Source organism: Malaya genurostris, chromosome 3 (assembly GCF_030247185.1).
Source record: "Malaya genurostris strain Urasoe2022 chromosome 3, Malgen_1.1, whole genome shotgun sequence".
NCBI lineage: Eukaryota > Metazoa > Arthropoda > Insecta > Diptera > Culicidae > Malaya > Malaya genurostris.
The window spans coordinates 7,412,004-7,484,092 of NC_080572.1; the positions used below are offsets into that span (position 1 = coordinate 7,412,004).

General features: G+C 37.3%; 1 protein-coding gene and 1 long non-coding RNA gene across 3 annotated transcripts; one reads left to right on the top strand and one right to left on the bottom strand.

Annotated features, from left to right (window-relative positions):
- Positions 1 to 1,331: 1,331 nt before the first annotated feature.
- Positions 1,332 to 35,781, top strand: LOC131433728 (protein TIS11). Of its 2 annotated transcripts, XM_058600298.1 has the most exons (4): positions 1,332 to 1,741; positions 1,926 to 2,425; positions 30,764 to 31,356; positions 31,465 to 35,781. In XM_058600298.1, the coding sequence occupies exons 2-4, from the start codon at positions 2,366 to 2,368 to the stop codon at positions 32,246 to 32,248; spliced, it is 1,437 nt and encodes a 478-aa protein (XP_058456281.1). In that variant the 5' UTR covers positions 1,332 to 1,741; positions 1,926 to 2,365; the 3' UTR covers positions 32,249 to 35,781. The 2 variants fall into 2 exon arrangements, with proteins under 2 accessions (XP_058456281.1, XP_058456282.1); XM_058600299.1 differs by lacking the exons at positions 1,332 to 1,741; positions 1,926 to 2,425 and adding an exon at positions 30,175 to 30,425.
- Positions 20,213 to 21,212, bottom strand: LOC131433729 (uncharacterized). The gene is made up of 3 exons (XR_009230296.1): positions 20,981 to 21,212; positions 20,631 to 20,902; positions 20,213 to 20,559 (listed from the first exon to the last, which is right to left on the bottom strand). It is a non-coding gene; the product is annotated as an uncharacterized LOC131433729 (long non-coding RNA).
- Positions 35,782 to 72,089: the final 36,308 nt, after the last annotated feature.

The window sequence follows — 72,089 nt, forward strand, 5'->3', positions numbered from 1 at the left end:
AATGAACGTTTTACTTAAATTTATAGTAAATCTAGTTTTAATAAGTGATAGGAAGTGGAATGGAAATAGAGATATTAATATTTAGGTATGTTTCAAGAATCCGTTATAAATTACAAGTTGAAAATTATGTGTCCGGTCGAGCCCCACATTTTTTGTCCGGTTTAGCTCCGCTCATTTTCGAGACGCAACAATTTTATTTTCCACGTAATCGAAAGCACTCACACTTTATTCAGCACGAAATTAGCAAAAAATCAAAAAATTAAAAAAAAAGTCAGCAATAAGTGTACACATTTTTACACAAGCACGATTAACGCCAAAACGAATTGATTTAACGTCATCCAACTAACTGACACTTGTCTGTCACATGAAAACGCGTTCACAAAGTCAATTCTTGGATCGAAATAATTGCTTGTTTATAAGATATTTAAGCTTTCCGGTTTAACCCCGTGTCCGGACTAGCCCCGGTCTCCCCTTTGATTTCAAGGGTGAAGTGCAATGATGAGACCGATGTATCAATTGAAACTTGTTGAAATATTCATATTTGATAATTTGGACATTGTGTTTTACTAAATATGTGAAATAAAAAATTTTCATGTTTCATAATAAAATTATTTGAATATTATGAGCACCACAGTGTTGCAAGTCCTTGAACAGAAGACACAAATCTTCATTGAGACAAACAGTGCTAAATTATTTTCGAAAAAATATAAAGGCAGATTTTTTGTTTGTTATCTGGAGGTATGCCTACATGTACAATTAATATAAATTTTCTTTCAACAACATTTTTAACTGTTTATACTATCACATATCAGAAATTTTATTTTCAATAACAAAAATGAATTCAAACATTAATTCCTAAGCGAATTTATATCAAGCTAATAATATTCAACCGGTATACGAAACCCTAACTCTGCGCTCTGCGTGATCGCAAGTCGTCAAACTCGCGTTGAGCGAGAGAGAGAGATTCAGCGAAATATCAAAAGTATCTCTCGCATACATCAGCATAAACGCGGCACTGAGCAACACGCAGAACACAAAACGAAAACCAAACAAAACACGGCGTCATTCTGCAGATTCTGTGCCGTTTCTGCTATAGGCAGAGGTAAAGTACACGTATAGTAAAAAAACGAAATTCTAATATTAAGGGGAAAAATAAGCTCCCGCAGCAAAACTCAAGCTGCTATGACACTACCCCCCACTCTAAAATCAAACGAATGGCTCCGCTGAGAGAAAATAGTGAGAGAACTGTTTCAGACTCCGCTCGCGGCTCAGTTAACGAACCGTATGCTGCGTCTTCGGCTCGAATCGGCGCTGGTTTTTGTGTAGTTTGCTGTTCTGTAGGCATATCGATAGACTGTTCCAGTGCGATTTCTGTCAGTTTTGAATCGAGCGGCGTACAGAGTAGAGGTAGCCATTTGAACACACTCTGACCGTGTCTAGAAGCGGAGCGCAGTGAAGCAAAAATTATTACAGGCTAACTCTTAGTTTGTTTTTCTGCCAAGGAGTCAATCGATTAGAACAGAACGTAGTACAAGTGCCAACTATCAGACCAGTTTTTGTTTTTGAACATTGAACCGAAAAGCCGCCAGTTTCGCGCGGAATCTCTGAACACACCAATAAAAAAACAGAAAATCGTCCGGTACACATACTAATAACAAAACAGAACAAAAGGGAATTTCTTACCTGTTTTCGCCCCCGCGAGATTCGAAACCAGCTTCGGCACCGTACAGCGCACCGAAAAGTACGTAGAAAGTAAATTCGATTGTTCAGCAATTTTTGCACGGCATAGGCAAAAATTACCTGTGGAACAAGTTTGTCACACGAAACAAAAATGAATCACGAATCAGTTTGAGTTGTGTGACACAAAACCAACCAACAAAAAAGCAAACAAAGTGATTTTTGATTTCTTTCTTTTTTCTTTGCAGAAAAAGAAGAAGAGTGCTCTTTGAAAAAGAATAAAAATTTCGAATTTCTAAAAAAGAAAAGCTGTGACAAGGAAGTGCAAAAGTGCTCAAGTGTAAAAAGTGAAATATAGGAAAATCATTCTTTGCAGATTGGCAAAAATAGTGCATTTTCTGATTACCCACCGCCAGTTTTCGATCAAGTCTCTGCACGAGTGGAAACTGGAAACGAAGTGAAACACGGTGCTTATTTTGTGACACGCGCGGGTATAGGTAAAAAAATCGACAAGCCCCTCGGTGAGCCGGGTTCAGCCTGCCTGTCTGCCAGAAATAGCTGTTCGTTCGCAGGAAAAAGGAAGAATATCCGAAGTTTCTAAGCAAGAAATAGTGCATCCAAGCCTGCTGCCACCGAAGGAGAACTGAAAAGTCGTCAACAGAAGCTCCTGTTAGCAAAACAACGGAGAATGTCTACCGCGATTATGCACACCGGGGCGTTCTATGATTTTGGTGATTTCACACTAAAGGTAGGTTCGTTGTTTTATGCTACGGTCGAAGCATTCAAGTTCTCTCATACGGCCGATGCTGGCAATGGTTTTGTGCGCATGAGTGCAGCATAAATGTCTATAGCAGGGGCATAGGAGGCACTGGGAGTGAGTGTGATGAGGGCAACCTGTTGCTGGTTCGAGGCGGGATCGTAGAGGTTCTAGTATCTGGATATTTGTTTCATCATTTCCATACTGACTTTTTTGTGTTAAAATTGCTTGTGCAATTTTAAATTTTGGCTGGATTTCTGCCGACGACTACAAACTTTGGTGCATTTTGCGCCAACTGATCTGGTGTGTAGAATATCTGTATTCCTTTGGGTACAAATTCAATCAATTTTAACTTCTGCTTTGAGCTTTCGAACCAGATTGATAACGAGGTGGAAAATCTACCAAACAATACTACTTCGTCGTCAATCAAAAGAAACATAAATATTATGGGTACTTAGCACAAAACTTTCTGCATGATAAAGTACTAATTTTTAGTTCTGCATTAAAAAGTACTATTTGTTCAAAAGTTTCAGTAATGACTACTACTGACGATTATTTCCAACCCTGGAGTCTGATTGACCACAAGGTTGGAATCCCGATAATAAAAATAATTTATCAAGTACAAAACCCTTATTTTCTGATATTACTTAAATATAATGTAGGTAAAACAATTACGAACTAGTAGTCAAGATATTATATTTCCAACGTTAGTAAGATTTTCACACATTTTAGGGATAATATAAAAAAGTTACATTTTCACACATTTTGGTGTTTATTGAATTTATTCTGAATCAAACGAAACGATATTTTTGGAAAAGTATTTGATGAATGCCCCACATTCCATACTGAAGATGAGAGTGTTGAGCGAAGTCTTAAGAAGTATAACGGAAATGTTTAAAGATCTGAACATCGCAGCTTTCCATGCAATGGACAATACAAAAGTCGAAAATGTACCATTTAGAAAAAAATTAAATTTTAATTTAAAATCTGTGGAAACCAAAACATGGTTCAAATAGGAGCATTGCATTGACATTAGCTTCAGAAAATCAACTAATAAAACCATCACCCATTATTGAGATCCAAACACTATACCAATTGCACCGCTCTATGCATGTAACGTGTCTTTATAATTAATATTATCTACGCCAAATTGAAATCCTCTCTCGGCGTTCAGTCCATCGCATCATGCAAATACAATGAACATGAACTCAATTCTTTCAGGCTTTTGATCTACAATTAAATTAATTTTTCTTACCATGGATCGATCGGCATTACACTTAGAAAATAATTTTATAAAATTTCATCTAGACTTTTCTGAGAACATGCTGAATTCGATAAATTTCTGGTGTGTTCTGTTTAACGGTGTAGGGAACAATTGTTGCCTCGACCGGTATCATTGGGACACGGCCTACTGTTTAGCTTGTTCCACAAATCATGTCTGACAAATACGCTACGATGTGTTAGCTAAACAAGGTCCTTCTACTGTCGATGTCAATTAGGGTCAGCTCACATGGCTTCTTCGAACTACGATCGAAAAGCTTGCATTCGTGTTGACTTGTTTGTTGCCGAGGCAGTGTTGATTTGATACGTTGATTAACGGTGGACATAATCTTTGTTGTTTTCGATCATTCAGCCAACAGGTTCGAATAAACAGAAATTTCCTATTGAATTTTCAATGTGTGTGTTTTTCTTGTTTTCTGACGGTAGCGGTGTTGTTATTTAAACTCAACTAGAATGCAATCATAATGAGAAATAACTATGTATTAAGTCTTTCTTCGAAATGCGCATTCGATGACTATAATTTCGAAATATTCAATTATATCTGTGACAAGAAAGGATTTCATTTTCATGGAGTAGTTCCAACGTTTTATTTCGATATCTATTATGACAAAAATTCGCCATACTAAACAATACTTCAGTAATTTTATGTTCATTGACCGACTGATTTATAACTTCGTCGACTACTAAACATCATAAACAAACGACAACAATGAGTATGTTTATCCTACTTTAATCCCCTTTAGATGACAGTGATTTACTGATAAAAAAATACTTGATAGATTTTAATTTTAACTTGTTTCTCTGGCTCTATTAAATGTAGGTTGAACCGAATTCCGATGACCGATTTCGTATACAAAGCGAAACGTGTTCTAGGACATCATTCCATCGATTAGCCCTGCCTCAGTGGTATCAAATGGATTCAAACGTTTTCTAATTTTTGCTCTTAGCTCAAATAAACACAATAAATTCAATGTTTTTACCTATTTCACTTTAGTATATCCACTAGCTTTGTTTTTAATTGACGCGAATTATCCTTAGTGTTGCCAATTATATTAGAAGACTTTACAGTATCTTTGAAAAGCTGTAATGAAATCCGCTACCTCATCCTGTTTTCAAAATTACACCTTTGTCAGCACCAAAACACCTTCACATAGTTTCGCTATGTGCCAAAATACCTTCACATAGTTTCGCATAGGATACTTTAAAGAAGTCTCTATACCAATCTCTTTGGTAAGATCCCGTTAGCTGATAACAAGCGGCTAAAATAATACTGTATTGTGATGTTTTCGGATCGCGCTATATTTCTTGTTTTATGAGGAAACTTTCTCACCATACTTCCGAATCCCATTACAAACTACTCTAATACCCTAATTTTCCCTCCAGCTGTTTCGGCGAACTTATTAGAAATAGTGAATATCCCATCTCCGGATTATGACCTTTCGAATTGTAGTTTTCATCATTTTACAGTCGCTCTGCACTTCCTTTTCCATGTCACACATTCAACGAAAGTGTTGTGTATAATGTAGACCATCCAGTCTCCATATTTGTATACTAGGTAGCGTAACAGAGATATTTTGGCCCACTTTAGGATTAATTTTATTTTGGTCCACTTTGTAAAAATATCCACCAAATGTTTTAATATCTTTGAAAACCCCTTCAACAATTTAATGTGATTATCTTCAAATTGATGTAACATGGGTTACTTAAAATCGATTAAATCCATAAAGTTTTTAAGATGGGCCAAAACACCTCTGTTACCCTATAGCTGATAAAATTTTCACATTTCACTTTACCTCCGACTATTGACGGCAGATTTTTTCTCTGAAATACGTAGATTAATCAAAAATTCACTCCCTTAAATGATCATGTCTCATGGCCATAAAAACTATGATAGCCAACGGGATTCCAACTCTTCACGAACAGATCTTTTTTATTACAGCTATCATCGATTTCGCATATGAATTCGTCGACAACCTTGCATGGTATCCCATGAATATTCGGATCCAAAACCGTTTGAGCTTTCTCCTTCTCCACAGTCCAGCATGTACTTTGTCTTTGTAGAGTTTATAGTCAAACCTATTCTCTTAGCATCTCTCCTAAATGCTCCAAAGCCTCTTTCTACGATCTACAATCATAGCCAATAATATCGATAACGTTCACTAAATTGTGAGATGTATGATTTCGTTTCTCCGCTTATCGGATCTTTATATCGCATGTTCGAGCACAGTATTGAACATCAAAATAGATTCTTCAAGTTCGATTGGTAAAAAAGTGTACTCTTATAATTTATAATATATATCTTGTCTATAACATATGAAAAGTTTTGTTAATTATTTATCGAGCGGGAAAATAATTTGTACCTGTATTTCCATATTTTCAAATTTGCTTTGATTTCTCATTGTTGTGGTTTCGATAGCTCTCAATATTTAACAGTTTCACCAACTGTGCGTGCGAATAGTATGGAATTTCGTGATGCTCGAGCAAAATTTTACTTACATAACTAAATAACAAATAACCAATTTTTTTTTATTCATAATATTTAGTTGCGCTAAAATAACCTGTGGTGTCATATCTTTCGAAGAAAACAAATGAAGTGATTCAGCAAGAAGTTAAATTCTGTTCTAAATTCACAATCTAATTTTTTCTCCCGTTTTCGCAAACTCTTAGAATGATATTCCAACAACAACCAAATCAAATGTATAAGAATACATTCATATGTATTTTTATAAAACATTATCTTGGCATTTACCATATGTAGAGAAAGTTCTTTTTAATCAATCCATGATCTATGTGTGTGTGTGATGTAAACTCTCTATCAATCCATTAGAGTTACAAGTATCAAATGGGATATATCGCGCCAAAACGAGGAGTAATCGATAAATTTTAAGATATGGCAACATGTTTGAAATAGTATGCATACTAAGATTATCTTTCGAGTAGTCTTGTGGTATTTGTAGAGAATTGAAAAATGCAGCTCTGAATTTTCTCGAGAAATCTTCCGTGCTCAGATTCATTACGACCTTCTCCGTGGTTCATCTGAATAACAGGGTACCGATCAACTCACTTCATTTTTTAGTGAAAAGGGTCAATCGCTGGCAACCGTGTTTCGATGATTTTTCCAAACTTAATCGTGATCGTCGTGCGCTCCAGGACGAATTTAGTGAGAGGTGTCTAAAATTAGCTGTTGTGACAGAGAACATTGTTATTGGGTATGACTTGCTTTCAAAAGGTTCGCATGAAACTTACCGTGAGATCCAGGGTCTTAGTTTCCATTTCATACATACAACACTGCACAAACATTTGACAGTCCAAGAAAATATGTCGGCGTTGGATACCGCATAGTTTGACAACTGTTCAAAAAGGACTCGAATCGATTTTTCAAAAGAAATATGGAGAAAATTCTATCGCGTTGCTTCAAAAAACATCTATAGGATCGTGATGTGCGACGAATCATGAATCTATGCATATGAGACATGGGCTTGCCGAATTCACCAAAATATGTTACACGAGGCACTCCGGGTGACCTGTTTATTAAGAAAACCCAGACATATTACCACAGTAAAATTGGAACTATGTAGAATCATCCACTCTGATTTGTACATAATTATTTGTTTGAAAGAAGTTTTCGGGAGTATAAGAAAAACGAACCGCCAAAGAAGAATTTTACATTGCATCAATTTGATCATACAAATGATTTTTTGAACATTCAAAACATCTAACACAATTTGTGTATTTCTCTTATATTTAATTGGACAGTAAAACGTATATTTAGTTTTCGTCTAATTAATGACAATAAGTTCTAGCATCCCGTCTAGTGATTGATAGATTTTCGAACATTTTATAAAAGTTAAGCCTCCCCGCATTGTACTTTGAATTCCCCTGGTTCAATCTGAGCTTCATCCTCGTGACGCAACTACTTGATGACCACAATAACAAAACTCTCGTACCGATTACCAAACAATTAAATAAACGGGGAAGGACTTTGACGGTCCAACAGCTGGCTCCGTAACCCATCGAACTAAGCAACCTACCTGAAGCACTCATCACCCACTTTAGATTCGGATCCGGCCCAGCTCAGTGGGTTCGGTACCAACAAGAAGACACGGCTACCCATTTCGGAAAAAGCCAGTCAGCCACCGAAATTTACCGAAAAACGGACACTCTTTTGTTGTGGTTGTATGGCCCAGTACGCGGAAAAAAATTTGCATAATTTCTCTTGTTATTCAATTTTTTTGGTCATCAAAAACTCAAAAGCACAAATAAATTAAATGTCGTCAACCAATGGCCAAGCTCTGTTCGGCTGCTGCTGCTGCTGCTACTGAGAGGTGTTGGTCGCCTCCGGTTGTTGTCTGATGTGGGAGGTTTTACTACTGTTGACGTAGTTTGTCGGTATTTGTGCTGTAACTTTTTATGCAAATAAATAACTTTCACTGGTCGTTTCGGTTGGCGATGCTTACCTCATCAGTGCACTTCAAAACTGTCGTTCCTGCCAAGAACAAGCTGGGAACTGGATTGCATTACATGTCGTCGGAGTTCTGTGTCCGATAAACTGACAGCATCGCTTCTTCGAATCATGGACTAAGTTTTTATTATAACATCACCTTGACAAGTGAGGGAAGGGGGTGTCCTGTGGTTCACTAATAACAGGTTTTCTCCGTCGGTTGTCTCAGCTTTTTTCTACAGACTCCCTTCCGCATTGAGGTTTTTAACCAGTTAGCACTAGTAGAGAGAGAGAGAGTGAGATAAAAAATCAACCCGTTGAGGTTTCGCATTACAACATAGTAAACATGATCCAACAACAACGTGGTCTAGCTTCAAAACAATTTTGCTCCTTGTCTGGTGGACTAGAATCGAACCAAACGCGATCTGACAGCGAGCCTGACATGGAATAAATCGACTGCCATTCGTGGATCGCTACAGCAGACCCATCCCAGAATGGAAGTAATGGAAATTTTTCCTATTCAATCAGCAACTCGAAACGCATTAAAAGGACATTGCCGCCGCTCCTAGACTCGGTTTGTCGTACTCTAGAACAACAGTATGGTTGCTTGCACTCACCACATATTTGTACGGCACACAGTTCGCTTGCCTGTGCCGAGAGCGGTCTCAACTAGCTGAAATTGAGCTTGATGAAGACAAGTGATGAAGAAAAGTCGCGCCGCTTCACTGCTAAGCGGGCTCAGTTGAAGAATTGAATTAAATGAGCAGAAATTGAGTCTTATTCAAAATCACGCCCCTCCTCGGCCCGCTATAACCGGCATGATATGGCGACACTTCGAAGGGAACCCGGAACTGGTGTTCGTTGACTGCGTTTTACCGAAACAAAATCCACACCAAGCCGGTCGGGGGACTACAACAGAGCAGCTGACAACGATTCGCGGGAGAGTTTGGCTCAGGCTAGTCGGGCCGACAGCGAAGTACGTTTTTTTTTATTTATTAATTGCTTTTTATTCGAATACGCTACAAATCACATTGGAGCCCCTGTTTGGCGACAGCTGGAAGGGGTGGAGCCGACCGTTTGGCGCCAGCGACAAGTTAAGCGCTCTGCTCACCCTCAACCCGGACGACCGTTTATTTAAATTCACACTCATTTATTACTTTAATAGCTTGCTTGCCACAGATGATGATTATTGCTCGAGTTGTTCATGCCTTCCGCAGCTTTCGGCTGATTGGCTGGTTGACTAGCTGGCTAGCTGGCTGGATATGCTATACAGTGCGGAGAGTCAGGCTGTCAAATTACCAGCAGCCAGCATAACCAGCAAACCGTCCCTGCCCGTCCGTTATTCAGGGAAAATGAAAGTGAAATTTCTGTGTCTCTTTTTATATGTATGTGAATACAACTGCAGTACTAGTACTGGTGATGGTTGACCAGCAGATTTCATACCCTAAACTGAAATCTACAATCAGCAATGGTCGTCATATGGAAATGCTTAGCTCTTTTTCAGAATCGTACTACTAATTGTGAATTGTCTTCCATCTGTCTATTCAGAATGGTTTTTACATCCTACGTTTCGATGGTTTCGTTTCTTAAGTTGTTCGCAAAGCTGTTTTATTACGTATGGGTTGATCTATTTTAGATCTACGACTAAAACATGTCAATCACAGCGCTGGGATCCTAGTTCTATTTTTCGAGCACAAATTTGAAACAGATTTAAAACTGCTCGACGAATTTGTTTTAAATTAATAAAAATTCGAGACACGAATAGAACATTGTTTTAAATTTCTTACGTGAGCGTGGGTAGCGAGATCTGACAGGCGAAATGTCAAGCGTCGAATGACATATCAGAAATTGTCAATATTAGCAGGAAATGTTTTGCACTGAATAATACAGTATCATTAAAAAGCACTGTAGCTCACTATCATCGAGAAATTTTCTCTATAAGTTCGTGACAAAACTTTCGTTTTCGAAATCATTTATTTTGTTTGTTTATTTCTGATTTGAAACATCATAGTGAGTTGACATAACACCAATACATTAAATAGACGCATGTAGAACAGATTTTAAATCTTTACTTACTGTTAATGTTAGATTCGCCCCTCTTTGAAAATGAGCTGAAATAAACGTTTTCCCGGTAGTCTCGACCGGTTTGTTGCGCCATTTGCGAGACGTCCTTGAAATTAACAACTCGCGCGCCCCCCTCCCAAGAACAGGAAGTCTTGACCGCTCGTTGAACCGGCTCTATCGCTGAACTGTGGGTTGATTTATTTTTTCGTTTTTTGCTGAACCGAAATAAAAACACAGAGCACACACCACACACGGAAGTCTCGGCTGCCTTTGTCTTGGTTGTCCTTTTGATCATCATCAGCAGCAGCGACACCACAACAGCTGAAACGTTGTGTTCTGAACGTCTTCTCCGGTCTGCTTTGTCTGTTTGTAGTTGGACTCCGTAACTTCCAAACACCCTTCGTTGTTCCACGTTCGGAACACACATTCCATCAGTCGCAGACATTCATTAACATTATTTATCAGTGACTTTTGTGCTATTTTTTTTGTCTACTTCGAGTCATGAGGCTAGAAACACTAAGTAGTAGGGCAAATTGAAAAAAAAGAACACTTACTGATGACTCAGAACTAGACTGTCGCCAACGGTTATTTGATTGTGTAATTTTCACCGCTGCTTTTCTTTTGAGTGTATTGAACTGTAACGTTCTGTCGTTTGCCGAATAGGTCACGGAAGTCAAGGTTTTTGTTGCTATCTGCTATGACTGGTTCTTTCCGCAAAGTCAACCCCAGGTTGACCCGCATTTTGATTCTACCGCCACAACGACCTTCACGTAAATTGAATTACCAAAAAGCAATAGAATCATCAGAGCAAACCTTGAAAAACTCTTCAATACCATCGGTTGCTTCGATATTCTTTCGGGAAAGCAGGAAACTTCTCCCCTGTGGTATTGTGTTTAATTATGCGGGTGTTTCCAATATTGTTCGGCCTGCTCGGATGCGGGTTAAAAATACTGACGGCACGGTAGGGCGCGTATGTTTTTCGTCGCGCATATATCTTTATCTGTTTTTTTTTTTCTGTTGGGGGAACTGAGCTAGCTTTTTAGTATTAGGGGCGTAACATTCCCACGGTTCATCCTTTAATAAGGGGACCGACACAACGATGCATGCCGTTAGTTGATAAGTAGAAGATTCCGACAGGCACTTGCTCGCGCGAACGGAAAAAGTTTCGAATGACAAACTACTCATCAGCAGGTGTTCCTTACACTTGCTTACACAGGACGGAAACTGTTGAATTTGATCCCTTTGAGTGAACGAAACACCAGATGCAATTTTGCAGCTATCGACAGGTCTATCTAGCCGTTTGGCCTCGTTTCAAGGAAACGTAGTGAACGAAAAGAAAACCTGACCAACAACAACCCAGCGGCTGTTCGTGTGCTTCAAAAGCCGTACCACAAGATGTTGTGTAACTTTCACTGAGCGATTGCAGCCGTAGCGTGGCCTTAACAGCACTGATCGATCCACCTCGATTCCGCGATTAGATAATAGACCTAGATTCGACGGCCATTTTCGCTACGTATGTGGCTTTATTTGTGCGCTTCTCTCATACGTTGGTCGAAATAGTAGGGGCATCATAAAATCATCGGCTCACTGCACTCATATGATTTTCGTTATTGCTACTTATTCTGTTGAGCTTATTTTTCGCACCGCGAATCGATCGATTATGCAATTTTCGAACTTGCCATCTTTGCGACCAGCGATCCTCTGGTGGTTCGGTGGGCCAGAGGGAACTCCATCAGTGTGGGTTGTTATAAATCTTAAATCATTAAAATAAATCATCTCCGTTTTGGGCTGAACATTCGCACCGGATTCGCACCAGCGCTACCACATCGACCTAGTGTCTTGAACATGGTCTGTTTCCAGACCGCCGATCCACTGGCATAGACCAGTTCTTACCAATGCTCATCTTTCATTAAAAAGTAAGAGTTTAATTACCACACCAACTCATGTTCGTCCGTTCCGTATTTCTACTTCGCACGAGACGCGAAAATTGCATAAATTAATTGTTCTCTATGCTCCGCACTCTTTCCAGCTACCCGTCTGGCCATTCGCTTTCAATGAGAAGTGAGGAGACCGGATTGTTACTCATGATGTATAAGTGTGTAGTGTTTCTTTTTTTTCGCGTGCAAGTTGTCCATAAAACAACATTAATCAGGCATACATACACTCACTCACCTGTTGTTATTCCGCGCGGTTCTATAGAGTCGTAATTTTGTTTTTTTTCTCTACACACTTCAAGCTTCGCTGAACCTCAACTCTATGGAGAGTGATTCTAGTTGTTGTTTTTTACGATTAAAATCCCCTCGGTTCGCCCCTTGCTACGTGCAATCAGTGAAATATGAGCCTATATTGCGGACGCGGGTGGTTAAGAAATGCCTCTACGGAATAAACTAGTGGCTCTGGTAATTGGGATCGTTTGAAAATGCTCGATTGATGTGATTACTAATGCTATGTTTTTTTTTCTCTCTACTTTTGATTACAGGTAAGCAAGAAGGTTTGATCTTTGACTGGATAATTGTTGTAGGTAGCCCTAAACCGACAGCCGCACCTCTCAGTAGTTGAGGTTTGACTATACAGAGATACCTGAAAACGTAGACTGGTAACAAAATTTCAGTCAATTAATGAGCGAACGAGAACAAATTATGAGTTTCCCTGACGATAACCATGTATTTGGTGTCGAAACGTTAAAATTTCCTTTTATTCGCTGATGAGTTTTCTGCTATATCCAGAAGGCAGATGATCCAAACCCCTTCAAATCCAGTATTCTATTGAATGTTTTAATTTATGCAAAATATTTTTTTTGTACAACATACTGAAATTTTATATCTAATATGTCTATGCGTAAGCGTTCAACCCGAGTTGGCGGTTCAATGCATAGGGCGCTAGTCCTTCAGGCCAGTTGTCGAATGTTCGAACCCAGACCTGGAAGAATTCATAGTGTCAGTAGGATCGTAGTACTAGCCATGCAATGATTCTGTACGCTAAAAATCGGCTGCGAAAGTTTACCTTTAGGATTATTATCATTTTAAAGTGTGGATTGACTTGAATGGTAGACAAAGTTGTAGCTCCATATTGAGATTTGTTGTTGTTATGCATTCATTTTTTTGCACAATTTCAAATTTTAAAATCCAATGGTTCTTCTTAATACATTGTATGCACTCAAATGCGATTTATTTTCTGGTTATTTTTTTGAGGAAGAATTGGTTTTTACTATCCAGTGTAGAGGCTTGGAGGGGCAGTTGGCTGACCGATCGCATTATTATTCATTCTTTAGTCGTCGTCATTGTTGATTGTGCTTTTTTGCTACTAGTCTTTTATGCGTGGAATACGCACTGCACAAAAAACCTTATAACTTTAACAATTCGGATTGTTAAAAAATACCACATAACTTTGATAATTCGCATTGAAAACCGGATAACTTTGTAAATTTGCATTAAAAAAAACACAAAACATAGGGAAAACTTTTTTTGTCGTCTGGTGTCTTAAAAATTCATGAAACGTCGAGAGCTGGTGTTATCAAGATTTTTTTTAAATAAACGTTGGGACTGACAGATTTTGAGATATCCGAAATCGTAAAATTATTTTTGATGCTACATGTTTTAGAAATGCATAAAACGTCGAAATTACGAGAAAAAAAAATTACTGGAGAGTTGATTGAAACTGCTTTTCTTTTTTCGAGATAACACTAGACTTCGACATTTGGTGCATTTGTAAGATAAAGCAAGAAAATCGCACCCTTTTAAAAATCGCATGAAAACCACACAACTTTGAAAATTCGCACAAAAAATCCGCATAACTTTGAAAATTCGCATGAACAAACGCATAGCTTTGAAAAATTAAAAAGATTTGAAAGAGATTTAAGTATAATTTATTCGATACGGCTCACTACCCTAAAGCTAATCGGAGTTCGGGGTGATGAAGCAAACTTTAGTTTTAGCGGTATTAACATCTATATTACGAGAACAGTTTAGGAAACGGTTATTGTATGCCAAAGATATTCAGAAATATAATATTTTTTCGATAGTATATAACTAACACTATTTACTCCATGGATGATTCCGAGTCTTTTTGGAATTTTTCGAAGGAAGTTTCCTGAATTTTCCACTCATGATTAGATAATGGTTTTGTATTTAATTTTTTTTGGAGTTTGTTTTCCGGGATACATATCCAAAGTGACGTGTATCTGATGAAGGTTCTGAGCTTAATGTTTTCAAATCAGCGTTAAAATAGGTTTCAATGGCATTCAAAACAGATGGTGATTTTATACGTTGGTTACAGCAAAAAAGTTGACATATAAGAACAGATCGTATCGATAAGCGACAGTTGGATGTAGATAATCTGTTGATACAGATGATAGGGAGGTTTTATGCCTATTGAAGAAAATGATGCAAAGAATGTTAGCTCCAAAGGTTTTTCCCTGCTAGAAACATATACATGTTTAAAAACAGTATATGGAAAATCAGCATTGAAAAATTGGAAGAAAATGACGTTTACTTAGCACCCTATCGCGTAGAATTGCTTCCATAAAGCGTTTTGTAATTCAACTTGAATGGCGTTACATAAAAACGATGCTGATTTCATACCACAGTTATAAACTGCTTGCCAAATCAGCACGTTTCACTTTCGTGACGTGCAATTCAATTATGTAACATGTAGAACGGTGATTATTTCATATCACAGTGTCAAATTGCTTTCAAACCAGAATTTTTTTCTAAATTTGTCACACAGAAAAAGATTTCCAATTCTATTGTTACGATTCTATTGACCAATTCTATTGTTATGATTCTATTGACGCCAGGGATCATTCCAAATCGGGGCTCGAATAAACGACTACAATTTACATCGAATCGGATTTGTAAAGCCTTACGGTTGCTTTCACAGTTAGAATCTTTCCAGATATCCAATGAGCAGGCACTTACGCCAAATTCTGGCAATATAAAATCTGTTTAAAGACTGTTTAAGTACCGACTCTGGCAAAATATACATATCATTGATAATGCCTTATACGGCTAGAAGAATTTTCGACGCCCGTAAGTGGTTGTTAACTGCCATTTTCTCAACATTTTCGTACATTACGTATCCATTAACGTTACAATTACAACGAATTCCTTTAATTAAGGACATACTAAAAAAATGCAGTCTATATTTTCAGCACCCTGGATGCAGCAAATTCAACCAATAAGTACGGTCTGAGTTCAGCTGTCAATCCCGATAATCAATCTGCAACAAACTGGTTGCTCTTCATACCCTCACCAGCCGACCCGAATCCATCAACGGCCGAAAACTAGTACCCTTAGGCCTGCAAGTAGCTCAACAAGTTTCTGATCTTGAGCTGGCCCAAATGTTCGCACACTGGCCTGACCATTATCTGCCACTACGGTTCAGAAACGCCATAAGTCCCCGGGCAAAGCCGACTGTGCCTACGTTACGACACCGCAGTTACGGCAGAAGTTGGTTGTGCGAACCATAGCTGCGCAGCCAGCGCAACCCGGCTCTCCGGACGGTTCTGAACCGCGATGAAGGGAGCAGAAGAAATGCGTTTTAATGCATTGGATTGTGCGCTCATCTGAAGATTTCTTTGTCTAATACAAATGCCTTCTCCCGACTGGCAAAGATTACCCGAATAAAGGTCACTATTATCCGCAGTAATATATTTGTCTCCTTTCAAGCTGTCGGTATCAGAAGTGTTTCCGTCTACAATGTTGAATTTGTATTAAAGTCGAAGCAAAATTCGACCCACTTTAGCCTACTCACATCGACATCCGACCGATGTTGATGTGAGTAAAATGAGAAGAAACAAAATTGACACTGTTGGGGGGAACTGTCAATCGCGTACGAAGTAAGAGTGCCGCGATCGCACTGAAAGGAAAACTTGATGCTTCAGCAAGGAGAAGATTGAAGGATTGCAGTATGTGGTGTTATAAATGGTTACTTTTCATAACTCGTTTTGGTTCATTCACTTGGTTTGCCTATACTGGCAAGAGAGCAGCAACCACCATACGGATTAGGTAATAGCCTTCTTTACGGAGTGCATTTTTTTCTGATCTACAGGCTTGTCTTCATCTTGGCATTTTTCAAGTGCCTCTACTTAAGCTTATTTGATCAATGGCAATTTGAATAGTCAAAAAAACAAATACAAAAAAGTTTCATTCGACGATTGTAGGTAAGTTGAATACAAACAGAATGATCACCCGAAAGTTCTTTACAAACAGGTCGCGATCGGTTTTGCAACTTTCTTGGCATTATTGCATAACAATTTTCGGACAGTCACCATTTTGAAATCACGGATGCAATATACGCGTACCAAATCGACTGCGTCATCCGCATCGTCGCCGCCACTGATTCTCCGCGTCCTCGATCAACCGTTACATAACCGCACTGGAGAGTACCGTCGATTTTCGCCCGCGCATCCAATGCCTACTTGTGATCGCTAGACATTATGCCTTTGCCCACTGGAAATAATCTGCCGGCGAGCTGCCAGCATATTGACAGTGGCGAAGTATGTCCAGAAGAGACTTATTCCGTTCAAGTTGTTTTTGAAATAGTTTTGTTTATTGGATACTTTTTACTATGCTCGAAATGCGATTTTCAAGCCACTTCCTTGGCGAAGCTTGTCATACAATATAGATATTATTACTTTTTGTCGTGTTTCGCTGCCGGGATCTTTCACTACGCCGTAATCTTATATCATATTTTTACAGGCATATCCGCTTCTTAGATCGAGTAGTTTCCTACCCAACCTTTCTACACAAAATAACTAGACTTAATACTGCCGTACACTACACTACGGCATCCGAGGGGAGTAAATTCCCCTACTAAAACATTTCTTATCTACATGAATCAAATTTGCATACAAGTGCCTGAACCGCTTTCTGGTAGACTTGTTTGGCTACGAGTTATGCACTAACTGAAAATGCAAAAATCGTGTAAGTTTTTCTATTTATCACAAAATCTATAGAATTTCAAACATCGAAACGTTGGAAAATACTGAATTAAAGGTAAACAAACCGGCACCCAAAAACTCCGAATATGGACGATTATGTTTAGGAAAATAAATATTCAGACGTCAAACACGTTACATTCGAGAGTTTCGGTTTTGAGTGATCTTTTTTGTCAGTTTTTATAGTTATTTAAAATTTGTTTACCTATTTCCAACGAACGGTATGTTTTGTAAATCATTCAACTACAAGATTTTGTCAGAAGTGTTAATTGTCAATTAATATTATTATTAATACAATATTCTTTTTACTACCCACCAAGTTTAAAAATTTTAAAATTTTTGATTAATGAATGACAATGCAGTTAACATGAGTTTCGAATGTTCAATAAAGAGAAATGGTAAATTTTTTTCCAATCTAGATCAAGCGCGTATACAGGGGGGTGTTTTAGGGGTTCAAACCCCCTCCGAAACTCAAAAAAGTATGATATTATGTAAACTCTTTTTTTCAAATAAGTAAAAAATAAAATGAATAATTTTCAACAAACGACTCCACAATAAAAAAATTTCAAATAATTATATAAAATGTTCCATTTGTATGGAAATTGATCAACATGTTCTGAAACACCCCCCGAAATTTTTTTCTTGGTACGCGCCTGATCTAGATCCTTTCAAGCAAATATTGGGTAAGAAAAATAGACGACTTAGGCATACTATCCTAGATGCTGGGTAGCATTTTTATAAATTTGGTATAGGACTGAGACAAAAATAGCTGACTGTTTCATACAATCCATTAGTTTTCGCAACTAATATTGCGTCATCCGATAAAAATGGCTAATTTTGACTTCGTAATTTAACCGATTTGTTGTTAAAGATTTTTATTTAAAATTATCTCTATATATTAACGAACAGGGACATGTAAATTTATAGGAAGAGTTAATCAGGAGGTGTTAAAATCGAATGCCATATGTCGTAAAATTGTAGAAAAGAGTGGCCATCTGTTTCAAGTTTCTCTTCCATCCAAGGTTTCGCAATCAAGCTGTGAATGCCGTGTACAGCCGTACATCGAATTACAAAACTAGCAGGCTGCTGACTTACTAGAATGTAATAACTCCAAATCGTGCGATGTTTCTAATCGACCGATTTTTATTAGATAGCAACCAATATGATGTCAACATTTCGAGTACCAGAACATTATTTAACGTATTTTGCATTGAGCATTGAATGCGGGATGTAATATTTAATTCATATATAGAGGATACACTTTTATGTAAAGCCTTCTACACCCGATTGACACGATTTGGATAGGGAGAGTAGAGTCACTAATACCGTTTTCGTTTTTGAACCTACACGCGGGCGACTCTGACTCCGAATGAAACGAACACTTGGTACGCGCCCTGAACAACAACTCATAGAAAAAAGAAAAAATAAACAAACATGGATGTTGTCGACCCGGGAAAAATTTTCAGAGCGAAACTACGCGATTGGAGTCCTATCTAGAGCGACCCCAGGTTGCTAAAACAAACATATCAAAAGTTGTTTGGGCGACTCTGGGTCAGCTCTTGGGCTGCTCTGACCAATAAACGAAAACGGTATAACTCTTTGTTATTACCATTTCGTGGATATTGGGCGGGACCTCCTTCCACCCATTAGGGGTATATTACAATGACTTGCAGTGCGATTGACTTATATGGTCATGAACATTTAGCGGTGCTTGATTTACACAAAAAAGTACATAATTTATTTCAATTTTCTTCAAGTTTCGCCTTCGGCTCATCAGTGCTTTAGGCAGTTTAAATTGAAGTGCCATATCCGTCTAGCAGTTCAATTTAAACCGCGAATCAGACGCAATGTTTAAAGACTGTCTCAGAAAGTATGGACGCAATCAAAAACCGCTGCCATTTCGCAATGGTTCAGAATCTGTCAATTTTTCTGGCTGCGTCCTGTTGTTTACTCTTTTTTCTAACCTCTTGTGTAGTTGTTTATTCGTTTTCATTAGTTTGTTTCGATATGCGTGGACTTTCAGCAGAACAACGTCGAAAAATTGTGTACAAATGTTGCACAGAACGCGAACTGTCACTGAGAAAGATAGCAAGAATGGAAGGAGTAATGGAAAAAGCCGTGCGAAATGCAATCAGGAAGTTCGGCGAGGATAACACCTTTGAGAATAAACCGAAAACGGGTCGAAAAAAAGGTCCTGCTAATCCTCAGTTGGATAAACGTATACTGAAGGCGTTCGAGCAAAAGAAGGAGGTTTCAGTTCGGGATGTGGCCAAAAAAGTGGGCACTTCGAAGTCAAATGTTCTTCGTGCTAATGAACGTTTGAATCTTCGAACCTTTAAGAAGCAGAAACAACCAAACCGTAGTCCGAAACAAGAAGCATCAATCAGGCCGAGGGTTCGAAAGCTGTACAATACGATTCTTGCTGAAAATTTGAACTGCATAATCATGGACGACGCAACCTACTTGAAACTCAATTACAAATCCTTGCCAGGACCACAATATTATACGGTGCTAGAAGGGCAAGTGTTAAACCAGTCCGAGACATCGATTGAAGTCGAAAAATTTGATAAGAAATCTATGGTCTGGCAAGCAATTTGTAGCTGCGGGAGGATTTCGAAACCCTTCATCACCACTGCTTCCATGAACAGCGAAATATAGATCAAGGAATATTTACAAAAACGACTTCTACCCATGATTCGAAGCCACAAGGATCCTGTTGTCATCTGGCCAGATCTTGCTTCTTGCCACTACTCGAAATCAACGGTAGAATGGTATACTACCAAAAATGTCACTTTCGTCCCAAAAGACATGAATCCACCAAATTGCCCACAACTTCGACTAATTGAGGAATTTTGGGTATTAACGAAGGCACATCTTAGGAAACATGTCTCGGCAGCCGAAACCATTCAACAGTTCGAAAAAGATGTGTCAAAACTTGTCGCCAAGAAGTCTGTACGGAATTTAATGAGGAACGTTCGCAAGAAGGTGCGCCAGCTAGTCTACAATGGCTAAGTAGCAAATGTTGAGAATAATATTCTGTTGTTGTAGTCTAATATTATCAGTATATCGAATAAAATTTGAATATTTAACACTTGTGAATTATTACAGCGAAATCAAACGACTTTCAGGATATTGCTTCGAGGTGACGATTGACTACTGGTCGCCGCAGAATGCGAATAAGTCGAAAATCCATACGGGACAAACATACGAGTATGGACAGTTTAGATGTAAAAAATCTCTCCAATTGAATTTAGTTCACTAATGTCACTTCACGAAACATGGATGTCCAATATGGTGCTACTGTGGGTAGGAGGTTAGCTTCGTATCTGTTTCAGTTTTCATTGAATACACTGTTTGCTACTTCAAGTTGAACAAATAAAGGCTCTTCAAGCAGGTCTCCAACTGAAATGGAAAAAATAAGAACGTCGTTACAAGCCTGCTTATCATTTTATCGAACTTTAAAGACTTTTTACCTTCTTTATGTCAGCCCCGTTCGGTGCGCAGTGCTTGATTCCGGAATTTATTTTTCTACGCTTTCATCCAACTAGACACTCGAAGCGCTCTCATGACAATACCATGCATATCAGGTAAGCTTGGTTGATTATCACCGCAGTGAGGAACGACTTGTAATAACAATTCTGGTCTCGAAGCAGTCACCGATAACAAAGTATGACAAATCGTGTTTCGCTGGACATATTGAAACTCAACGTTCAATTCGCTGGGCAGTCCTGACAGTGCATAAAAGCTGGCGGAATTAAGTTAAATGAAGCTTAATTGCATTTATTTATGGCACAATGTACTGAGAAGATGAAACGCTGCTTACGATTGACACAGCAACGAAATGACAGATGATGGTTGTCTACATTCGCAATCGCACGTTGTAAACAACGCGGACAAATATACACACGGGGACACGGACGCACGGCCAGTCAGTATACGATCGGTTAGACTCCAAGAAAAAGCAGCTGTCGGCCAACCGTGGGCGGCTATTTATAGAGCCGAGAGTTCGGACAACAGTGACTGTCGACAAAGAGCAAATAATTATCATACATCATCAACCGACAACGGCACACATTCGATTGACCAACGAGTGCATTGATCTTTTAAGGGCGGGCTTACGGACGCCATATTGTCCATTCTGCATTTGCACTTCAACCGTTGGTTGTCATGTTGTCTGGTATGGTCGAAACGCCCTTCAAAATAGTCGTAGAGGACGTTGCGCTCTTCTAGTGAAAAAAGTGATTTATAACACCCGGAACCAGGTTCGGGGCCACATCTTGTGTATAGGAAGAAAGAGCCGGGCCCTTCACAGTACACAACAACGGTCTGACCTACGAGGAAGTGTCGTAATACAGTGTGTTTGTTTTTATGGCCTAGCCCTGTCAAAGCAACAAAGAAACAAAGAAATTAACTTTGCACATAGCAAACAGCAGCAGTGCTCGCCACAAGGGGCTATTACCGAAAAATAATAAAACAAAAAGACCCCATAAACGATGAAACCAACCGCGGTGTCGACGATAAGACGAAGAAACCGTCGAGGAAACGAAGAAATATAGCAAAAACAGACACACTTTTTCGGGACGTACGAGTCTACACTTCGAAGCGCGACTTGTCCAAGGTCACACACACGCCACACGGCCGTCAACAACGCGTAGTGCATGCATGGTATGACGGTGGCGTAACCAACAAACCGTCCGGCCAACACAATTCACTCTCCAGCTGCTTCAGTGCTATACGGAGCCCATTCATCGTTTCATCGTTTGTTGCGAGTTTCGGCATGTGGAATTTGGCACAACAAAGGCCACACTGCTGTGAGGAAATGGCTATACCGAACCGAGTTTCGAAGAGAAACGTGATTACGCCAATCTCCGCTCTGAAGTGGTGGTGGAATTCTTTATGTCTGAAGAGTTTGAAATCCTTGGACGAACTCGCGCCTACTTTCGACAACGGACAGTGATCCTTGCCGATGTCTCCTCGGTTTGTGACCAGACCGAGCAGTTTACAACACATCCGCTTTCACGCACGAGGACAAACAAATTGTGAGAAAAACTGTCGTCAAATATGATTCAATAGATCCAAAAATTTCGCGCTTTCAAGTAGCTTTGCGTTATGCGAGGGACACGCCACAATGCAATGGCATATTAGTCAGTCAAATTAAAATAGTACAGTAGTCATAACAATAAAGCTGAAAAAAGCTCTACGAGTAATTGAGCCTCGCAACAATAACAGAGACAATGAGGTGTCTCAACTGTTGCGTGACTTGGCTGATTATGGACCGTGCCGAACCATTACTGGTTCGGTTGTTTCGTTGACGGACCCGGGGTAGAAGGGAATCTCCTTCCCGGATTGGCTCACACCATGTGTCATAATTGGAAAGAATTAATTCAAGCGGACTGACGGACTGAATAAAGCTGGTTTTTCAGCTACTATCGCCAGCAACAAATTTTATTCAGAAATTAAGAGGTTTGCTATTTATGTCATGTCTTCAAAATGATCAGTACTGATGACCGGTTAATGGATTTCGGAGTATGACTGATATGGGCCGGGGTTTTCCCGTAGGGTACTAGTACCATTATCAGGGGCACATTCAAATCACTCACTTTCATTCTCTTCCCCAAAGCCAGTTTCGTTTTATTATATTTTCTTATTCAAATTTTGAAACTGTCATCATTTATGCTAATGCATCTAATTGAACTAGAATATTTCTTAACATACTCTTAAATATGAGTAAAACGTAGCTAAGGTTGGCAGTTTATATTTTGTTATAATTTTCAAATTCAAAGTTTGGAGATGGTATATTCGTATCTAGAGCTAAAAACAGCTATTTTAAACAAACTTCTTTATAATTTAGAAGCGTGTCCCATCTATGAGAAAAGGTCGTAATTAAAAGGTGGACTAGTTGCAAATGAAAGATCTACCTGGTAGTAGTTACGCTATTGTTTTTGTTTTTCGATCTGATGATTATTTCCCGAATTGTACAAACCTTTTTGTCAAAATTTGCAGTTTATTTTCAATAACTGTCAGGATCGACATAAAAAACTAAATATGGTTTTAAATTTAGATACCTTATTATAATATTCCTATGCTTTGGATGATGAGCTGCAGGGCGAGTACCCCCTTTTGATGGATGGGAGTGGGAATCAATTTATACTTCTCACAAGGTCAAAAAGTTAGAAACAGTCGGACCATACCGAGATCGATCGTTCACTTATAAATGTAAAAAAAAACTAAAATTGTAATGCTCTCTGTATCGATCGCGAAGTGGATATGACTAATAGTGCTTGAAAAATAAATACTCAGATCGGGAAAAATTTGAATGTACTTAAATTTCTCCAACTTTGACACAGATGTCACCTTCTAACTGAAAGTGTGAGATGTGTGTTACTGGAATAATACGATTCACGTAGACTATTTCATCCAATGCCTCCTAGTATTTCCATACGAAATACATGGAATTCTTGTTGGAGACAGCAATGTTGGAGATTGTACAATACTTTGTAGTTTCCCTTTCCACAATACCTTGTTTCTTTTTTACTCTCATCATTCATATCCCACTATGTGGATACAAGAAAAAGAAATACATCTACAAAGGCAGAAACAATCAGAGTAGATTAGAAAAGTTTGTGTTAGTAGACCAATTATTTCGATATCATTTCTAGATGATTAAAGTAATAATGAACGAAGCACGGTGAAATGACGTTTGGGATCAAAACTAGACACAATTTTCAATACAATCGTTCCTGAACGATAAAAAAAATTGAATACCATATCAAATTCAGTCAGCAGTGTTAGGAAAAAATCAAAATTGATCAAAATCAAAATTAGGTGATTTTTAGACAAAAACCTTTTTCAACACATCTAGTGGTGTAATGATACCTCATATTACTTATATTTTCAAAAATATCACTTTTTTCAATCTTGAATAAAATAAGAACTTTTCTTTTTGTATGAACTAACATAACCTTTTCAATTTGTATACAGTTATGTCAAGGTAATAAGAATTTTTCTTTGTTCTGCATCGTCGCACTAAGTGACAATTCAAAATTTTAAACACACTTCATCCTATAGTTCTGGAATCGGAAATCAAACCCGGATGAAATTAAACAGCAACTTATGAGACTATAGGAAAATTGGAGTTTGTGTAAATTGATTAAATCATCTCTCAGAAAATCGTGTGAGTCTCGTTTTAGAGTTTTTGACGACTATTTCTGGTATTTTGGAACCGGGAACGGGGATGGTATAGACGAAGGTTTGGTTTTGAGTAAAATCTAGAAGAATTTTTGCTTTTTTTTTGCAACGTCTCTCTAAATGACGGTGTGCAATTTTAAACACATTTTACCCTATGTGGCAACCATACACGCTAAACGAAATTGAACTAAGCACGCTGCGAAAGGATCAAAGTCGGTGGTATTTTTTTTTTCTTTTGTACCGCACGTACCGACGCGTACCAGTTTTGCATCGTCAGTTTGAATGACGATTTAAATGTTTTGACACTCATTGCGCTATAATTTCGGAGCCGAAAGTCGGATCTGTATGAAATTGCACAGTATATTTTAAGACAATGATAGCTTTAATTTGTAATATGATGAAAATCGGTTGCTGAAAACTTTTTGTTCCGTTTTTGAAGCTTTTCTTCACAATTATCAGTGCTTTCGGAACCAAGGACTAGTAGTCTCAAAGTAGTTTTATATATACACTAACTAACAAGATCTCCTAACTAGATGAATTTAGTAGTAAGTTTCATAAAAAAATTGCACCTCGTTTCGCTGTCGCTTGTGAAAAAATACTCATGAAATTAAATATTTTCACTTATCGCACTGTAATACCGGAACCGGAAGTCGGATCTGAATCAACTTTTCGAGGACTTTTTAAGGTATTTTAAGACCATTTATTTGCTTCACAGTTTGTGAAAATCTGTTAAGAAATTTCCGAGAAAATCGAGTGCGCTTTTTTTCATAAATTTGCACATATTTCCTTGTACTTCAGGAACCGGAAGATAGACCAAATGAAATTCAGGAAAATTGTATGAGGCCTAAGACTTTTCAAGTTTGTGAAAATCGGTTCAGCCATCTCTAAGAAAAATTTGTCACTTTTGTGATCTTGACGAACTGAGTCGAATGCTATATGACACTCGGTTGTAAAGCTGTAAAATTTGTTTTATTATATATATATATTTTGTCAAACAGAATTGTCAAACGACTAAGTGGTTTACGTTTTTCTTGAATATTTTTCTGGATACTTAACCTACAATCAACGGAATTCGACAAAAAATAGAAGCATCACCCAAAATTACTGTGAAAATGTGTACAGATTTTAAGCATTGATAATGTTTTCTCAGAATTTGTTCTGTACATTCAAGTTGCTAAAAAGTGCTACACGTACTTTAGAGCTCTAATAAAGTGGATATTTTTAGGTAAGAAGGAACTTTTGGTAACTTGGAGAGACGACGCATACATTTAAGTTGATATTGATCTTACCAATTTGAACATTCTTCTCAGCAAGAATGGCGTTTATCGTATCAAAGAACACTGTATATGATTCTGATATGAAATTATGCATCTTTTCTTGTAATATTACAACCTTTAGAACGACACAAAGATTGTTGTAATATTATATAATAATCGCTGCACATCAGTAGTGAATAGTGATGTGCAGCATTTTTGATGTAATATCACAAATGTGTTGGTGTCGTTCTAAAGGTTGTAATATTACACGAAAAAATGCATAATTTCCTATCAGAATCCTCTAAGTAATCAGTCAAACTAATGTAATCTACTCAATACGTTGTTTCGATGCAATAACGTGTCATTTATCTGCAATATTTCTTTAAAAATAGAAAATTATTGCATTTGATGTTCAGTGCGTCTAATATTTTTCACATCGATTGACAATCACATTGAGATTGTTACAATTCATTTTTTGCTGTGTAGATATACATATATTGATGCTGAAAACATGTGGATCGAAATGAAAAGGTAACATTTCACTGCTAGGTGGATTAAACACGTGTTTGTCACTATCATAAAAATCGAATGTTTGGAACATTGAAATGAGTTTTGAAGATAGAAGTAAGTGTATCGTATATTGAATTTAACATTTGTCTTTGTTTTTGTAGACAACCATGTTTGCTCTTGTTTGTACAGTTGATACTTTATATCATTTAACGTATTTCTGTTATTCTTTCTTGCTTCAATTATATTAAAAATTTAATTTTAGTGTAATCATGAAACATAGAGTTCAAACAGAGATAGTTGGTCGATATGTGTATATAATTTGCGTTAAAGTGTACCATTTTTTCGTGCGTCATCTGCGATTTTCCGGCCATCGCTGAAAAAGGCTAAACCATCAGCGTGTCACTCAACGCTCTTTTCAGAGAACAGGCAAGTCAGCTCCGGCATTCTACCGAGGTGTATGTGTTTATTTTGATATTTTAATTATACAAGTGTACGGTTCCGTAAACATAGGCTATAGTAGCGAGAAGCTAACCTCTAAATAACCGACTGCTACTAGCGTTGGGATGGAAAACTTTTATTTTCATTCATTGATCGTTTGGCGACAACTGAACGATCAGGAAATACTGAGCGCTTTATTGTCGGGCACGCGAGACGGAAGACGATGCGGCAACGTGATCGGGGATAGCAGCAGAAACAGTAGGCGAGTGTAATTAATGCCAACCATACCAGGCGCATGCCATGCTTTGAGATCCGTTGTTAATAGAAGGAACAAAAAAGTCTCCACATTTTGCAGTTATGGGAGTGGGCACGAACGACCCCACGGCTTTGGAAGTCGTGCTGCTGTACAGTGACTAGAAGTGCATTGCGAAATCTGAGCAATAATTCTTCACTGAAATAAATATGCATGTATCTAGCTGTCGACTTTTGAAAGGGCAGACGGAAGCGATTGGACGATGACGTTTCCCTTAAGCTTATCAAAAGTGATGTCACTTTACAACAAAAAGCTAGTAAGAAGTGACTTGGTTTATGACGATATTAGCATTTGAGCTGATACCAACCTTGTGAAGCTCACAATAAATAATGCAGGGATGCAATCGAAATATCCAGTAGCTATCAATACACTAATCAGAGCAACAAACTACACAAACAATTGCGCATATACATAACTTTTTCCCAACTATCATTATGACCAATCTCACGTGCCCGTGCCGGCGATCTAGAGAATACGGTAGCCTCTGAAAGCTCTCATCACCTATGGATTCACGTTACATTTACGTAACAGCCGCTTGTCTTGCCATATAGGCCATTGTATTTACTCTCGAGCCGTTGCCATCCAGCCAACCATCTCATCCAATCGGCTCACAGAGTGATCTCATCAGCTTTTTGCTTGCATGTCAAGATTGTTTACATGTTTAGACATTCAGGCGGTAGTTGTCGCCACGCGCGAAACTAGTCACCACTAAATCAGCTCATTGTCACACCCCTCTAGTGTGCAAATCCATCCATCAGGTGTTGAAGCTCTTCCTGAACAGGCGTCTCTAATCATCATGCTGGGTGCACTCATAAAACTTTACATTCCCCACTTACATAATCGAGTCCGCACTTTGCCAAAGGCCTTGGTTTGTGTTCATTTCCAAACCGCTGTCACTTTCAGGTTTTTCCCGCGCAGCGACAAAAACAACACACTGCGATTATCTCATATCCATCATCATTGATTTCGAGCGCCACCACAACGCGCATGGAATCGTAGTAATCATCAACATTTTGTATCTCTTTCTCTCATTCGTCGCACTCGTTCTCTTCTGTTCCACCAAGCGGTCTACCTCCGGACATCGAGGCCTTCGGAACCGGTTGCCGCTGTGTGGATGGAGGCTGTCCGTCCGAAGACTCTAGCAAGTATAGACAAAAACGGCGGGGTCCAAAAGGGGCAACCTGGCTATTATACAATTTCGGATGGAGAGCACTGGTGGAGCTTGCAACTCCGTCGAAACTAGGACACTTTCACCGCTGGTCCGGAGCGTTGCGTGCCTGCGTTCGTCAAACAGTAACCCATACGTCCTTCAACAAGGTTGCTCGTTGTCGCTGATTATGGCTCGAGATGAGTGAGCAGGTTGTGGAACGGGATTTGAGGTGGGTTGGCTTGTTTACGTTTCGGGGGCCTCCGGAATATGACATAATCTTCACCCCCGGTGAAAAGTGGCACACCGCGCAGGTCATCGGCCGAGCGCGCACGAAAGTAAAAGAGTGAGATTGCGTTTGTGAGCACCAGACGCTATTCGCTGCACTGCATTTGGAATGGGATGTATCTCAATCGCACGCTCGGTTGGTGAGCGGTTTTTCGCAATCTTTTCGGTTGAATTGAATTATGATCGATTTGTTGTGCGTTGAAAATGTAGGACATGATGTGATTGCGATCGATGATATTGTTACTGGTTTGCGATGTGACCTAGTCTCATGTGGTGTGGAAGAAAACAAAAAAAAAAACAGTTGAATAGCTGTCGGCAGTTTGTCCGACTTTGGTGACGTTGTTACTTCGGAGTTCGTAGTAGCTGTGAATTTTCAAGCAAAGTTCCAAGTTACCTCATAAATCTTCCACAGGGTTTGCGTATCCGTTTTGCATTTTCTTCACTTTTCGTCTCCGACTTATCAGTGCATTAGCAGTTCAAACAAAATTGCAATTGCCTCTTACCAGTTCAACTTAAACCACCATGCCGGCGCAATGTCCAATCGACCAGTAAATCATCACCCGTTTTTGTTCCAGACATCAGAAAGGTTTATCGATCTATTCAATACAGATTTAGTCCATGGAAAAATGACCACCCTTTAGTTTGAAGGGTGATTCTCGTAACCAATTAGCAATAAAAAATATGTTCTACATGGAATGACGCTATACCAAACAGGGATTCCGTATTTTTAACTAGAGCAAGATTATTAAAAATTAACATGTTGATTTTCATTCAAATCTGTTACAAAAAAAATTACCTTGTAACTTTACTATTGTAAATAAACGGTCTACCAGCCGTGTATCGTGCTTCTTTTTGAACTAGCGGCTGTCAAGTGCCTTGTATTTAATAGTATTAGCTGTACACCCGGCTCTCTAGAGTACGATAAAACATACCTAGCAGCAGAATTAATGGTTTTGTAATTTATTCTGATGTGCATTTAGAAACTCCAAGTAATTTTGAGTACAAGGCGAAGCTGAAACATAAAACGAACGATCATTGGTAAACCTGATTTTAAATATTTGTTTGAGTTCAGCGTCAACAAATGTCAATGGAAATCGATTATTGCCTGGAATTAGAGCGTACCACAAATTTTTTGAAATGTTAGGATTCAATCATGTCTAAACTTACTTATACCAGCTGTTGGAGAAAAAAAACTCATTCACTCATACGGTTCATGAACTACTTACGTTTATTCGTCATGACCCAAACGCTTTCTCACTTTCTAAAACATTTTTCAATGGGTTCGATTCATTGGCCGATTCACTTCGTTGAACAATTGTACATAGTCTGAGAACGGACAAGAAATAAATCTTAAGAAAACGTCTGCTAAAACAGAAATTAGCGCCAATAATATGAATACAAGCAATAGAACACAATTTCAATACAACTAAAAACGACGAGACGAGAAGACAACAACAAAAACCGAAATCAAAGATAGGACCTCTCGGTGAACAATAAACGTCTAGCCGCTATATGCACCGTAACTATGACGATGTTTGATTTCATACAAATCGACTTCAAATATGCATAATATCGAAATTTGAATTTGAAATTTAGTGTATTTTTTTAAGTGACCTTATGAAATGATTACGTTGAAGTGATCTTTTTGGTCGTCTGGTTACTCTGTTTCCATTGGTTCACCTGCAGGCCCTCTTCAAAAGCGGACATTGACCAGAGCTGCCATCTTAAAATCTGTGTTTCAACGTGAAAAATCTGCTCTTCCGCATATTTCCGCTAAAAAAGTTCATGTGAAATTTCAGCAAAACTACCTGGCATCCCTGCAAGTCCACCTGCTAGCTGTCATTGTGAAAATTCACACAGTCGTTTTTACAGCACTGTTGTTTATTTACGGTTTTCGCTAATATTTTTGTTCATTTATTTTCACCTAAATACCTCGTCAAAAGCAAAAAAAATCGTGGTAACCGTTGAGAAACATGTTAAAACAATACGAGTGACATATTTCCCTAAAGTACATTTGTTTGATTCGGTCGTCCAAATTTATTCCGTAGTGTCAAAATTGTCACGTGCATTTTTTAGTCAAAAATTGTACTTGAAGTTTTAATTTGTGTTTATTTTCAAAATGAAAAATGTAAGTAAATGCTACGATCATGAAACTTACTGTTTTGTTTCACAAATTTACGGCCGCGTTTTGTTATCAATCAAACTAACAATTGATAACGCATTGTACCGAAACCACACAGACTTAGTGGCTAAGCTACAACTGAAACAATGGTGAGATAAGATTACAGAAGTCACTTTTTGTGCACTGAGCTAAGACGCACGTACCGCATTGACTGTTAAATCGCCGGCCAACGCTCTAAATCCATATGTAGTGATCACGGGATTCGTTCGATAAGACTTTCAATGATGAATGTTTAAATGTGGTATTCTAATAAAACTGTTTTGCTTCTACTTTGAAATTTTCAGAATCAAACAAATTCCAGAAGCACAGCGCAGATGACCATTTCGAGCACCAATAGCACAAACAATGCCTCTAGCAACAACAGCAGCAGCAACAGTTCTCTGATTGGTAACAATGGCCATCATGTTACCAGCAGCCAGATTTTACTGCAGCAGAATTTCAACGTAGTCCACCAGCAGTCCCATCCTCAACACCACCAACAGTCACATCTTCAACAGCAACAGCACCAGAACCACAATCACTCACAGCACCATCAGAATCAGTCGCATCATCCACTACAGCAACAGCAGCACACCACCCGGCAGTTGCTGATTCACAATGCACTTACCCGCACTACGTCACACCCGGTCGGATCAAGCTCGACGGCTACACAAGCCGCCGCCACGATGGAATCGCTAATGGAACTGCTCCGAATGTCGACTGCCGCCGGCGTTCTGGCCCAGCAGTCGAACAGATCAACTAGCGGTGCCGGTGGTGCTTCATCTGCCGCGGCCGCCGCAGCTGCTGTCGCTGTCGTATCCAGTGGGGGTGGCGGTGGTCACCGGAAGCTGGAACGTACCCAGTCAGAACCACTGCCGCAGCAGGTCAACACCTCAAGGTGAGTTTCAAGAAGTCTTTTTGTTTCTTTGTTGCTTCGGATTGGATCGTTTTTTTTTCCTTCGGAAAATTGATTTCTAATTTTTTTTTCATTTTTTATAACTTTCAGATACAAAACCGAACTGTGTCGACCATTCGAGGAAGCGGGTGAATGTAAATACGGCGATAAGTGCCAATTTGCGCATGGCATGCAGGAACTACGCAACCTCCAGCGTCATCCGAAGTACAAGACCGAACTTTGTCGCACGTTTCACAGTGTCGGCTTCTGTCCGTACGGGCCCCGGTGTCACTTTGTGCACAACGCGGAAGAGGCCCGCAATCACAACCGTTCAGTGGCGGCATACCATGCGCAGTTGGCTGCGGCCAGTGCAGCAGCTGCCGTCAATTCCAGCGGCAGCAACAGTGGTGGAAATCACAATCAATCGTCGAATGCGGCCACGACTGCATTGCTACAGCAAGCCCAGCTCCAGCACACGGCAGAGTTGCTCCAGCAGCAACGCCAACAGCATCTGCAACAGCATCAACTTCCGCTCAGTCCGGCCTTGTCGATGTCAACCGGTTCGGATCGGGCTTCACCGATAGGATCCCTATCACTTTCGCCTACAACTTCGATGGCGAGTTTCTTCCCAGAACAAAGTAGCCCAACATTCCCGTCGACAAACCAACAGAGCGCATTCAATTTCCCAGCATCGCCACCGGCTAGCCCGATCGATGGGGGACTATCGCCAATGTCCACCCCTCCGCCACCTTCTCCTTCGTTGGTATCACTCTCCGGTAAGGTGGCAACAGGAAACAATAGCAATAGCTGCTCCAACATCGACGGGGAAGCACGTCTTCCGGTTTTCAATCGACTCAGTTCCACGGTGGACGCTTTCACCAACATGATGATCTAAACAAAAAAGCAAGGCGGTGGTGTTGTGATGGAGGTGATCTGGTGCACATGTCGGGCTATTGACACTTTACTTGAATCTGTTCTTTGCTCAGTACGCACGCACGAAGTTTAAGCAATCGAAAGCCCGCGCGCACACGCACAAACTCCCACAAACAAATGATTCTGTAAATACTAATCCATCGAATGCACTTGTGTGGGTGTTTTTTTTTCAAGTTTAATTGGGGTTTATAAATATTCGAAGGGTAAAATTGTAAGCGAAAGCTGCAGTAAATAAGAAACGCACAGATATTTATTTAAACAAACAAGTAGTAGAAACGTTTATGGAGACATTAAAAACAAACGTTTTCCAATTGAAACACATCCGCGCGCGAACGCAACTATACAAAGACGAACGGAGAAGTAAACACTTATTTAACTATTTATTATTATATTAAACTTATAATTCTTATTTAAATTGAACGATGCGAAAACACACGCACGCCTACAACAACCACAAAAAAACGATGTACGTAAATTACCACAAATTCAAGTTGGTGGTGCGGCGATAATCGAGCAACATTCTTGTATGAGTGCGTGTGTTCCGAGAGTGTCATGGGTGTGCGTGGATATTCCTTCGTGTACAGAATCAACGAGAGCTTCCAGTGAGAAACTTTTTTTCAATTTCACAAAACAATGGCAAACGAAACAAAACACTGCAAAACACCGACGGAATTAACAAATTCTCCTTCGTTCACATCTACGATTATTATCATTGCTATTAATATTACTATCATTATTATTATTATTATTATTATCGACCATATCTTGATTATTTTTTAATTTATTTTATTTATTTTTCTTTGCTTAATTTTCTCATTTTATTACGAAAGGAAAGCAATTTAATGAAAGATTAGTTCTACTACATACAATTATTAAGAAAAGATAGAAACAAAAAAATAATCAGCAGTTCATTTAAGATACAACCATAATTGAAAGTGTAATCAATGAGCTGATTTTCATTGGTAGCAGGCGAAGGCACGCATCTACACGCTGTATCAAGCTTTCCTGTTCTATTTCTGAAATATATAATTTGTAGTTATTTTTGCTTCAAAACAACCCTATAATGTGAATTATTACTCTTGTGTTGAGCCGATTTTCTCGTTTATAGTAGCCCTGTATGTATTGGTCACCACCAGATAGTGCCTTATCGATTTAAAATAAAATCTATTGTAAATCAGTACCGCTAGTAGGCAGCGTTTTTTGCCTTGTTTTATATATTATTATTTTCCCTTCTCCCAATCAAGTCATGTACAGGTTTAGGTTTCATACACGCAAATACACTCAAGTAGTGAAAAGCGTCCGGCCTACTAGGATTATTCGATCGCTTTTATCAATTCAGAATAAACCTACTTTTTTTCTTGCACATCCCTATTTCGTGTGTGCACATTTTCTAGCAATCTAACGGTAATTTAAGTCAGAAGAAAAATGAAAGCGAAAGCTTCATAAAACTAATATGATTTTTTTTTCAAATAATCTAAGGAAACGAAACCAATTGTGCATAAATAAGAGTGAAACGAAAGTTATAAACGATTCAGTGGAGTTCTGGTCAAATCCCGTAGTGCGCAAACGATCCGAGAACCTCCCCTAGCTTCGTTGAGTGTTAGTAAACTTTTTGTTTGATAAATTTCTTTATTGTGATCATAGTTTGTAATAACTACTAAGCCTACTGCCATCTGTGTTACTAGGAGACAATGATAACGAGCGCGAGCGAACTAGCGAGCGATAAAAGACAACCAATCTAAGTAAGCTGTGCTATTGACTCTAGCACAAGGGAGAAGCTAGTAAGAGATAACGAGAAAGCTTGGGAGCAGGGGAGATTCGTCGACATCGTACACAATGCGGCAATGTCTTCCGGTAGGCGGCCACATCTCCTGAATATTTGCTTTAATTTTTCATTGTGAGGTTAGATTGTAAGAGAGAGAAAAAACAGAGTTTAACATATTATATTTGTATAAAAGAAAAAGTAAGGTAGAACGAAACACTCAGAAATCTTCCATTAGTTGTAGGCAGAACAGGAACACTTAAAAAAACGCAGATTTATGATTGGTGAAGTATACATGAACTATACTATTTTGTATAGATTTTCACCGCAATGCAACGCATATGTAAGGAGTTTTTGTTTCCCGTAAGCCTAGAGTTCTTTTTTCGGTTCGAATCGAGTCGCCCCCCGGAGCCAAACCATCTCTCTTTCTGCTATTATCCAAACGGTACGATAATATTTGTGATTTTTTTAATGCTAGTTAGCCTACGCAAAACCTGAATAAAAGTCAATTTTCTTAATAAAAAAGGAATTCCTTTGTTTTTTTTTTCTAGAAGGAAAAATAGTGATCGCCACTCTTATTAGTCATAGGCTACTGCATTACTTTCTATAATCTCCGGTGAAAAGCAAACGGTAAGACGAATGGCAATAAGCAAGATAAAAAGATCTCTCAAAGTTTTTTCTACTTATTTATTGCATTTTTATAGCCGCCTAACTTATTTAAATTGTATACGTAAAGTGTAAGTACTTGCCCTTTGCTAGTTTTACTCACCCGTACATTGAAAGAGCAAACAAACAACACCCGCGCCGTGCTTCTTGAGTCCAATTCAGTGGAGTACGCAAATTTAATCATAATGCAAACAAACTTACTACCTAAATATGTGAAAGTGTGTAATAGACGCAAACACACACACCTATTTCATTGGTTTATTCTGCATTGAGTCAGTTCCTTCCGGGTGTGCTACCACCCACATAACTCCATTCCTCCTGTCGTCGATAAGCGAACAGAATGAAACAACAAACAATCAAGTCTTCCAACAACAAAACAATCATACGACCATTGGGGCCGCTGCCCGATATGCGTGGCTGTGTGCGTGTGTGAGTGGATAAGTGGCGATTGGCCGGTGTTTTTGAATCGTGTAGAAAATAGTTAGTAATCTGAGGAAAGGAAACCGTCGCGACTCGATTAGAACCTATTTTGATTGACCCTTCGGGAGAAACCGACCCACTCATTCCAGGAGTATATGATATAATATCGAAACATCTAATGCCTAATGCTAAGTGAGTAGTAAACCAAACTGATATCCATCAACAATAGACACGCACAGAGTCTGAGAAAAGCCCGAAAAAGACGTATCTATTTAAATGTTATATTTTACTTTGTGTAATAATATTGTATGCTATTTAATTATTTATGACGAATTTTTCATTAGCAAGCAAATGATAAAAAAACGCTGATATTTAAAACAAACAACCTTATCAAATTTAGAATCGATCATTAAACACGATACAAACAATACACATCTAAAAATGTAGTAGAATAATGTGGGCGAATGATTGTTTGCTACGTGCTCTGATAGCATAACTATTTAGGAACATATCCTATAATACAAAAAAAGCAAGCAAATCGAAGGGGCCATCTTTTTTGCAATCCTGATTTATTTACTATACTCTATTATTATATTCGTGTACATTTAATAGGAACAACAACAATAAAATAAATGATGAATCAACAATCTTATTATTATTATTATTATTATTATTATATTATATTTGTTTTCTTATTTAAACGACTAACTAATACCCTTTATTTCAAAACCAAGAAGGTGTTAAATAAAAGTGAAAAACAAATTTCCTACAAAAGTGAAATTAAGGATACTTTTTCTCTTCAAATGTATATATCACAGGCCAGTTCGGTTTTACTGAATTCGTGTGACACGGTTCATCACCATAAAACTAAAAGGAGAGGATTTAGCATTTACATTTTTTGAAAAAAATATAAAATATATCGTTATTTTTTTCCTAGGGGAAGAGGCACTTTCATTGTTATCCAGCGAATTAGGAGATGTCACTGGTTCTCTATTCCCGTCCTTGTCCATTGGATTAGTATCGCTGTTGTTGGTAGAATCATCGTTATGAGTTTTACGCGTTTCCTTGCTGTTATTTTTCCAGGAGTTGGGCTCGTTTTTAGCTGAAGTGTCAGGAGTATCTTGTTGTAAATTAGCTGCAGATGACGGTTTCGTAGATGATATACACCCTTATTCTTGTTTACATGCATAAAAACAACGCCAATCAAACTTTAAACGATCAGTTCTGGTACAAGCTTAAGTTGTGATGAAAAATGTTTGATATCATTTGTTATTTGATTAGTGTTTCACTGATTTTGTATCATCAAAGTATCAAAGCCATTCTTGTTTTCACTTGAATGTGTACGAACGCGATTCCTGTACAAAAAAAGGATCGGCATCGAAGGTAGTTCTTAGGAAGATCCCAAATATCAAAGAAGTGAAGAATGCTACGTAATGAATAAATTTTTCAAATTAAACTTCGTGCATAGTTAAAAATAGCAGTCCTATCAGTAGTATCTGCGTCATGTTTTCGATAGTATACATAGGTTCACCGAAACCACGTCTTACCTTCACGGCGGCTTTTAATCGAAAGAGGCCCATGTCAGTTGTTGCTGAAAGCGGTTATCCTACACTGAAGATACCACATTTAAGAATATCATAAATCAAATCTTATGATTATGTCAATTTTCATATTTTTGACAGTTTCATTGCTATCGTATGTCATTCATAACAATGAAATCAATTTCATTTAACAGTAATATGACCTGTATACGATACACGTGTACATTTCATACCTCAGCGCAATGAATTTCAATGTTACATCTTGTGTGAAAAAAATCATAATTGGCGCGTATAATACTTGATCAAATATAGTGCAAACATGGCTTCCGCTGATGGTTTACTCCAGGATCCTTCGATTCCGGCTAATACGCGGTTAGTATTAAGGGGTAGTTTAAATAATTCTAATGTGTACTTATTTTATGTTCAAAGTACGGAATGGATATAACTACTCTAATTTATTGGACGAACACTGAAATTATTGATGCTATTTCTTCTGCCCAAGTAAATTGGAATTACATTTTGATTTGAGAATTGATTTCAAACTGGCGGAACTCATAAAACTATATTTCATTGATTGCCATCTTTCACAGTGCACTGTTTAGATGTTTGGCATTTATTTAGGTGTAAAAAGGTTAGTTAGTTAGTTTCATTTATTTAAGAGATAATATATAAAAAGGTATTCATTTAGTAAATTCGAATAGTAACTTGAAAATGTAAATAATTTCATTTAAAAAGAAATGAAATGCTTTAATTAAAAAATTATTTATGTCATACACAACTCTGATGAATTTTCAAAGAAAATTTCGATGACATTCATTGTAAAATAATATGATGTTCATACACAAGAATTGGAGTGATCTCATCATAGCTTAGCATTTATTTGAAGAAGCTTACTGATATTTAAAAACTTTGTGACAACGAGTCTCGTTCGAATTCATTCGAGTGAAAACAATGGTTCATTCGTATTCGTTCGAAAGTATCCATTCGTCGTATGGTCGATACGGACGTGAACAAGAATCAGGATGATAATTTTATTGTATTTGAACTTTGCCACAGAAGTACAATAGTTGCTTGAAAACCGGTGAAGTAGTAGCTTGAACGTCCTTGGATTTAGATGTCTCTCTGTTTAGTTTTTCACAGGGCTAGCAGTAGTAAACAGTTTTCGGCTAATAGTGACATGTAGCGAGCTGATTTTCGTAGTTGACCAGCAATTTACATAGGATTCTTGAGTCCATAATCACATAAGAATGCATAAACTTCTTCAAGCGATAACAGGAACTAGTCACTGAGGGTTAAATCTGGCGAATATAGTGGATGTGGTAAAAATACGAATTTCGATTGCCGGATTTTAGCCATCGTAACGATAGACTTTGGTACGGTGCATTTGATCAGCTGTAAGGAAACATAGTACCCACTTTGCAAACATTTTTTTTGATATTCAAGTGTTAACGAAAAATTTCGAATACACATCATTTTGACATTTTTAGGCTGTCTCCTGCAACTTCACTTCATCGATTTTCCACAACAATGGCATGAATTTGTGAAATGATCTCCGGAAAAACAGCCTCACTTTGGACGACTAGAACAGTGGTACATCATCGGTGTTTGCATTCAGCTTACCAGTCGATCCATTTCTTTGCTCGCGCAGTATTTTATTTTGTTTCATCAAAAACAGTGTTTATCAACATACTAAACTCTATTTCTCCATTGCTTCTAATTTCCCAAAATTAGCGTCAGTTCACTGAAAACATAATAACTAATATACTAATGAACTGAATGCTATGAAATTTTGACAGATGACATTTGAAGCATCCTTATTGCTGCGACATGATTCTTCGAATAAAAATAACATGACGAATCTACTGCTGATATGATTATTGATACAATAACCCTCTATATAGTACAACATAGTTATAAAGTTATTGTGTTCCACATAGTGTACAATGATATTGTTGTATGCAAATTCAGTTGCTTTCTATTCCTCATAGAATTGAATTGTTTGCAACATTTATGTTCAATTGAAGCAAATGAACTTTCTTTAGAGTCAGGTACATTCGCGCCTAATACAACGTTTCTAGTTCTTGAAGCGAAGGTTGAATGCATCACTAATTGAAGTCAACAGCGAATGTATTTTGTTCTCTCCATCATCTATCTTTTTTACACTGAGGACACGTTCGAAAATCATATTAATGTACTTTGATTTTTCGTCACAAGTTTTTCTATTCTTCTATTCTATTCTTTCGTTCTTCGTATGAACATCATATTATTTTACAATGAATGTCATAGAAATTTTCTTAGAAAATTCATTAGAGTTGTGTATGACAAAATAATTTTTTAATAAAAGCATTTCATTTCTTTTTTAATGAAATGTAAATAAACATTTTCAAGTTACTATCTAAATTTACTGAATGAATACTTTTTTATATATTATCTCTTAAATAAATGAAACTAAAGACTGTCCCAGAAAGTATGGACGCAACCAAAAACCGCTGCCATTCCGCAATGGTTCAGAGTCTGTCAATTTTAATGGCTGCATCCTGTTGTTTACACTCTTCTCTAACCTCTTGTGCAGTTGTTTATTCGTTTTCATTAGTTTGTTTCGAAATGCGTGGACTTTCAGCAGAACAATGTCGAAAAATTGTGTACTAATGGTGCACAGAACGCGGACTGTCATTGAGAAAGATAGCAAAAATGGAAGGAGTAAGTGAAAAAGCCGTGCGAAATGCAATCAGGAAGTTCGGTGAGGATAACATCTTTGAGGATAAACCGAAAAAAGGTCCTGCCAACCCTCAGTTAAATAAACGTATACTGAATGCGTTCGAGCAAAAGAAGGAGGTTTCAGTTTGGGATGTGGCCAAAAAAGTGGGCACTTCGAAGTCAAATGTTCTTCGTGCTAAAGAACGTTTGAATCTTCGAACCTATAAGAAGCAGAAACAACCAAAACGTAGTCCGAAACAAGAAACATCGATCATGCCGAGGGTTCGAAAGCTGTACAATACGATTCTTGCTGGAAATTTGAACTGCATAATCATGGACGACGACACCTACGTGAAACTCGATTACAAATCCTTGCCGGGACCACAATATTATACGGTGCGAGAAGGGCAAGTGTTGAACCAGTCCGAGACATCGATTGAAGTCGAAAAATTTGGTAAGAAATCTATGGTCTGGCAAGCAATTTGTAACTGCGGTAAGATTTCGAAACCCTTCATCACCACTGCTTCAATGAACAGCGAAATATACATCAAGGAATGTTTACAAAAACGACCTCTACCCATGATTCGAAGCCACAAGGATCCTGTTGTCTTCTGGCCAGATCTTGCTTCTTGCCACTACTCGAAATCAACGGTAGAATGGTATGCTACCAAAAATGTCACTTTCGTCCCAAAAGACATAAATCCACCAAATTGCCCACAACTTCGACCAATTGAGGAATTATGGGCATTAACGAAGGCACATCTTAGATAACATGTTTCGGCAGTCGAAACCATTCAACAGTTCGAAAAAGATAGGAAAAAAGTGTCAAAACTCGTCGCCAAGAAGTATGTACCGAATTTATTGAGGAACGTTCGCAAGAAGGTACGCCAGCTAGTTTTCAATGGCTAAGTAGCAAATGTTGAAAATAATATTCTGTTGTTGTAGTCTAATATTATTAGTATATCGAATAAAATTTGAATATCTAACACTTGTGAATTATTTACAGTGAAATCAAAGTGCGTCCATACTTTCTGGGACAGTCTTTAATTATGAATTACATATGACAGCAATGAACCTGTCAAAAATATGAAAATTGGCACAATCATAAGATGTGATTATGATATACTTAAGTGCAGTATCCTGTAGGTGTAGGTTTACTCTTCATGGTATCGTCTTATCATTCATAGCACTATATTGTTCTTTGCTTCTATCGTTCCGGTCGTAGGCCGTTTCTGATGAGATGCATGCTCTCCGTTGCTAATCTTATCAATTCGTCATCTTTTGTTTGAATCCTAAAATGATAAGGACTTTACTGTCAGTAAACCTGAACATTGTCTAATGAAAAATCAGTTTTTATTACGTGACTTGGAGATGATGCACGAATTCAAACAATCAGCAAGACAATTTTATACACCCTTCGCTTACTACAGGCTGATGAATGTTCTAGTAGAACTCAAATTTTATATAGCTATATCATTTGAACATGCGGAGCAGTGAAACCATAAATAAGTGATTTATCAAAGCGCATCGTGATTTGAATGATAGTGTGAAAGATTTATCATTATTCGTGGTAAATTTGAACATTTATTCGTAATTGATTTTTACCAAGCCAACGTGCTTAAAACTACCGTATCATTCTTTTCAGTGCAGGTTCAAATTTGGACCACAAATAATTATAATTATTATCAGTCAACGCACTTCTAAGCATGCTAATTCATTTTCACTCAAATAACAAAAATCGAATTCAGATTTTCCATTGTGAGTAACTACGACTTTATTCAGAAGCTTTACGAGAATTCCAAAAGAAATAAGGTAACGGTACCCTCATTCATCTCAGCTCTGTTAGTCATCTCATATAAGAAAACCATTAGTTAGTAGGATATCTGTTTTCTCTGTTCGTTATATTGACTTTAAGAGTAAGATGAAATTAGGAGCACTCGCTTCGAGTTTTAACGTCGCTGTAGCAGCAGTATTGAACAGTTTTCAAACTACTTTTTCTGTGGTATTACTTTTTAGAGCCGAAGCAAAGATATTGTATTCGATTTTATCGCAATTCATTGATTGAAAGTCGAGTAATCGGTAAAATAACATGGTGACTCTACTAATGAGATGACTTTGGTACAATAACAATACATTGTTTTCGTAGCTAATGCTGATATATATCTGGTTTTGTTAGTAGTTAAAATATCGAAATTTTCTATCAAGTATCAAAACGAGAAATAGTTTAAATACAATATGTTCCTAAATGTGTCAGAGCGGGTATGCTTGATATCTATTCTGGATCTACCGAACAAGTTTGGTCAGTTCTCTTGTGAAAGTATTATTTTCATGGCACGAGTCTTTTATTTTAGTGCACCATAACATGGAGACAGTTGAATTTCGTAGGTGACAAACGATCTACCCTTGTCTCACTACTACTTAACATGCTAAAATGTGGTATCTTATTCATCTCAGCCTCACCATTTATCTCATCATGAAGCCATTAGTTAAAGTGAGATTAGCTATTTCTGTTCGATGCATTGGCTTAAAGGGTAAGATGAAATTTTGTACACTCGCTTCGAATTTTCGCGTTGATATAACATTAGTATTGCAAGTTTGTTGAACTATATTTTGTCATATTGCTTCTTCGAGCCGAAGCGAAGAACTATTGGAACAATAACTTAACATCATTCAATATAGAACTATTGGAACAATAACTTAACATCATTATAGAAATATAGATCCCCAACGTACCTGCTGATAAGCTAAATCAACTTTTCGACACAAAACATTTGGGAAAGTTTGCATTTTCGTACTTTTCCGTTAACTACAAACAAAAAAAATCGAATAATCTATTACACAATTCATTTCAACTATGGCTGGAAACAAACGTGATCAAATGGTCTGCAGCACACGGTTCCAAATTTTCTGTCAAAAACATGGTTTTCATCACAAGCCTTGCTATGACAATGAACTCGTTTGTGTTTCTACACAATAGATACGTTTACTTCGAATACGACATAACAACTTTGTTTGCTTCATTTTTTACCATATCATCAGTAATGAACTTTACCAACGTGAAAAAAATGGATTAATAGGTCAAACACCTTTTGGACTTCACCCAAGGCTTTACCTCAATAGAAGAAAGCTAGAGAAACTCATGCACGTTCGAAAACGTGGCTTACAGCAACTATACAAACTAGCAAGCAATCAGTCTGATAAATATTTAATAATTAGACACGACTGTTTCATTTTAGTAGGACGAATATTTGTAGATTCAATACAGCAGATTTCAGCTCAAACATGTTGGGATATACCCTCGGTTAGTGATTCAATGTATAGTCTAGGACTATAGTGCGTTGGTCGTACAAGTCTGTTGACGTATGTTCGAACACCGATCTGGATGGATTCTTAGTGTCAATTAGATCGTAAAACTAGCCATGCAAATTGCTCATAGAATGGTCAAATTGCACAAAAGGAATAAGTTACCAAGACATTAATTTCTTATGTATTTTGAAACTTTACAAATGAAAATAAACATCCACCTTTCAATAAATCTATGAATATCTGAATATCGTGAACCCAGACAAAGATCCCATCTGACCGTGTTGTACTGTTCAACAAAGCACTTCCTGTTGGTCATTCTATTATTAAACGTACAATGTTGTTGAACGACGATTTGTTTACCATTTTTCGAGCCGTTCCGCGTTGGAAAAGAAAACGCACAATAAAAACTGCGGGAGATCGCAGCCGGTGCATCGCGGCATAGAATGATGATATAAACAGAACCCAAACTGCTGACGCCGGTACCGAGCCGTCCTGAAATGGGCCCTGAGATAGACCGCAACCGCCTACTGAGATGGAAAGTAATTTTTCGGCGTTAGATCCCAAACGCGCCGGTTCGCTGTGGAGGTCCATTTGCTATGACGAACCACGTGCGGCTCTGCAGTGTATTCCGATCAACATCGGTGTGGTCGCTAGTGAACGAGCCTTGTCGGGAAGGGCAGGAAATGTCGTATAAATATTCGCTTGCCCCTCACGCCGCGAACCGCAACCACAGTAGCCGCTTGCTATGAACTTTTATTCGGTGTGAATCAATTTGTTCGAAGAACTTCTGACCGAATTCGTTAAAGTTGTCCCATTTTGATTCGTTTTTCAAATATAATCGAGAGCAGAGTACAATTCTTCATACTGCTCGTGTTGTTACGCGAGACAATATTATTACTTATTCAATGTCTGATCAGTATGGCTCCAATACATGAATCCGAAGTACATCGTGTTTACTGACGTGACGAACGTAAACTAGCTTCAACTAACTGGCCTATTAAATGATCACTATCCGAATCAGTCTGAATTCTTACAATATGGGTATTTTTGGAACGAGTATGATCAATAGATGTAAATAAGTGATGTTTTAAGCTATTTTCAAACCCAAGATGGTGACTGTCTGGATTATCGAGTATCAGGCGCGTACACGGAAATTTTTTTTCGAGGAGGGTTTAGAACATGTTGAACAGTTTCCATACGTATGGTAATATGTACATAATTACTTTATCAAATATTAGTTATAAAGCCGTGTGTTGGAAATTCTCCATTTTTTAATTGACTTAAATATTTGACGAATAGAGTTTTCATAATATAGGGAGACCGGGACTAAACTTGACACTTTCTAAAATTTTAAAATCATCTATTATAACTAGGTTTCTACCCAAGATATCTCTACCGCTGTGTAGCTTCAACCTTCAGCTGCAATTCTCAATTTGTGATTTGTAAAAATATGCATTAGTTCTCGTACCAGAAGTACCGCAAAAGTGACACCAACCTAAAATCCAATATTGCTGGAACCGCGGGGCTATACCGGATTCATTATGGGACAAAATCGGACTATAAAGCTTCACACAAAAATGGAGAACGACTACAATGGGGTGCCCAATCTCGAGAAACATAAAGTGAGCGCGAAGAAAATGAAGTCATGTCCGAATGGATTCTCTGTTGGTTACAACTTCTAGTAACACTGACATCTCAACCTCCAGCCAACTGACGCCTGTCTGTCACATGAAAGCGCTTTTAAAAACTCAATCCATTGATCAAAATTATTGAAAAGTATCTTTCAGCTGTTTAAGCTGTTCCGTTTAACCCTGTGTCCGATCTAGTCCCAATCTCCCTTAATAATTTATTGTGTTTCGAGGGGATGGGCGAAGGGGGGTACGGGTTTTACTGCTTCGACAAAAAACATCATTATATTAAATTTGAGGCAACACAACAAAACGTACTGCTAGCAGTGTTGGTGATTGCCGAAAATTTGACAGAAGCTGCTATATTGCTATTTATATTGTATACAACATTTTCAATCCGGTAGAAGATGCTACAAGAACTCGAGTCTCTCAATGCATGAACCGTGAGAGAATTTTGCTACATTTCTTCGCTCCATTTCATACTCTGAGTATTTCACGGCCCTTGAAAAAATTACATTCTGATAATGATCGTTGCTGTGTGGAATTTCCCAAGAGAGAATCGCAAGTTGACAATTATCGCAGAAAATTGAATCGATGATTCGACTTGATGATTCTCATATTAGGTTGCAATATTTCAAAACCCTTGTATGGAGCATTCACACACATTTTCATAGACACAACTTATAAAAAGGTTATATGCACATAGCTAGTATAAGCGGCAATAGTAAAATGAGTCTATCGCAATTATCAACTGCCTATGTAGAATCTGATCGCGAAACGAGAATAAGCGACCGTTTGTTGCTTCAGAGAGGATCCCCACAGCAGCGTGCTAACCTCTGATTCTCAGAAATGACATCGAGAGAAATTTGCTCTCGCACTGGTGTCTATTCTATGTTAAATGAGCCATGCCGGGTTTTTGTTGTTGCAATGATATTCGTCTCTTTTTGATGGCACTGATTCAATCGTGTGAAGAGTTGCTGGTGAGCGTTCTTTGATACGACAAAAGCCATCCTTGACTGCTAGAAACAATTGTTGAAAGTTGTTCATGAAAATGATTCGCGGTCCTCAAAAAATACTTCGCGGCTCCCATACCCAACCTGGGAGATGCTCTAGATTATTCGAAAGATATGGGCTATTCATCTTGAGCAGACAGGTATATAAAAACTGAAGTGTGATTAAATTTTGTTTAGAGAAGTTTAATTTTAACGTACTTCTAAATGGTTAAAATAACTTAACTTAATCACAAAACTTTAAAGATCTTATATTTCAAATGTAACAACTACCAAATTTCGGCCTAATGTCAATCGAAAAAGTGTTCGTTCCACCGTTTCGCTCCTTTTACCATACAGTGCCGATCTTGAACGCAATGTGAAACCTTTGCTTACACTTGAACCCGAGAAGGAGAGTGTGCGGCATTTATTTATACAGAAACTGTGCACCAAACAGCCGCTCAATGCCAAAAATATAGAATTATTACACACTGATGTTATGGATTTATTTGATGCTATTTTTGGTTTTACTTGTCGGCATCCGCGTCTCGCTGAGGTCCCATGCATAAATCTCGGTTCATTTTTCATTAGGGCGTATAAGCAAGTGACAGTTTCTCTTTGTTTACTTTCTCTTCTATTAATTACCAAGCGGTTTCCACGTTTATTACTCAACTCTTTGCATGAAATGATACCCGAAACTTTCGACTTTCAAACAAAATAGTGATATCAAAGAAAACCTTTTTAATCACATCACAATAATCGAAAGAGAGAGTGATTAAAGAGAAACTGTCACTTGCTTATACGCCCTTTTGAAAAATTACCCGATAAATGTGGTTTCTGACTGCCTCGGAAGGTGCGCGGCACATTTCATTGTGTTTATTTTCAAACAGTTCGGCAAAATGTGGACGTTTCGTTCATTCACACTCAACTCAGGCTTGTTATGAATTCTGCTTAGATTCGGAGAAACCTTATTCACTAGGCTATAGACACAAACTTGATATTCTGGAGCTTAGTTCTTATTTACTTTGGGTTACTCAAACCGTTTTTTTTTTTTTGTTTTTCACGTTGCACTACACCAAAGACATCCAATTACCAAGCCAATAGCTACGTATAGGACTTAGAAGTTCGCGTAATCGGTTTAACAATCTCTGAGAAATGAAATTGGGTTCAATTTAGCAAATGAAACATTTACTTAACTGATTACCGAATCTTAAGCTGTTTGGAAGTGAATACAAATTTTACCGTCATCCGTGAAAATTATGTTGTGTGTAATCTTTTAAGATGTATTTCTTTTGGAAGTTGACATGGTGAATTTTTATTATAATAAACGCAGAAAACTGCTTTTGTGTTTGCAATCAATGGTCGTTTTCCTAAAACTGTAAATAGCTTCTAAACGAGAAGAAAATGAGTTTACACTACCATTAATATAGTTCTTACACGATTGACGTTACTAGTTTCATATTATTTTCTTCGTCTTGAAAAATTCTTAGGATTGAACAAAGTCTTCCACTTCCGGTGAATCTCTCAATGGGTGAGCACGTTGTATCGTGTTAGTGCGGTGAAAATTCGAGTGTTTCGCGAGAAAGAAAGAATTTTTATCCTTACTTTGGCGACTCGACGTAGCCAGTCAAAAGAAGGTCCATTTGACTATAAACGAAAATTAAAATGCATTATAGCCTAAGATGCTGTGCCATTAATCGACGTCATCTCAAGTGAGGTGACGCCAACAAGAAGGAAGAAGCAGAAAAAAAGAAGAAGAACGAAGACTTCACACCGTTCGCTGTCCGGTAAACCAACATTAAAACTAGGTATAGATGCCGATTGCGTAATATTGTGACGACGACGATTTTCATATTTTTCGATTCGCTTTCAAATACGTTTAAAACGATTAGAGTGTTCTAGACGTTCATTTAAAAGCTCCTATCTACATGTGAATGACTGATTGCAAAAATCGGATAAGTGGAACTGAGTTTGGAAAATTCGGCTAAGTAATTTGGATTCAAACGAAATTTTGTCCTAAGATTGATGATTATGTTCCGTTCATACATTGCAAAGTTCCAACAAACATTTTTCTTCTCATAATTGTTTTTATCCCTTTATCGAAAACTAAGCCGAGTGTCTTATACCATTCGACTCAGTTCATTGAGATCACAAAATGTCTGTATGTATATGCACCAAACATAGGAAAAATATAGTTTCTCAGAGATGGCTGAACCGATATTCACCAACTTAGAGTCAAATGAAACGTCTTATGGCCTCATACAATTTTCTTGAATTTCATTTGGATCCAACTTCCGGTTCCGGAATTACAAGGAAATATTTGCAAATTTATGAAAAAAGACTCACATAATTTTCTCGGAAATTTCTTAACCGATTATCACAAACTAAGAAGCAAATAAAAGGTCTTGAAATTAAAGTCCCCGAAAATTTAATCCAGATCCGAAATCCGGTTGCGGTATTACAGTGCGATTAATGAAAATTTTCAATTTCATGAGTATTTTTTCACAAGCAATGGAGAAACGAGGTGCATATTTTCGTAAAACTTACTGCTAAATTCATCTAGTTGGCAAGATCTTGTTAGTTAGTGTATATATAAGTAGATACTTATATATGGGGCATTCCACGCAAAATCAGCCACCCAAAAATTTTTTTCATCCAACTATTTTTTTCGGTCAAGAACTCAAAAATATTCGACACGTATTTTTTTATTTCAATATGGTACGTGAAATTTTCGAGATATGATTTTTTGAAATTTCGCGTTTTCAAAAAAAAAGCCTTTTCTCAACAGCCTATACTGTAAAATCCAATAAAGGTACAAAAATTCGTCCAAGACATGAAATGTGCGTCTTTTCCTTAGCTTTCAAATAAGTGATTCCATAAAACAACATTTAAAGTTAATATAATGAAAAAAGTTAATAATTAATAGACAAATAAAAAATTTCAAACTTGAGCCTAATTTTTTTCTTTTTTTTTGTTGAAAAAAAAGCCTTAGGGTGAAAAGATCAATACTTTCGAAACAGTGAATTTTTCAATTACAACCGCACGCGCGGAGCCGGTATTACAGTGCGATTAGTGAAAATATTCAATTTATTGAGTATTTTTTCACAAGCGATGGCGACACGAGGTGCACATTTTTATAACTTTAACTGTTAAATTTATCTAGTTGGCAGATCTTGTTAGTTAGTGAATATATAAAACTACTTTTGGACTACTTCACTTCCGAAAGCACCGATAATAGTAAAGAAAATCTCTAAACACGGAACTCACTTCGATTTCTCAGCAACGGCTAAGTCGATTTTCACGAATCATGATTCAAATTGAAGCTCTCATTGCCTTTAAATATACTGTGCAATTTCATTCTGATCCGACTTCCGGTTCCGAAATTAAAGAACGATGATTGTCAAAACATTCAAATCGTCACTCAAAATGACGAATTGATGATGCAAAACTGATACGCGTCGGTACGTGCGGCTTTGCTCCGTTCGCAGCGTGCTTTGTTTAATTTCGTATTCCGTGCAGGCTTGCCACATTAAAAATTATATTTTTCAGGTGAAAAAATTTTTTTTATTCTTTTATTCAATTTGTAGTTGTTAGTGTTATTACAAGATCATGATAACGAATGCTTTTCTATAAAAATTCACTTATTTCCTTTCTCAGATAGAAAGTGCATGCAATCACTTGAAAAATTGACTAGTGAAAATTGGCCCAGAGGACTAAGAGCATGTTCAGAAGTGTTCCAGTTCTAGATGCATAATTTATGTCAGTTTTAAAATTTGAATCTGAAAATTATAACAAGAAAAACTGGCGTTTTACTCGTGTTTCATATTGGTCGAATAAATAAAAACTAAAATGGCTGGCCTGTGATACGTTTGATTCAGTTTTAGTTCTATTATAGATTGCCCATATAAAACTTCCAGCTGCTGAATTTCTCTAAGTGTTCTATATCATTCGACACAGTTCATCGAGCTGAGCAATGTATGTGTCTGTGCGTGTATGCGTGTGTATGTGTCAAATAATGTCGCTCATAAAAATTGAAAAATCTCGTAGCCCCATAGGTTGCTATTGAATTTTACATCGTCATTTAAAGCGACGATTCAAAAAGGATAAAATTCTTCTAGATTTGGCTCAAAACTGAGTCAATTTGTAGGGTATATTAGTTACTTATCAAACCAACCGACTTCAGCTATACTGGTTATAAGTTTCCGGTTCCAGAAGTATCGGAAATAGTGGTCAAAAAGTTTTAAACTCGAGACTCACTCAATTTTCTCAGAGATGATTTAATTGACTTCCACAAACAGGCTCAAATAAAAGTTCCTATAGTCTCATAGTAATTTCATTAGGGTCCGAACTATAGAGTAAATTGTGTTTAATTATTTAGTGCGACGATGCAAAATAAAGAAAAAATCTTATCAACTTGACATAACTGTTTACAAATTGAAAAGGTTATGTTAGTTTATACCCAAAGAAAGTTTCTTATTTTATTCAAGATTGCAAAAAATTCTTCACAGAATCTTCTAGTGATGTTTTTGAAAATATGAGTAATATGAGAAAGGCATCATTTCACCACTAGATGGATTAAAACAGCTTTTTGAAATCTTTCAATGTTTACTTATATTAAAATTTTCAATATTCCCCACAAATTCAATAGTTTCCGAAAGTTTCGAGAACCACTCGGTGTTCATTGAAATATTTCAAATCCCACTAAAGTTGTTAGGTATATCGAAGTTCTCCAAAGCAATCCAGTTTGCTGTACTTCTTTAAAGTTTTACTATTTATTTATTGTTTACTAGGCTTACACTACAGAGTTGAAACATGTTTTAATAATTACCTACGTGAAACACGTTTTAAGGTAATAGAGTGAACATAGTATAATTTTTAAACCTACAATATTTGGATATATCTTGAAGCAATTTGAAGTTCAAAATGCAGGAAACATGGCCATTTCCAAATAAATCGTTACCAAAGTATTTCAACTACAATCCCTAGAGGCGCTTCTATATGACCCAAATTGCATTATCATTTAGAGTGAGCGTTTGCTGTAGTTTTTGTAAAATTTTTCGGTTACCTAACAAGAAGTGATATTGCTACGAATCTTGTAACCTTTTACTCCGGAAAGTATGATTAAAAATTATTTAATCCTACAATTTAATTTAAGGATCATCCGTTGTGCACTTAACCATATCGGAGACAAAACCGATTTGGCTTCCTCGTATGTCTCGTGCGTAGATGTGTAAAGGAGCGTTTACACGAGACAATATAATTGCATTAAAATGTTTTGTGAATACCGATGCAAAACATCCCGTTCTAAAGACTCGGTAGCTTTCATCCGTAAGGAATATTTGAAATTTTGACAGCGCACAACAAAACAGCGGATGATTACAAGATTTAGAATATAGTCCCTTTAGTATTACTACAGTCCCATTCTACTCAAAAAATTATAAATATATATCCGACGACAGTTTGTCCGTTGTTGGTCAATTCGAAAGACACCTAACAACTTATTCATGTGTAGGAGAGTAAATTCTTTTCTTTTACCAAAGAAAAAAACCTTGCACTGGATGAACCGGTTGTGTGGAGCTGTTGCGGAACGAAAACGAACACAAGGCTGGTTTTGTCAGGTCCGGTTCAGCGAGTCTTCGATATTCTGCACAACCGGTGTAATAATCATAAAAATGGTGTTTTTATCTGCACAGAACTATCCTCCACGCCACGGACTCAAATTTCGGACGATCTAGGCGGATGAAACGGGGTAACATTGCTTCCACATGTTCACTTGCCTAGAATCTGTGCAAAGAAGCGGCCAGAACATCATTTCTATCGTAACTAGCTACATACATTGTTTCGATGGAGCCGCGATGTGAAATCAGCGTTTCGACAATTTTATTTAGGTCGTAATCGAAAACGACAATAAACCAGTTAACGACAAATTGACTTGGATTCGTTCAAGCGTTCTTGTCTTAATTGGCCGACGATTGAGCGTTATTAGTGCGAGGAACTATAAAACGAGCTAATGATGATTTTGTTGATGTCGATGGACTGCAAGAACGTCTCGGCTGATTGTTTCAGATAGAAGTATCCTATATCCATCCATATTCAGTGGCTATTTTTGATTTTTCACGATAATCAATTAGTCAGAACATGCAGGCTTTTTTACCCAATTAGTTACAATTGCGCCGTATCAGTATTTAGGCAGCCGATACGTAATAAATACGAGCCGGTTCGCATCTCGCGTTTCAACAATACAACAATTCATTATTGCCAATATTCAGTATTGTCAATCTCCCATCATGTTTAGTATGCGAATTTGATATCAATTCGATATCTACTTTTCCTCGAAAATTCTACTCTGCACACTATTTTTCTATACTAAAACTTTCCACGCGGATCTTCGTGCTATATAAGAAATCGATTGAATTGTAATTATTTCACAAATTCACGGAAAAAGGTTATAGTACCGATAGTCATCGCATTAGAGTTATTTGCGCATTACTTGATTTACCACCAACAAAATAATATCGAATACAATGTCTTCGCTTTGGCTCTGAGAAGCAATACCACAGAGAAAATAGTTCTACAATTGTGCGTTACTGCTGTTTAGCAACGTAAAAACTCGAAGTGAATGCTCCTATTATCATCTTACCCTTAGAGTCTATGGATCGAGCAGAGTGTGTGTGCACTTTTCGAAGATATTTTTTTAGTCTAGGCCCGTTTGAAAGCTATTGTTAGGCCATTGATCAAGTTCGAATATCAAATGACTGTGACTTCATGTTCCGGAGATGGTTTAAGTGACGAAACCGAAAAACGCGTTTAAGTTTAAGCACCTCGCAAATCGTGCAAAATGGGTTAGGGGTGCTGCCCAGCGATTAAAGCTTGAAAATTTTCGATCTTGAAACAGCACCACAGGAGGCAGTACATGAAATTTCCGAAATCGGAAATTTTTTTCGATACCAAAAATCTTAAAATTGCATGAAACGTCGAGATTTAGTGTTATCTAAAAAAAAAATTGTCATGGCCGAATGTCATATACCAATCGATTCAGCTCGAGGAACTAAGCAAATGTCCGTGTGTGTGTGTGTGTGTGTGTGTGTGTGTGTGTGTGTGTGTGTGTGTGTGTGTGTGTGTGTGTGTGTGTGTGTTGTCAACTAAGAGGTCGAGATTTAGGTCAAATTTTTTTTAATTTTTTTGACAATATCTGTCACAACTAACCTTGAAAACAGATAATGTTTTTAGACTTAGATTTCGAACGGTAATAGCAATCCAACAAGCCATAGATTGTCAAAATCCGTCCATTTTTAACGGAGATATCGAAATTTTTGTGTAAACTGCTTTTTATTCTTATTCCAGTAGTAGAACTTTTACGCTTTTGATGATAAAGCGCTGTTTCGGAGTCAAATGAAACACGATTTTTATACTGCTACATACAATTGTTTCTAAGTACCAAAAATACTGTATACAGCATCTTTATTCATGGCATTTTGCCTCGGGCCGATTTTAGCACGGTTCGTTTTGGCAACATAATCGTTCGAGTATGACATGTAAACTAGATGATGGCAGCATTTTCAAGTTGAAAGTAATATCATAATTATTTTGATTTAAATTACTTACAGCAATAAATGCTAGAAGAACATAGCTCCCATATACCATTCGACTCAGTTCGTCGAGATCAGCAAATGCGTGTGTGACAAATAATTTCACTCAATTTTCTCGGAGATGGCTAAACCGTTTTTCTACAAACTCAGATTCATATGAAAAGTAGTATTCTCCTAAACAAGGTTCCTGAAAATTCTGGGGGATTTAAATTCGCACGGTATTATGTGGGGTTCCGTTTACAATGATAGCAGATCATCTTTAATACAAAACATTTGTGACAATTTTAGCATGACGGTATTAAATATGGGTAGCATGACACGGATCCCAAGACCTCCGGCACGCCCAAGTGCATTAGATCTATCTCTTTGCTCAACATCAATTCGACTAGATTGCACCTGGAAAATACTGCCTGATTTACACGGTAGCGATCATTTACCAATCATCATCTCAATTAGCAGTAGCAATTGCATTGCTACTTCCGCTAGTATTCCATATGATTTGACAAAAAATATCGACTGGATTAAATACCAAAGTAGTATCTCTAGTATTTTGAATTCAATGGAAGAGCTCCCTCCACTTGAAGAATATGACTTCCTCATTTGTTCGATTCTGGAGGCAGCAGAACAATCCCAAACTAAACGCTTTCCTGGGCCAACGACTAACAGAAGGCCTCCCAACCCCTGGTGGGACAAAGAGTGCTCAGAGGCTAAACTCGCAAAACAAAATGCTTGCAAGACGTTTCTAAAACGGGGAGGAGGAACTCCTCAGAATTTTGAAAAACTTATGGTTTTAGAAACCAAGTACAAGAGCATACTTCGAGCCAAAAAATGTAGCTATTGGAGACATTTTGTCGAAGGTTTGTCAAGAGATACCTCAATGAGCACTCTTTGGAACACGGCCAGACGAATGAGGAATCGTAACGTGGGCAATGAGAGTGATGAATACTCGAACCGATGGATATTTGACTTTGCTAGGAAAGTTTGCCCAGATTCTGTTCCTACGCAGAGCATTATACGGGAATCTCCTCCAAATAATGGTTTTATTAATAACCCATTTTCAATGATGGAATTTTCTATAGCACTCTTGTCTTGTAACAATAACGCTCCAGGGTTGGACAGAATTAAATTCAACTTGGTGAAGAATCTGCCCAACCTCGCAAAAAGACGTTTGTTGGAATTGTTCAACAAGTTTCTTGAGCAAAATATTGTTCCACCTGACTGGAGACAAGTGAAAGTTATCGCCATTCAAAAACCGGGGAAACCAGCTTCCAATCACAACTCATATAGACCCATTGCGATGTTGTCCTGCATCAGGAAATTGTTCGAAAAAATTATTCTACGACGTCTCGACACTTGGGTCGAGACGAACGGTTTGTTGTCAGATACTCAGTTTGGCTTCCGTAGAAATAAAGGGACGAATGATTGCCTTGCATTACTTTCGTCTGACATCCAAATTGCCTTCGTTCAAAAGCAACAAATGGCATCTGTATTTTTAGACATTAAAGGAGCATTTGATTCAGTTTCCATTGATGTTCTTTCAGACAAGCTTCTTAAAAATGGACTCCCAGCGGTTATAAATAATTATTTGCACAACCTTTTGTCAGAGAAACACATGCATTTTTCACATGGCGATTTGGCAACACTCAGAAATAGTTACATGGGTCTCCCGCAAGGCTCATGCCTCAGTCCGCTCCTCTATAATTTTTACGTAAATGACATTGACAGCTGTCTAGTAACCCCATGTACACTAAGACAATTGGCAGATGATGGCGTGGTTTCAGTTACTGGACCCAAAGCTATTGATCTGCATAAACCATTGCAAGATACCTTAGATAACTTGTCCGATTGGGCTGTTCATCTTGGTATCGAATTCTCTGCGGAGAAAACAGAGTTAGTCGTCTTTTCAAGAAAGCATGATCCCGCGCAGCTTCAGCTTCATATGATGGGAAGAATGATCCAACAGGTTTTAACTTTTAAATACCTCGGGGTGTGGTTCGATTCCAAATGCACGTGGGGAGGACACATTAGGTTTCTGATAACAAAATGCCAACAAAGAGTAAATTTTCTTCGAACAATAACAGGGTCTTGGTGGGGTGCTCATCCGGAAGATCTAATAAAATTGTATCAGACAACGATACTTTCAGTGATGGAATATGGATGCGTTTGCTTTCGTTCCGCTGCAAACTCTCATATTATCAAACTGGAGCGAATTCAGTATCGTTGTTTGCGAATTGCTTTAGGGTGCATGCATTCGACACATACAATGAGTCTTGAAGTTCTGGCGGGAGTTCTTCCATTAAAAGATCGATTTTGGGAGCTTTCATCACGCCTGCTAATAAGATGTGAGGTGCTGAATCCCATGGTAATTAATAATTTCGAACGACTAGTCGAGCTTCGATCTCAAACAAAATTCATGACAGTATATTTTAACCATATGTCACAGGAAATCAACCCTTCAAGATATATTCCTATCCGTGTCAGCCTCCTAAATGTCCCTGACTCAACTTTATTTTTCGATACATCCATGCAGCGCGAAGTGCGTGGAATCCCGGATCATCTACGTTCGACGGAAATCCCAAAAATATTTTCAAGTAAGTTCAGGCATATTGACTCTGAGAAAATGTTTTACACGGACGGATCGCGAATTGAAGAAGCGACAGGGTTTGGTATGTTCAACAATAATGTTTCGGCCTCATTTAGGCTTCAAGAACCTGCATCTGTTTATATAGCAGAGCTAGCAGCAGTTCATTATAGTTTGAGTGTAATCGTCACATTAATTCCAAACCATTATTTCCTCTTCACAGATAGTCTGAGTGCAATTGAAGCCATTCGCTCAAACATGACTGGCAAGACTGAACCGTTTTTCCTGGGCAAAATAAAACAGTGCCTGAACGACATATTGAACAATAATTATCTAATCACTATAGTCTGGGTCCCGGCTCATTGCTCCATTCCTGGCAATGAAAGAGCCGATATTTTAGCCAAACGTGGTGCTATTGAGGGTGAAATTTATGAGAGACCAATTGCTTTCAACGAATTCTATAGCTCGTCTCGCCAAAGAACACTTGCCAGCTGGCAAGCTTCTTGGGATAAAGATGATCTGGGTCGGTGGATGCACTCAATTATTCCGAAAATATCGACAAAGGCATGGTTCAGGGGACTGGATGTGAGTAGAGATTTCATTCGTGTGATGTCCAGACTCATGTCCAATCACTACACGTTAGATGCACATCTCCTTCGAATTGGGCTCTCCGAGACTAATCATTGTGCTTGTGGCGAAGGTTATCGAGATATTGATCATGTCGTTTGGACATGCGTGGAGTATCGTGATGTCAGATCTCAACTAATAAATTCTTTGCGTACCCAAGGTAGACTATCCAATATCCCAGTTCGAGACATTCTTGCTTGTCGTGACCTTTCATACATGAAACTTATTTATCATTTCATAAAGAAAACTGGAGTTTCAATTTAATAAAGGCCCCTTTCAAGACTTAGTTCTGATCCCAGCTGCGTCCATGAGTTCAACCAATAGCTAAATTAGAATAAAAATAATGTAATGATACATACAAACTCGAAACAGTTTATGAAATTATTAACAAAATGTCTGAAAATAACAGCTTATTTTATAATTTATAGAAGTTAATCGTTTGGTTCAAATAATATTTCTGAGTAGATTTCATAATTAATGACGAGTTACCTAAGATGATATTTAAGTAATAAGAGAATATGTTTTAATAAATGCAAAACGTTGTGACTATGTTAGAATTAAATTAGGATAAGAATATTATGTAAAAGTGATGCTACGGCGAAGAAAAACTTATGTAAACTGCCTTAAGAAATAAACGTATTTATGAAGGTTCCTGAATTATGTTTGGATCCGACTTCTGATTGCGGAACCAAAAGATGATATGTGAAATAAAAAATTCAAATTAAAGGACTTATAGTCCCATACAATATTGGTTAATTTTATCCGATTCTGGAATTACAGGATGATGAGTTTTTTTAATTCATACAGATATAGAAGATGCAAATTGTTTGACGTATTTATTTATGACTATACGAATAATTTTGAGTTATGCTAGTTCCTGAATACCGAGAACTAAATACCTGAATCATGAGAACTAAATCACCGGAGAATATACACAAAATACATGCGGATTAATAAAAAAAAAAAGGTATCATCTCACTGCTAGGTGGATTAATCACGTTTTTTAGATTAGCATCACTCTTCTCATACAAATAAGCAACGCAAATGTCAAGCGCTTGGTTGGAAAAATGATGCCTACTATGTGATATAAACAGTGAAAAATGTTTAGTGTCACGAATTAATTAATAAAAAGATAAAAAATGTTTTTATGAGACTGTTTTGAAGAAAGAGAAAGGCACACACTAGGTGGATCAAGAAGGGGTTCTTAATTTAAATCTACAATCATGCGTAATAAGATACTGCTGACATGGAATTAAACTATGACTTAATTTATTTTTATAAAAACTAAAAACTTTTTATCCATTCTATATCGGCTAATCTAAAGATCATCGACTAAGGCACAAATGTTTAAATTTTGACTAGTTTTTAAAAAAGTCTAAGATTTAATATTCACGTTTCGTCTTCGACTCGTCAGTGTTTGAGTAGTTGGTGCACTTAACAGTTTAACCGCTAAGCAGACGTACAAGTTCTCTACTGGAGTTCCACAATTTTACCGAAGCGAAATGTCTGTTCTGATGTCTCGGACGAAGCCTAAACATAACCGTGCATCTTTTTTCTATTATATCGTTTATTTATACCCGGCTTCTGTGCATCTTAGTACAAAACGATTACACCAAGGTCTCAATTTGCGTGCCTTATATATGTATATATCGATATTGCAAAAATTTTAGTAGAGTAGAATAAGTAGTTGTATACACATTATTATGAAGCAAAAAACAAAAATGAACATAATCTAATAATAATTTTCTAATTCGAGATTATATCAAGATATTTCATAGCCTTTTTCATAGTTTTATCTGTGTCAACTGAGTATTACAGAAAACGTCATAACTGTAAAATGACTATTCGAAAAATGACAATCCGAATTTATCGGATTCGTCATATACAAGGTGAGATGAAAAAACTGCAACCAACTTCAGACTGCTGTCATTTCTAAACCGCTCGTCCCACAGCTGTCAGATTTATTCTAGTGACAGCTCATTATATTATTTACAAGCGCACAAAAGCATTTTGGTGGGAATTTTTCAGAAAAAAAGTTATTTGTGATGGAATTCAAGTGTGATAGTGTGATTGCTTTGCATTTGGCTGGAAAACCACAAGTGGCTATCGTTAGAGCCCTCCAGCATTTAAAAGTGAATAAATCTTTTGTGTCTCGTACCATCGCTCGTTACCGTGATACTGGTAGCGTAGCCCGATGTCAAGGAAGTGGACGAAAAAAAACAGCAACATCGGCAGAAATGGTTCGAAAAGTGAAGAAGCGAATTGAACGAAATCCGCGTCGCAGTGGCCGAAAAATGGCTCGTGAGCTGAACATATCGCAATATGCCATTCGGCAAATATTGAAAAATGAGCTTGGACTAAAGCCATTGAAGTTCCAAAAAGTGCAAGATCTTACTGATGCGCAAAAAAAAGTTAGACTCGAAAAAGCTAAAGAGTTGCTTCGCTTGGCCGAAAGTGGTGAACTGCCGAATTTGGTTTTCTCCGATGAGAAACAATTCGTTATCCAGCAGTTTGTAAACAAACAAAATGATCGTGTTTACTTGCCAGAGAGGTCAGCTGAAAATTTGCAACTTCGGTTGGCCACCAGAACTCAAAAGCCGGCCATGGTGATGGTGTGGGCCGCCATAACAGCCGATGGTCGCTCGCCGCTCGTATTCATCGACCGTGGGGTCAAAATAAATGCGCAAATCTATCGCGAAAATATTTTGGAGGGAGTTCTGAAGCCCTGGGCACGCAAACATTTCGGCCGCAGACCTTGGACATTCCAACAGGACTCAGCACCATCGCACTCAGCACGCGCCACCCAAGAATGGTTAAGAAATGAGGTTCCTCGCTTCATTTCCACCGCACAATGGCCACCAAAATCTCCGGATGCCAATCCGTTGGACTATTGTGCCTGGGGTATTTTGGAAAGCAAGGTTGGCACTAAAAAATACCAAAGTGTCGATCATCTCAAGCAAGCGCTTCGCCGAGAATGGGACAAAATACCGCAGAGCCACTTTCGGGTAGCGTGTGATGGTTTCATTGGCCGTTTGAAGGCCATAGTTCGTGCCAAAGGTGGCCAATTCGAACAAATCTAAACCGATTCTCAAATTTGATGTTATTTCCGACATTTTTTGCTTTCATTCAATAAAATTTAAAAAAAAATGAAAAAATTATGGCGTTTTACTTTGTTGCAGTTTTTTCATCTCACCTTGTACTGCCTGTGCTGAGCTATGATTACGACGACAATGAGAGGTGTAAGATTCGTGCCTGTTTTGAAAAATGTATTCCTGTCAACCGAGCTACCGTCATTTCCCGGCAACGCTGTACTACGTGACAATTTAATATCGTTCGATAAAGTACGTATGAGCCATCAATGGATTGCCGAGAGAGAGAGGTGGGTCGGTGGTGATCGAACAGGTGTTACTACGCCGTAAAATTCGAGGTGTAACGAGTTTTCTTTTACTAAATGATTTTAGAATCAGATGATTGAGCACAGATAACGTAATTTTACGTTTGACTTTACGAATAATGGCATTCTTGTAAAATCCAGTCATTAGACCAATTAGATATTCATAATTGGTGGCATATCACGTAATTTATAATAATCCAAATTTGTAGCTATAAAGTTTCCATACGGAACAACTTTTTTTAATGTTTCAATTGTGAATAATTATTTCATTACTGAACGTTTATTTGAACTGTGCATCAATTTAGCTGTCAATTTTAGCAGGGATCAAGAACTATCATTCAGATCAGCTAATTAAAAAAATGTATATATCATATGATAATTAAACAGAAAAAGGCTGTTTGATCATAATAAACGCAATCCAGCAAAAAAAAGTTGAACATGTTTAAATTTTTATTTTAGTAAAAGCTCGCAATTTTTTTGGGATTTGACTTTTAAACAGAATATTATTTCATTCATCAGCTTTAAAAATAAGTGTAACTAAAACATAAAGCTGTAATATTCCGTAGCTGCAGTCCTATAGTCTACTATGCTTACACACTCACATCATCATACTCAAAATCAGTGTAGCTAATATGTAACTCAGAATATCTTAAAATTTAAATCGATTATTCAACCGAAATTCCACTAAAATGAGTGCAACATTGATAGTAACTTAGCTTAGGGATGGGTAAGAAATGTCAAATATTCGAATCAATTGTTTTTCTATAAGTTAGATTTCTAGGTATCTCGCAGGACAAAATAAATAAATGAGTTTTCTGACGTTTGGAAAAATTGAGAATTTCGTAAACTGACTTAACAAATGAAAAATAACTTGCAGTAACACATCGTCGCTAAACTCGAAACCGTGCTGAACTAAACTCTCATGACTATAAATGCCCTGCTGTTGGACTGTCTCACTTAAATCAACTTCCACCATATTTACTGATTCAAGTTTCATCACAGTGAGGAAATTATGGCGTGTTAGTCTTTACCTCATGAGATAAGGAAATATATTATTTATTTTTCGCTCGCATCAACACAAATTCCTTTTCGTCATTTTTTTTCCTGTCAGGCTGGCAACCGATGAATACCAACCGATGAAACTACCGCTGATCTGTTCCTCGCCCCTCAAGCTGACTACAGTCCAACGTTACTTGGTACTTTATGAATGCGGGAAATAAAGATTTGCACATGAAAATGACTTTTTTATCTTGACAATATGAAACATGATGGGAAGAACATCACTGCTGAAATGCAGCGGCACGTTTGTTTTGATCAAGACACCTAAGTGAACTGGGGTCCATCACTTCATTTTGCAGATAACTCGAACTACAATCAACGAATTGCAATAAAATTGAAGTCGATGTGTTGCATTGGCATCCGTTTCCTTGCGCGGAAAATTATTGTTCGAAAGGATGACAATACACGTCTGGGATGACGATGTAAAGAGGAGCTTACATTGATTTTCGAAAAGAAAAACGAATGACATACACGTTAAAAAACTTCTTTATTCAATATTATACGAAAAATTTCCTCTACTTTAATGCAGATGTAATAAACAATAAAATTTCTGGCACACCCTGAGGTCATAAAACGCATTCAAACCAATACACATAAAATCCTATTTAAAAAACAGAGAAAAGTATGCTTCAATGCAAACGACCAACGGCTGGATGACGCAATCGTTCTTGGTTGAAGCGAAACTCGCACTGCTTCCTGTGCGGATTGATGCAATACTGAAGCAATTTTCTTTAAAAGAAGGGATTTCTTTTCACGTGATTTCGTTTGCAGCTTTTTCACAAAGGAGCGGTCCTAACAGCTCGCAATTAGCAACATACCGTCTTTTGATGTTGATTATTTCATTTAGTAAAATTCTTTTGTGTATGTAGTGTTCTTTTAATTAACTCTTTTTCGTATCATCGCTAAACAGCAAACATTATGAATTCTATTCGCTCGTCGTCATATGATGCAATTCATGAAAACTTAGTTCTTAAAATCACCGGATATTATAAGAATGACTTAAATCTTAAATCTCAGAGCTCACGATAAAAATGTATCATTTTTGATATACAAATATGTCGGTCTCGGATGACATAAATTCACACAACTTTTTGTTAGTGTGTACTTGTTCCTTTCCTTACTTTATGACTGGCTGAACTGATCCTTGTTCTTATTTGTTAATTCAGAAATAAATCACACTATTTATGTGTCCTGACTTCGAGAGTGACCAGCTTGTCCGTACCAAACTTAGACGGACTGTACGCAATGTTCAGTTGCAGTGAGCGACTTATTATGACTTATTATAAGATAGGAGTGCTTGTTTTCCTTCTTTTCGCACCCCATACATATGTCAGTTCAACCAGTCATAAAGATAGGAGCACAAATAAACCACTCTCCAATAGGTCCGGCGGCACTAGGCTGGATGTACCAGATGAGTAGTTCGTGATACGGCAACAGTGAGAACTCTCGCTTTTTTTCTGTGCCCAACGCCCCTGTTTTACTGATTACATGGAGCGGTTTGTTTGAGGAAGGTTATCGGCCATGCGGTTCGGTTCGAACCTTCAATATTTGAAAACGGACCCAAACCAACCACTCGTTCTTAAGTCTGTCCGGCGTTCCAATTTGGCCCGTACACAAACAGAACCGTTATCAACAATGTTATATCAGTATCGCGCGAGAAAGACCGAGAAAATGTAAAGTCGAGAGTGGAATAAAATGACTGCCGATAAGAAATGTCAACTCTAGCGCATAATGGTAATAATTATCAAACAGCGGTGGAAGAGACGTGAGAATAAAAGTGGGGAAATACTTTTCGTTTTCTTATCTTTAAGTTCAACATTTGACAAGCCTCTACTAGAAATTTTCCAGTAGACGATTCCATGTAAGCCACAGCTAAATTGTAAACTGTTAAAGATCGTAAAAGGCTTCAAATTAACACGGTCAGTTTAACCATTGGATCTTTTGATTTTGTGTGGTTTGACACTTTATCCAGAGCTGAGCTAACATTTTCTAGAAATAATGCGCTTCAATTCGTCATATACAATCAGCCGATTGAATTTTTTTCTGACATTCGTTAACAACTTTCTGTTAACGTCTACGACCCCAATCCAGTGTCCAGGCCTTATCTCAGCTCAGCTTATCGCTGATAAGAAAACGTTCTCTTTACTTGATTTTATTTTTTCATGTCTTATCTGCTGCCAATGGACAGTATATTCTTTTTGAACCAATACAATCCTGAGCTACGCGAAGTAAAAAAGCCTAATTACGCGAAGTAAAATAGCCTAATTTAATTCTTTCCTTATCGATCTTTTACTCAACTCTCCTCGATCTTCCAAAAAGTTTGATAATGACAGATGATTTATTGTATGCCATTTAAGAGAGAGTTAATTATGGGAAGATGACTTTCTGAATCTATGCATAAGATTGATAATCGAACACAGATAAACTGAAGTGCAATTTTTTAAAAAAAAACTATTTATTGGAATATGAGTTGAAATTAAATTACTAGGGTTTAAATTGGGTGTTCAGCCACAAGTGGTGACTTTTCAGCCATATTATATATATGATTTGGTTGTTACCATGAAGACATCATTTGCTTCCGCAATTCTGAGATTTTTGTGTAGGGAAAATTCTAAACCTACTTGTATTGTGTAATGGGGAAGAGGAACTGATATACTAACTTACTAACTAATACAGAGAGCGAATCGATTCAATTGAAGATTGCATCGATTTTTGTCGGAATTTGCTTATAATATTATGTGACATTACATCTAATGGTTCTATATTGGTGAGTCTGTGTAACTCATTTGTACTAAACCAGGGAGGACGCTTCAAAATCATTTTCAGAGTTTTATTCTGAATCCTTTGAAGCGTTTTCTTCCTGGTGGAACAACAACTTGACCAAATTGGTACTGCAAAAAGCATGGCTGGTCTGAAAATTTGTTTATAAATTAACAATTTGTTTTTTAGACAGAGCTTAGAATTTCTGTTTATAAGAGGATATAAACATTTAATATATTTATTATACTTGGCCTGGATTCCTTCAATGTGATCCTTGAAAGTGAGTTTTTTGTCATACGTTAAACCTAAGTATTTAGCTTGATCAGACCATGTCAATTCCAAGCCATTCAATTTGAGAATGTGATTATTGTTTGGTTTAAGAAAAGAAGCTCTTGGCTTATGAGGAAATATAATTAATTGCGTTTTTGCTGCATTTGGTTTAATTTTCCAGTTTGACAGATAATCACTGAAAATATTTAAACTTCTTTGTAGGCGACTGCAGATCTTTCTTAGATTTCTACCTGTGGCTAACAGACTTGTGTCGTCACAGAATAACGATTTCTGACAACCAACGGGTAGATTTGGAAGATCAGAAGTGAAAATATTATACAAGATTGGACCCTGCGGAACACCGGCTCGTACGGGTAGCAATACAGATTTACAATTCTGATAGCTAACCTGAAGAGTACGATCAGTTAAATAATTTCATCAAAATTCGTCTTGTTATAACACTTGGGTTGAAATATGCTCATATTTCAGTGAGACTTCATTTTCAATAGGACTCACAACGTTCAAATTAAAATTGTGTACACTCTCGAACTGCTGAGCAAGTTTTTGAGCTTTTTCGCCATTTGTAAGAAGTATTTGATTTCCTTCCTTGAGAGCAGGAATTGGTTTCTGAGGTTTCTTCTTAAGAACCTTAGAAAGTTTCCAGAAAGGTTTAGAATATGGTTTAATTTGTTCAACTGCTTTAGCGAAATTTTCATTTCGCAAAAGAGTAAATCTATGTTTAATTTCTTTTTGTAAATCCTTAATTATGATTTTCATAGCAGGATCACGAGAACGTTGATATTGTCGTCGACGAACATTCTTCAACCGAATGAGCAGTTGAAGATTGTCATCGATGATAGGAGAATTGAATTTAGTTTGAGCTTTGGGAACTGAAAGATTTCTAGCTTCGATAATATAATGATTCAAATTATCAATTGCTGTGTCGATGTCCGCAGAATTTTCTAAAATAGTTTCATGATCCACGTGATTTTCAATGTGAGATCTGTAATCCAACCAATTAGCTCTATGATAGTTGAATATAGAACTAATTGGATTAATTATAGCTTCGTTGGAAAGTCTGAATGTTACAGGAAGATGATCTGAGTCAAAGTCAGCATGTGTAATCGGTTCACTACAAATGTGACTTTGATCTGTTAGAACCAGATCAATTGTAGACGGGTTTTTCACGGAAGAGAAACAAGTAGGATTACTGGGATGAAGAACTGTGAAGTAACCAGCTGAGAGTTGATTATGAAGTATTTTACCATCACTGTTATTTTGCCTACAATTCCACAGGACATGGTTAGCATTTAAGTCCCCTATTACGAAAAAAATCGGTCGATATCTTGTGAGTTTTTGCAAATCGCCTTTAAAGAAATTTAATTGTTCGCCGATGCATTGGAATGGCAAATATGCTCCAGCGATGAAATGAATTCCATGAATGGTTTCAACTTCGATTCCCAAGCTTTCAATAACTTTAGTATTGAAAGAAGGTAAAATTCGATGTTTAATTTGCCGTTGGACAAAAATGGCAACTCCACCATCCATTCCAGTAAACCTGTCAAATCGATGAACCACATAATGTGGATTACTTTTCAATTTTACATTTGGTTTAAGAAAAGTTTCTGTCACAATGGCAATATGAATTTTGTGAACTTTGAGAAAATTATAAAATTCATCTTCACTCGATTTCAAAGATCGAGCATTCCAATTTAAAATATTCAAATAATTATTTAACATCACTGTTAAATTTTAAATTCATTATAATATTATTTGCAAATTTCCATCCGATTTGAAATGCTTCAAAAAGTGATGAAGTCGAATTCATTCGGATGATCATTTGAAAAAGTTGATCTTGTAGGTAGATCATTTTATTTTCAGTTATATCGCCTAAATCAACTTCATTTAAAGAAGCGAATGGCATTGAAGGAATATTTGTAGGTAGACTGCCATTAAAAGAAGATGATATGGCCGATCTACCTATTAATAAATTGTTTTCGTTAGAAAATGAACTGCAAGGCGGTCCTGTGTTTTGATTATTTACATTAGAAGAATTAAGTGGTAGATTTCTACCTGTTATACTGGCATAACTGACATTAGAAGAAGATGATGACGAGGTCGATGTACCTGTCAATAAATTGTTTTCGTTAGAAGACGAATTGGCAGGCGTACCTGTTTTTTGTTTTAAATTAGAAGAAATAAGTGCCTTAGAAGAATTAGGCGTGGCATTTGCAACGGTTTTCTGATTTTCAGGTATGTTCTGTAAATTTAAGGTCGTTGATTTGACTTGTTGTCTAAGCGAACGAGCGTTTAAAATTTTTTCCCTAACGGGACATTTCAAATAATTGGATTTATGATTTCCATCGCAATTTGAACATGAAAATTTATCAGTGGTTTCATTAATTGGACAAACGTCTTTCGAATGCGATTTACCACAATTCAAACACCGTATATCCATATGACAATTTTTGGCTCCATGGCCGAAGCCTTGGCAACGACGACATTGCGTTAAGTTTGTAACACGATTATGCCGTTTATAATGTTCCTAATGGATTTTAATGTGGGAAATGAAACGTACTTTCTCTAAAGTTTTCAAATTGTTTACATCACTTCGATTGAAATGTATTATGTAAAGTTCATGGGAAATTCCAGAGCGTGGTTTAGAAGTACCATTCGCTCGTTTTTCATAAGTATTACTTGGGAAGGGGCAAAACCAAGCACTTCTATTAGTTCATTTTTAATTTCATCAATACTTTGATCATTTGATAAGCCTTTCAAGACAGCCTTGAAGGGTCTGTCTGATTTTATATCATATGAATAAAATTTATGAAGTTTCTCGGACAAATATCGAATAAGACGTTCGTAATCTTCCAATCCATCAACCAAGACTCATCACCGTCACTGGTGGCATAGATTGTTGTTTTTTTTTCCCAGAACAACAAGCGTCCATTTTGGGACTTTTTGAAGAATTTTCTTCTATGTCGCTACAATCGGATTCAGGAAGAATCTCGTAAATATTGTTAGATGGCATAGAATCAACGGAAGGGAAATCCGTCCGTTGTCTTTTATTTTTACATTCTGATTCTATAAGATCGTGAATGTTATTAGAAAAATGTTGAATAACGGATTGTGATTTATTCCGTATTGAATTATTTTTAGCCTTAGGCTTGTTGCCTTTCCGGTTGAACGCAGGCATTTTTGAAATGAATGAAATTTTAAATTAAATTAACTAGGCTAAATTAGTCTTCGATTAGACTCCTAGTTTGGAAAAGTCTTGATAAAGACTGATTAGTTCGAAGAATAGTTCTTTGAATAGCTAGCCTTAAAAAAGGCTGATTAATTTCTTAGTCACTCTAATATTACTCTTTGAATAGCCATGAGAAAGGCTGACTAATTGATAGTCTTCAAAAAGACTGTTAGTGATTCAGGTAGCCTTGAAAAAGACTGAAGCTTTAAATCAATGAAACTCTAGGTAGCCAGAAAAAAATTCCAGGAGCGGTGCGGTGCGAACGACTGTTCAACACCGACCGACTGAAGTGCAATCGTTTTACCCATTACGCTATGACCGTCTCCCAAAATGATGAAGGTGGTCTGAACGAGAAATACAGAAATCAAATCAAATCACTCTGAAATGGACTCTTCAAAATTCTTCTTACAATGACGGAACGGGTTTAATTTCCAACCCAGGACATACGGGTCAGAAAATGACCCGAAGAGGCCAATGACCTTAAGGTTAAAATCTCTATAATCGAAAAAAAAAATAAAATTACAATTATTTTATTTGCTTAGCTAGGGTTGAGTTGTCCTAGAAGTCATTAAAAAACTAAAACTTTTTGTTGATATTTTCTGTAGTTTTTTTTATTTTTTCGTGTTCATTAATATCTTCGAACAGATGTAGTATTGAGCATCGTGCGGATACCATACGTTTTCATTCGTAGCAACACGTGGATTTCAGTTTCGATTTTTGCGTAACTAACCTGAAAGTCTAGGTCACTTCACTATTTCAAGCGAAAACAACATGAGTGTTTATAGGTGTTCTCAAGGTGGTGTGGTATTGTTCCTGTAATAGAACCTAATCGTTGATGGTTTGAGAAGGAAACTTAAATCCTAAGCCTTAGCATTTTTTAAAACCGTTTTTAAATTAAGCAATGATTGAAAAATATCGCAAAGTAATTTCATAATTTTACACTGCACGAGCACGAACCCAACAATTTTGTACGAACAACAGCAGCGTGAAGTGCAGCAATTGAAGTCCAATTAGTACCGGCACCATTGCCAGTGGCAATTGATCAATCATATTATGAGCATAGTTTTTCGCTAATGGATCAGAACAGACACGTCTCATTGGCCAATGCAGACTGTCAAGTGTTTGCTTTAGTACGAAAACTGCAAGCCTTGGTTGGGAACACCTAATCGATCACATTATTGAGCCATAATTGACACAATAATTTACATCAAAATGGTTTACTGCTGGTACCGTCAGTAAATAAGCATGTATTGTTATAATGACTGCACAGTCGTAATGTAGCCATGGCGCTATAAGGAACCAGGGGCGAATTGGTGAACTGAGATTTTTGATTTATCACATTCAGGGCCGTCCAGAGAAAATTCGGGCCCGAGAGGACGACAACTTGTGGGCATGGAAATATCATCGAATTAGGAGATTTTTGAATACATTAACCGAACAAAATAATTCACATGCCAAATGTGTTTGTAATTTTCAATATTTTTTATTAACACTTTTTTAAATCTTCGAATTCTCTGGCCCCCTAAAAATCCGAGTCCGAGGAGACTCCTCATCTCTCTCGGCAGCTCTGGTCACATTATACTTACTGTATATAAAGTAACATCCGAAGTTCTAAATCAAGTACATCTATTGTTGATCATATTGCTTATGTTTTTCGACCTATTTCAAATGATTGTAATCTTTTTTTTCAAGCCTTATTTTTTGAATATGCCTCGTGGATACCAGACACAAGAACATATTTCCGAAATGTATAGCTATTCTCGACATTTTGACGATGGCTTATCCAAAGAAATAGCGATTACTATTTGGAAAATATGAATGAGATATCATAATGTGGTCAATGGGAGTGTGGAATATTCGAATTTGTCGGGAACATTCCAGACTGAAATGAAAATATTATTTATATTCTTTAGATTTATAATATGAATCGTACGCAGATTATAATTCGTTAAAGTTATGTGGAAACTTATAATCTTGATAACAAATGTAAGTAATATCTAAATAAGCGTTGCCATAATGAAATTAACAGCCTTTATGAAATTGACATTAATATTCTATACAAGCTATGCAAAATGTCGACAACCCAATTTTAATATTCATTAGATTGTTCTTATGGATTGAATGGTGATTAAATTGATTAAAAGTCATATGTAAACTTATAACCTTAATTGGGAGCGTGTATTAAATCTGCAACAAGGTGGAAAAAGAGATGCTGTTTTCTTAAGCTGAAGATTTTGGCAAGTTTTATTGAGGTAATATTTTAACTTATACACATTATGGGGTTTGTCTTTACAAAAGAATAGTCAATAATCGCACTGCTTGTGGTTGAAGAAAGGAGTGCCTCCTCGATATTCATCAGCTTTTTAGGAAGCTCCGCGCATCACAATGATATTTAAATCGCTGGCACAACAATACTTTAATAAGACAACTAGTTTTTTTGTAATTTTTGATTCTCTTAAACAAAATAATCCCTTTTTTATTACGAAACATATACGCATTACTTGTTTTATCAAATAGTAACTTAGGTATAAAATCAAAGAAGTGTTTGGCAAATAGCATTAACTTTACGTCTGCCTAGCGGTTTATGTTGAACCGTCAGGTCGGAGGTAGCAGTTTCAACATAAACTGCTACGCACTGATGAGTCTAAGACGAAACGTAAAATCAAATACATAGTAATCATTTAATCTATACATAACTCAACAGTTTCACTTTTTCTGTACCATTTAATTCCACTATTTCACTGTCACGTTATTACACTTTCACAAAGTCACTATACTTTAATGAAGCATAACAAACGTTACAATACAGATACGCGTATTTCGGAATGTTACTTACATCCTTCTTCAGTGTATCAGTTTTATAAGTTTGTTTGAAAGAATGCTGTAATGCTGCTCCTTTTATACGAAATGTCTTATTGTCAACGGGTAAAAACGGGAAGAAACAGGTAGTAACAGACGGGTAAAACGGTAGTTTGATTGTCAGCGGAGAGCAACAAACTGAAGAAGTGGGATATTAAGAGATTAAGTATTACCTAAATCTATTTGTATCTTATGTGTCGGTAATAGCTTGAATAGCCAGGAGGGCTTATTTCCTTGGTCACGATTCAATAAAGAAATGGAGTTATTTTATGTCGTTGGTAGTGAGTTCATGATCTTCAGAAAAGGCATGTTCAGCTACTTTTGACTTGAAATGATGTGGTAGTCCTTTCTTTAATTCTTTAGAAGCTTTCGCTATTTCAGCGACGTGCTCTTTGAAACGGATGTCTAGAGTTCTCTTTGTTTGTTCAATATATATTTTATCACAATGAGAACACGAGATTTTATATACCCCAGATTTTTTCAAATTATCCGTAGGAGCTTTTGTAGAACCTAGTAAATTTTTCAATTGACAGTTCATGCTGCTGAATACTAAATCCAAACCAAATTTATTTAGTTTTGATTTCAAAGGATGTGCAATGTTTGGATTGAAGTCTACCGATATTCTTTTTAAAATTCCCCGATGGGGGAGATAGAGTTGTAAGTGATTGTTTTTTCAACAATCTTAATTTTTTGTCGAGGATTGTTTGAATTGAACGCTCCGGATATCCATTGAGCTTTCCAATTTCGAAAATAAAGTTTTTCTCTTTTATTGCAGCATCTCTCTTAAGGGGTAAGGTCAGCATTCTGTGAATCATATGGTGGAAAGCTGCCATTTTGTGTTGGTGGGAATGATTAGAAGTATTTGGTATGACCCGATCTGTGTTGGTTGGCTTCCTGTATATCTCGAAATTTAAGGTTTTTGCCTCTCTGATAATGAGGATATCTAAGAAAGGTAAACTGCTGTCTTTCTCCTCCTCATAGGTGAATTTAATGTTTTTATGTAAGTTATTAATCATTTGTAAGAAAGTTGATAAATCATTGCGTTTGATGATACAGAATATATCATCAACGTATCTCCACCAGCGATTAGGTAATAATCCCTGATTTTTCAAAAGTTCTTCAAGATTTGCCATAAACAATTCGCATAAAAACGGGGAGAGCGGATTACTCATTGGTGCCCCTTGTAACTGTTTATAAAATCCGCCTCTGAATTTGAAGTAATTTACATCCATACAAAGCCGAGTTAGGTTCAGATATGACCTTACTTTGCTTTTCCATAAATTGTTACTATGTTGTTGAAGTAACCAATCTTCTAATAGATTAATTGAGTCTTTCACCGGGACACTTGGGAATAAGGCGGTTACATCGAATGACACCATTATTTCGTCTTCTTCGATTTCACCAGAGTTTTGAAGTTGACTCGTAAATTCTTGTGTGTTGGGGACTGATCTACTGAAAAAATTTTTTGGCATAGAATGGAATTCTTTTACTAGCCATTTGGCGATTTTTTGGGTAGGGGCTCCCACTAAAGAAATAATTTCCCTTATTTCGTTACCAGGTTTGTGAACCTTTGGTAGTCCTTTGATTTTGGGTAAAGAAGGGTTAGGAACTTTGAGGTGATTGAGGTTGATATCGAAGTTTGGATTACATTCAAGAAGAGTTTTATCCACTTTTTTGATAATTTCAGGAAGGGGATCGGTTCTTTGTTTCCTATAAGGAGAATTTTTCTAGAAAAAGATCTCCCACCCTTTACCTTACAGCATGTGGGAATTAATCCAAATCTACTGCATTTTTTCAAAAACGCAATATCTTTGGATATTCCCACAATTTTCTTTCTTAACTTAATAAACCTGTTTGGCTCACTTGGCTTGGTAACCATTGTCACTATTTTTTACCTGGAGCTGTTAGTGGAATGTATTCAACAGTTTCACTTTTTCTGTACCATTTAATTCCACTATTTCACTGTCACGTTATTACACTTTCACAAAGTCACTATACTTTAATGAAGCATAACAAACGTTACAATACTGATACGCGTATTTCGGAATGTTACTTACATCCTTCTTCAGTGTATCAGTTTTATAAGTTTGTTTGAAAGAATGCTGTAATGCTGCTCCTTTTATACGAAATGTCTTATTGTCAACGGGTAAAAACGGGAAGAAACAGGTAGTAACAGACGGGTAAAACGGTAGTTTGATTGTCAGCGGAGGGCAACAAACTGAAGAAGTGGGATATTAAGAGATTAAGTATTACCTAAATCTATTTGTATCTTATGTGTCGGTAATAGCTTGAATAGCCAGGAGGGCTTTTTCGATAGATACTGATAAAAGAAATTTAGCTTAGTTAATGACTGGTTCATATGACATAAAGCGTGTTCAGGAAGGTTCGAAAATAGTGAATATGGACAA

Excerpts from the sequence above, each read along its gene's own strand:
- LOC131433728 (XM_058600298.1), top strand. The coding sequence starts at position 2,366 with ATGTCTACCGCGATTATGCACACCGGGGCGTTCTATGATTTTGGTGAT. Across the intron at positions 2,426-30,763 it reads TTGGTGATTTCACACTAAAG|AATCAAACAAATTCCAGAAG; the intron begins GTAGGTTCGTTG and ends TGAAATTTTCAG. Across the intron at positions 31,357-31,464 it reads CAGCAGGTCAACACCTCAAG|ATACAAAACCGAACTGTGTC; the intron begins GTGAGTTTCAAG and ends TATAACTTTCAG.